This window comes from Lygodium microphyllum, chromosome 1 (assembly GCF_053477565.2).
Source record: "Lygodium microphyllum isolate KBCC chromosome 1, Lygodium_microphyllum_v1.1.10, whole genome shotgun sequence".
Taxonomy (NCBI): domain Eukaryota; kingdom Viridiplantae; phylum Streptophyta; class Polypodiopsida; order Schizaeales; family Lygodiaceae; genus Lygodium; species Lygodium microphyllum.
In genome coordinates this window covers 161,410,054-161,477,870 of record NC_141135.1, presented here as the reverse complement: position 1 = coordinate 161,477,870, position 67,817 = coordinate 161,410,054, and the positions used below count along the sequence as shown (strand labels likewise).

Here is a 67,817-nt window from a genome sequence, read left to right as displayed (position 1 = left end):
CACAAAAGGAGGAGTCCACTTCGTTCTCAAAGAATTCCTAGCCTCCTATCTTTCCATCATTGTTACTCGAATCTGCCTCCTCTACACACTCCAAGCCATCTTTGACCTCCACCCCCCTTGCAATATTGACCCCTCCACCTGCGTACTCTTCTCATCTACGTTGGAAACATTGCTTTTATCATACACTCTCGCACTCCAAGGAGCTGAAGGCACAACATACCACCATCCAGGTTGTCTGGGGTTTCGATAGAAAACTACATGTTCAAAATCACATATAAGAGATATTCAACATTTGTGACTGTTCTGTGTTGTGAAAAAATTTAAAAAAATAGTTCATGCACATATTCACAATGGGCCAGCAAGTCAATTGTGTCGCGTAGATCCATCCATCTTTTCTCAAAATCTAGATAGACCTTGTTGAACGGGTGCCTCGGCTCCTTCCAATACCACTTTGAACCATTGTACATCGAATATGATCATGGAAAAGCTACGGTAATCCACTAAGATAACACTTTGCAATTTTCCAAAATACTCCATCTCATCTATAGCAGTGTTTGGATCCATAGCTTGCCATTGGCTCTCTTGCTCGAACTTTGCCATGACACCACAATATTGTGGAGCACATTTTGTCAATGTGTTCAATGTAAAAATATCGCTCATGCGACCACGCCACACTATATATTTTGTATTGTACATTGAAACGATTAGATTAGTTGTCACATATAAAATCTAGATATGATAGCTTATAAAACATGTAGTCATCTTTGAACTACATCCCCTCAAGAATTTCCACTCCTTAGTAGAGACCTCCACCCCTTCACGAGAAGCTGTGATTAAAGCTCCATATAACCATGCATAGACATAAACCACAGTATCTTCTCCATGCTCTTAGGATATTGAATCGGTTGATGGCACGTACTACATCAAAATTTCTATCACACTTCTCGATCTTTCCTGGCATGCTCGTACTACCTGGCAAGCCACGTCTCCATGGATGCATGATGCAACATACAAAAATGATTCACTTTCTCCTCCATTGCAGCATCCATCATTTTTTCTATCCCATTTCCAACCACCACATCTCCGGTCAGTCTATTATCGTCCTTCAACAACCATAGCATATTGTTGTCTAAATCTACCATTGGTAGCCACTATGAAATACGCACTAACACCTCCAACACCAGCCAACCTTCAGCCATGCTACCTTCTGGCCGAGCTCATTGTCACACAAAGCCTTTCAGGGTTTTCATAAAGTGCTCCAAGAAGAACATTCATCGTATATGGACAGGTCCCGCAATCTCCATTTCATCTACAAGATGCACCAAGAGGTGGGTTTGTATCGTGAGCATACTAGTGGGCAGGTACTTCTCAAAGAGACAGATCGTCTCCACTGCTCCCCACCTTTTGAATTCAATAGAGGATGTCTTTGTCTCCTTCTATGAGATCCATTGCACTAAATTCGACAACCTGTAGATTGCCCCGCGTATTTCTGGAGTGAGGCATCCCACGATCGCGATCAGTAGTACAAACTGCCACAAATGAAGAAGCATTACGAACACCAACTAGACATTAAATAGCAAAATATGCCGACTACTTACAATCGAGGCTAGTACAAACTTGACATATCTTATGCAAATTATGGGATTTTAGCCCTGATAGTTGGTCATCTTTAGAAAAAGTAAATCTGAGAGAATGCATTATATCCGTCAGGTGCAAATAGACCTCATAATTTGCTTCACAATGCGCTCTTCTTTAGTGGACAAAATCCAAGGAACGTGAGGTAGTTGCAAGTGACCATTAATGCTCGACAAAGCACCTCCATCTTGCCTACATCTTTCAAATCCATTCATGTCCCTGCAGTGTCTCTCTTTCTTGTGATGTGATCCCATAATAAGCTACCCACATTCTTGAAAATATATATGGGATCCAACAAGTGGTTGATTTGTAAGTGGGTCAAATATGGCAACTCATAGAAAATCGAGAACCGCCACATTTCATTTGGATGTGACTCCGTGTGGACCATTTTCAACTTTTGCCAGCTTTGGGCATTCATTCGTGCTAGAGATCATCCAAGAAAACCTTCCCTCAATTCATGACCCTCTAGCAAGAAAGTGGTGTGTCCTTGATATACCATCTTCTTCATGGTTCATGACCTTTGGGAGTCTAACTATGGCCCACACAATGGACATACATGATAACTTGAGGTAACCAGACATGTCCCAACACCCCTATTTAGTCAACATAAACTTGAACGAGCTATGTTAAATATCATTAACGAGAATGGAAGCTTACTTACCTGAGCACTCCCCAAATCCTGGAAAGTCATACATGGTCCACATGAGAATGGCTTGTATATTGGCGCGGACTATTGACCATCGTGCTTGCTCATATCTTCCATGGCGACCCTCTCCTCCCACAAAATCTTAAGCTCATCAACTAATGGATGGAGATAGACGTCCATTGTAGCGCCCAAGAATTAATAAGCTAAGGATCAAGTGTCCTTTCTTCGTAGAAAGCCAAGGCGAGATGCTGTAATTAACAAGGACTACAGGCCACACACTATAAGAAGTTGAGCGGAGACCAAATGGGTTCACGCCATCCATAGCAAGATTGAGCTGAAGATTCCTTGGCTCTCATGCAAAGCTTGGAAAGGTAGAATCAATGTGGCTTCATGAACGTGAATCCGCTGATATTCGTTGGACTCCATCTATGGATCTATTCTGCACATACCATGTTGTCAAGCTCGACATACGAAACATGTGATGTATACGCAAGATAAGTGAAAAGTGTCTAAGAACTTTCTGAGGGATGGTTTGCCTTGCAAGTCTTGTCGATACTTGTGAGCACTACACTTTGGACATGTCTCCATAGTCCCGCAGTCTCCTCGAAATAGCACACAATCATTGACATATGCGTGGATGCTGTTGTAGTCCATGCCAAGATTTCATAAAACATGTTGTGCATCATCACGAGACTCGGACATGGTATTTCCAAGTGGTAATATATGATACTTCAGCAACCTAAAGAAAAATCATACAATATCTCGAAAAAGCACAAGCATTTTTTATAATGGAGTCAAAAAAATCAACAGAGCATACGTAGAATGTACTTGAACAACTTGGTCCACCTAAACAACTCGCATCGCTCCACCTGTATTTTGCATGCACACTTAGAAGCACAACCAGCTTCTTTAGGGGAGATACCTGGAACCCATCATATAATGATATGGATACTTCCTCTCTTAGCAGATCAGATGACTCAGCATCCATGGGCATCAATGCATCGATCATTGCCTCCATCTCAGACTCCAAGATTGGAGGAAGGTTTGAAAGGCTGATTGTCTCCTCTAGTATTGAGGATATAGATTGAGTCATGCATTCCAAGTGGTGGATTGGCTCAGGCACTCCATCCATCGCACGCCCATGAACTCTTCTAATTGGCCACAATAGGTGTATTCATCCTTTTGGGATGAGACGTCACTTCCCTGTATAAATTTTACAGACATGTCTAATATTTTTGTATATGATATTCAATTAGTTTACGAATGTAAGGCATGATTGATATACACTTTTCTTACCATTCACTCAAAGTTTGAGATCGCTTGATCAATGATCTCCGATTGGAACTCGCCAAAGCGTCATTACGTGTTCAGATAAGCGATGCTTTTGTTTGATTGCTAGTTTGCATTGGGAGCGATGACATGAGACACATTGATTAAGATACTCCTTGCGATCTTAAACATCACGAACATCATTGTTGTTCATTTTGTCTACGTTACGACAAATAATAGGTTTTCGTTTTCTTTTCTCTTTTTCTTGTTTTATTTGCCTCCCTTCATCCATCTTTGCTTCTCTCTCCCCCTCTATTCCTATAAATGTTTCTTTATCCCCCCCATCTTCCCTTCCCACTCATACTTCTTCTTTGTCTTCCTTTCTTTTCTCTATGTCTTTCTCTCGTTTCCTCTTCATTCGCACTCGATGCATCTTGCTAAAATGAAAATCAAAGATAAAAAATTAAAAACTCATAAAATAAGGGATTGAAAGTCTCACTCTCCCTACCCTCTTCGTGCCTCTCTTCCCCCTCTACCATTCTCTTTCTATAATTTTGTTCTCTCTAATTCTCTCATTGTTTTCATTTTTGTGTCTCTTTCTATAATTTTGTTCTCTAATTCTCTCGTTGTTTTCATTTTTGTGTCTCTTTCTCTCGCTCTCTATTTGTTGTTTTTTCTATCTCTCTTTTTCTCCCTCTTTTTGTCTCTTTTTCTCCAATTCTCTTTCTAGCTCTCTCTTTTTTATAACTATCCTTCTTCTCTTCTCTTCACCCTTTTATCCACCTCTCCCTTCACTCTTCGTTTCATGTTGTCTCCCCCCCTCTTTCTTTCTCTCTTTCTCTTTCTTTGTTGCCTATCTGTTTGTTTCTCTCTACCCCCTTGTTGTTTCACTCATTCTCCTCTCTCCCTCCCTTTCTCTCTCTCTTTCTCTCTTTCTTTGTTATCTTTCATATTTTTTCTCTCTCTCTCTCTCTCTCTCATTCTCTTTCTTTGTTATCTTTCATCTTTTTTCTCTCTCTCTCTCTCTCATTCTCTCTTCATTTTCTTTTATGCTTCTCCCTCTCTCATTTCCTCTCTTTCTTCCTCAATGTGTCTCATTCACAAGAAAAACAAACAAAAGAAAAGAAGAAACCACAAGAACAAACCAAGAGGAGGCAATGTACTTACTGCAAAGGCCCAAGGATGGATTCTTGGTCTCCTCTTCGCAACATCCCCTCTTTCTCCTTTGTGAACTTCTCCCTTTTCTTCGCATATGATGGCGGCGACGGTAGTGAGAAGCTCTCATTCTCTCTTCCTCTCCCTCTCCTTCCCAAAGCCACTATCTCTTTCGTTCTCTCTTTCGCTCTCTCTCAAACTATTTGGGGCAAAATGTCGTGCTTGGACTTTCGCCACTTTTTATTTTTCTTAGAGCGGCGTCGCTATTGGCATCGCTATTTTGCATTGAAAACCACCGTCGCTATACCCCCCATTCCCTTGTAGTGTGAGCTTGATAATATTGTGTGAGCTTTTAATTGAGTCTTGTTTCATGACTTAGACCTGGTGCAAGACTTTTGTGTGACTGAACCTATCTAGGTGTGTGCAAGATTTTTGTGTGACAGAACTTGTCCAGGTGCAAATGGTGTGCTTTAATGGTCTATTGTATGTATGACTTGATTGGGAAAGAACATACCACCACAAGACTTTTGTCTGCTAGAACTTGTCCAAGTGCAAAGGTGTTCTTCGATGGCATGTCATGTGCTTTACTTGAATTGAAAAGAACATACAGTACACAAGCCAAGAACGTCAAATATTTAACCCAAATTGAGAGTAGAAGGGCCCAACACATGATGATGAAGCAAAATCATTTTTATTTAATTGTATTGCTCACAGATCTTGTGAGTGGCAGCCTTAAAGAATGTACTTAGCATTACCCCACAAAATGCAGAATAGGAAGTAAAAATACAAAAGGGATAACAATTAAACATAAAGTACAAACACACAATTCTTTACAAAAGGACTATTAAAATTGGTGAAAGATGCAAAATAAAGATGTACAAATTAATGAAATATTAAACATTAAAGTAGCAATGTTTTGAGAAAATAAGTATGAATGATGATTTAAGGATTCCAAAGGACCAAATTTGAAACATTGCTTACAAAAATCACCAACTTTGAAAATAAGTTGCTATCCCGTAAAATATCATGGGCACTATGCATCTAATCATCCTTATCAATAGTTAGCTAATGGGCTTAAGATTAAGAGTGAAACATCTCAAAAGGGGGTGTTGGGAGTAGGGTATGTGCATATTGGCATGGGGATTAGTGACATGACAAGATCATGGTGATGGGGGAAATTATAATGATATGATTCATGATTATTTACAAAGAAGGAAGTATGCAAAGCTCTATTTAAGGAGCCCATCAAATAATTGGGAACTTTGTTTTTCAATTTCATGTTCATTTCCTCCTATTTCCCCTCTTCATTTCCAAGATGATTTATTTCTCTCTCTTTCTCTCTCTGATGCCAGGAGGCATATTCCACGATGGATTTCGTGAGGTTTTGTGGTGGATTCCGTAAAATTTTATTATCGGGGCTCATACACAAGGTGGATTCTTTGTGCGAAAAGTTGATGGGGATGCCTATCCTTTTCGGGCATTTTGTTAATTTAATGTGTAAGTGGGTGATTCCATAGCGGGTGATTTCGCAAAATACATATTTAAATTAATAAACGTTTATGAGTTTAGAGTGCGCACTCGTAATAAATTAAGGTTAGGATTGATTTCTAACCAATTTATTAATGTAGCTGAAGACTGCTAGGTATTTACTTTTGTCGGTTTAATTGTATTATTTTTCTAACAATTGTGAATGCTTCAGTTGATATGTAAGGCAAGCAGCGGTGGCATTGGGAAGCATTGGAGGATAGCGTGTATTCAAATTATCATCAAATTTTGATGGGCGCGTATCTTAGGCATGGCGCCTATATTTTGTCGCGCTTATTTACTAAAGTACTTGATATTTATTAATTATTTTTGTATGCGCATGGACGCACGATTTAAATATTTGTATTGGACATTGTATTTGGGTACCGCCTGACTTCTTGGGCGCCCAATAACTTTAATTCTTTAGTGGCACAAAAGCAAACACAAAAGCTAAAGCGTGCTAATTGTAAATTGGGCTATTTCTTGAGCTTGAAGATGAATAATATATAAAATACATGCTTTGTGGAGCGCTCATACAAAGCATGGGGGGAGATTGCACCCAATTGGTCTCTTGCTTCATATCGTGCAAGCTTCTTCATTGTTTTTTGTGCAAAAAGTAGAGCTCTTTTGTTCTTGGGGACCTTATGATCCTCATTACGCGCGCATACGGCGTCCGATCTGTGCACCAGTGGTATCAGAGTGAAGCTGAGATCGAGAGCTTCCAATTGCTTACCACCTCGCGCGAAGGCGGAGCTCCTGGAACGATCAAGCTCTACAGTCAGTCTCGTGGCAAACGGTCGATACCAGCGTGTTCTTGGCAGTTAAGAACCCCCTGCTGTACACTCAGATTGCGAGGGACCGGCAGAGGACCACGCGGGAAGGTCCTTCAAGAAGTCGTTGGTTCTTTCTTCTTAGATAAGAAATTCTCCAGCATAGCTTTCAAAGCTTTAAAGATAAGCAATAAGGCTTTAAAAGAAGCTTAACTAAAAGCTTCATTATTCCAATTCATACTCAGGTCCTAGAAATCAAAGATTAGTCTTTTAGACTAAAGCCTCAAGTACTCCAAGTATTCTAAGTAATCCAAGTCACAAAAGTCATAAAGGTCATCCTCAACAACTATCATAAAGACAGTTCGTATTCAGCAATTCACGAATCAGTCTACTACCCTCTGCAAGCCCCTGTTCACACCTGTGAACTGACATAAGCAGATTACAGCAATCAAACATCAACACGCAGACTATACGCACAATTACTTTCTTGGAAGACGATTGTGACATCGAATTTCGCAATCGTAAAGGACAAATACTACAAAAGGCAAACTAAAATAAAAATTATACAAGCCTTGTAAACCCGCCTTTGAGCCATGCTCATCCCACTAACAAGGTTTTGAGTGTGTGAGATCTTTTGGAATTTTGCAGGATAACTGATCAAACCATGGAAGATTTTATGGCTGAAGGTGATCTACCTGAACCAACAATGGAGCAAAAGTTGGATTTGATTATAATGCAGCTTCAAGAGGAACGAAGAGCACGACAAGCTTTGCAAGCTCAATTGGCCAATCTGCAATGATCTACCACTGACCAAGATGGATCGCAACCTGAAGATCTTATACGACGTACCATCGATGCAACACTTGAAGCCCAATCTATTCGGAAAGAAACAAAGATAAGTAAAAGAAACTTCAAATTTCGTAATTTCAATGGATCACACGATGGAAAGACTGTTCTTGCTTTTATCAGTCAATTTGACGATTATTTCCATGAAGAAACATATGCTGAGAAATAGAAAATTAAATGTGTCACTAACCATTTAGTTGACCGAGCATCCTTATGGTGGACTGTGGTCCGCAAAAGCGTTGATTGTCCCACTACTTGGGAGACTTTCCAAAAGAAATTTTTGCAAAATTTCCTTCCTCCCCAATTCCACGAAAAAGCAATCAAGCAATGGGATCTTCTACAACAAAGGGATCGCGAACCTATTTCCCAATATACTAAACGTTTTTGGAATGCTCTATTGCAACTACGAACGCTCGAAGATGTACCTGAAGCAACTCATAAACGCAAGTTTATGTCTGGCCTACTTGGACATTTTTATGCGGAGGTCAATATGTTCAAGCCAACAACCCTTGAAGATGCAATTTCCTTGGCCCATGACACTGAAGGCAAAATTCACGGACGAGACAAGCGACCACAACAATTCCCAACTAATGGTAACTTTGGTTCCAAACAATTCAATTCAAATTTTCGAATATTCAATCAAAGTCGTTTTCTTCCATCTTCATTCCGTAAATCTTGGACACGACCACCTGCCTTGCCATCAAACACAAATCCAAACCCTAAGATTGCTAAGTAGGCTACCACAGAAGCTAGATATGTGTGCCACACTCGAGTACAATCCTGAGTTCTACAATTGGTTTTTATCCTCACGGAGTGACATGGTTTCATGAACATGTACATAAATAAACAATGTGTTTTGTGACTATGTAAATAATACCAAAAGAAGCAAAGGCCAACACACCCCATGAGCAATGATGACCAAGTGCAGGTGATACGCATCAAGTCAAAACTAAGGGATTCAAGGTGGCGATGTCTTATTTAGTGGGACATTTTCATTATGGTTGAAGCATGTGACTTGCATGTACTCTCATGCCTTTTCAAGTGAATGCAGAATGACACAGGTCAATGCCTAGAAGCATTTAATATCCAAGTCACCACGAGACCACCAACCCCATAAAGAACCATTATGGAGAAAGTGACAGGAATACCAAGAAACAAAAGCCATGACGGAAGTGCCACTGGATGAGAACCCAAGGACACCCCTGTAGAAAGCACATATTGCAACTGAGCATGGCCAAAGCATAATTATTGATTACCTCCTCCTTCTTGGCCAAACTCTATGTTCAGGTAGGAGCCACGCTCTCAACAAGGGTGAACATCTTTTCATCATCCAGGATTCAATTCGCAAGATGCTCTGCCCTTGTCCATGCACAGCTCACTCCAAGTGCTACCTCAATTGTTCGATGTCTCACATGTTACAAAGAGGTTTGCAAAATCTCAAGTGTATCTCTTCATCTCAACAACAGTTCCTCTAGCATCAAGGTTGGTGACACAATCATCTCTGTAATATCCATTCTTCATAGCCCTTGGATCCCAACATTTCTCAATCCAAATGAAAGGCTAACAGCCTCAATGTATGGCATTGATTGTATTCATTTTTTCCACCAAAAAAAAAGAAAGAAAGAAAAAAAAAAAGAAAAGAAAAGGAAAAAAAGAAAAGAAAAAAAAACACACATGATCACAGCACCGCACCTAAGGATCCTCAAATTAGGTACATCCAGTGACCTTGGTCGGCTGGCTCCGTCCCTAATCCCCTAGCCCTTTGTACATCCCCCACGATTGTTCAGGGCACATCAAGGGCAGGACATACCTAGGGAGCTCGCCTCGCCTATGGTTAGACCTATCACCCTGAACCACTTGCACAATTCTTTTGCACTCCATCTCAATGCCATTACAATCAACAGTGGTAAGCAAGGCATGAAAGACAATGGAAAAGTACACCATACTTTTCAAGCACTACAAGTAGCCACTAGCTACCAAAAGCTGACATCAAGGAGCTCAATTATGCTACATTGCCTTGACAAGACCATAATGATGTCTCAAGCAATCTTCAAGTGTACTCCCCGTCTTCATCGACAAATTTTTCCATCAACTTAGCCCCTTGCTTCACTGACCCATTGCTATATAAGGAACCAGGCCGACAGTCTTCTAACTAAGTAATACCTAAATACGCACGTGTACTCACTTAATATTCACACTATAACCTATACACAGTTTGGGTCCTCAAGTGCAGGACAATACTCCAGGCTTGCTTAGAGTTCGACATGTCTCCCAAACTAATCAAAATATGTATTGTGCATGATAAGAAGACTAGCACTACCCCTTAGGGAGAGACCACATGAGAGGTTTTCCAATTGCAGGTATTAAAGACTCTAACGAAAGCGCCGTCGGCTCTACATCAACACTCAACTCTAAACTCTTGTCCTTTACTTCATCATGCAAGACCACCAGAGAATCATCACGAGCAGAATCCACCATGAGCATCCCAAGAACACCTACACCCGTGCCAGCTATGAGTGACCATTTCCAACAGAGAGTAGCCCTATCGCCACCTACAACAATCATATCACCAGCCAATCAGAACAGCAAAGTGCCACCAACGACCTTCATCCACACTCCTCCAAGGAAAACCACAACAGTCCCTTCCACCCACGTCTTCGGTGCAAGCTCCGCATGCTACCTTCAACGAAGAGTGCCATGGAACTGGCACTCGTCTATGAGGGGGATAATGTTAACCCCAACACGAAGAAAGCAAAAGGAAATAAAAAAGACGCAAGGCAAAGGCAGAAAAAAGGTAGCCCGACTGAAGAAAGAAGAGAAGAAACTGCCAAAAGCACAAGGGCAACCTTAAAAGTCCAAGGCAAATGCAAAAGGGAAAATGTGCATTTTAAAATACAAAGGCGCACCCTAAAATCTTGTAAAAAAGTGCCAGGTTCTCTCCTATGCAAATTGTAAAGATAGACGAGCAGTGGAGAAGAAGCAAGAAGGATAGGAAGGAAATAGGAAAAGAGGACCTAGGCCAATGGCCGGTCATGTAAAAAGGGGATGACCGCCCAAGGAGGAGTAGGGCATGTATAAAAGCCAAAAAGTGGAATGAGAAGCTCATTCTTGTGTGTGGCCAAAAGTAGTTCTCCTCTTCTCCTTCTTCTTCTTGTTCTTGCTTGCTTGAGCTTGTGCTTGAGAGAGGGAGTGTGAGAGTGTGAGGGAGTGAGTGTATGAGGGTGAGGGACCGTGGGGTGGAGAAGCTCTCCATCTGCTCCTCTCTTCTTCTCTTCTCTTCTCTTCTCTTCTCTTCTCTTCTCTTGCTCGCGGCGATGGAGGTACGAGCTTGGAGTGGGAGGATCGAGCTTGCTTAAAGCTTGCACTTGGATCGTGGAGCTACCGGAGTGTGCGAGAGAGGAGGCAACTCGGTCGGCATGAAGGTAAGCTCACTACACCCAGTAGGCATGAGAGCACGTAGGCTATGTGAGAGGTAGCCATTAGCATTCGGCTTGAAACGCTTGAAGCAATAAGTGGTCCGTGGGTCTTGGCGGTTGAGCGTGAGCTCCCACTACAGGTGGCTTGGCACGCCATCATACAATTCATGTGTAGAAGAGGTTTGTGGGTCATAAACCCAGACTGCTACAGCAAAGCCTTATTGGCTAAGCTCATTGTAGGGGTCTTCTTCCAAGCGAGGAGACTTGGAAGAAGCTTCTAATAGGGAGCCTTTAATCTATCACATCTACACATGGAAGTCCATAGCAATCCAACATTCACTAAAGACTTGGGGAGGAGATCTAAGGTCAGATTTGCAATTCCCATTATCAAAGCATGGAGAACTATGTCATTTGGCCTTCACTAGTAGCTACCAGTGACTACAATGAAAGAGGAGAGGAGGGAACCCCTTCTCTCCAAACACCATTTGAGAATACAGTCTAGCCACACTCTTGGACAAAGCATACCAACCCAACAATCATTAGATTTTTCAAGAGATCGAGAATGAAGAATTAGGGAGGAGGTTTGAGGTTAGATTTGAAGTTCCCATTATCAAAGCATGGAGATCTGTTTCATTTGGCCTTCACTAGCTACCAACAACTACAATGGAAGAGGAGAGGAGGCAGCCCCTTCTCTCCAAACACCGTTTGAGAATAGAGTCTAGCCACACTCTTGGAACAAAAGACTTACTTATATTGGGGGAGATTCTCTATACAAGTCACTACCTCAAGGGGAGATTGGTTCACATTTCACGAGCTACCATAGGTGGTTCAAAAGTAGATATTGCAATGTCTCAATGCAATCAAGGCCATGATTGAGGTTGTGACAGAGGGAGTACCTTCTAAGTAGCAAATGGATACACACACTTTTCGTACCTAGGTTGATCTCTTTTCTAAAGGGAATATCCTTCCAGCAATCTCACAACAACTAGCAAAGACAGGGCATTATCTTTTCTAATAGAGGAGGATTGCCTCCAACGAGAGGACTTGGGCCTCATTGACTTTACAAGCTATTCCAAACAGATATCAAAGTTGTGGCACACTGATCTAGCCCCAACCACCTATCTTGTAGATAGATGGAGATGTTGGGCTTATCAAAGAAAGCCTCTAAAGAGATTCGAGCAAGATCCATGAGGGTGTGGACGGATCCGTTCCTTGATCAACCATGTGACATGGCCTTCTTTGGCCACACTACTTGGCTTACAGGAGGATCCAAATAAGTAGAATCAAAATACAAATAACAAAGTTGCTTCCCAGCAGTATAAATAGCGTATCTCAATCCATTTATTATCAAAATCTTGAAGTAGACTAGATGAGAGCTTTAGGCCTAGGAAGGTATCCTTCTTCCTGTATTAATTAGCTCACTAAAGCTTAGTAGTTAGCACCTTGCTTGAATAATACAAGTACCTAATGGCATGCATGAGCTGTGGTGAGCCAAGGTTCTTCGAATGAATTTCAAAAAGCCTTACATGACCAAGAAAATGAAGTGTTGAAGTTAAAAGAAGAAGTGAAGTAATATAAAGATCACCTCTAGCACAAGGAACAAACAATGGCGGAGGAGATGCAAAAGAAATTGTCCTCAAAGGAAGAGAATATAATATTGAAAGGAACTCTCAAGCAAGTGGAGAAAGACAAGAACGTGCTACAAGCAAAGGTACAAAGTCCACGGACTACAAGGAAAGAAAATGCCGACAATTACCAATCTTGTCTCTATCAATGAGTGGTGGAGCTTGAAAGAGATGTGTGCAAGCATTGAGGTTAGTAATATCCCATTAGTATACTATCTTGATGTACTATATGCCTTGATGTTGTGTGTGTTTCTTTTTCAAGAACAGTTTTAATGATGTTGGAGGTCAAGGTGAGGCTCTCGAGTTCACCTTCCAATGATTTTGCACTACACCATGGTGTAAAGCTAACTTTCCCTCTACTTTTATACAATTTTAGAAGTGAAAAAACAAATAACATATCTTGATAGATTAGTCACTAACTTACCTATAAGATTATTTGCTTTTAAGTACTTTCTTGTAATGCTCTGATAAAATCTTTGTAAAAAGAAAATTATGAAGATATTGTAGCTTTAAAAATGATAATTTAAATCATATTCTCATAATATATTAAAACATGTTAACAATTGGAAGAAGTGTTTAGAACTATAGCACTGGTGTATACCATTTGGCATAAAACACATTACAAAGATACTTCTTGGCCATGCATCCATCTTTGTTGAGGAGTTGTTAATCCAAGTTAGGGAAAATTGAAGCATGCTAAAACAATGAAGTGCGTATGTACATTCAATTAAGTCCAGCTTGGGCATATGGTCCAATGCAGCTTCTCTCTAAAGAGTGACCTCACCAATGTCCAAGGGAGACTTCATTTATCAGTGAGCACTTCTAATGCAGGTGAAGGGACTTCAACCAAAATTAACTTCTTATAGCAGCATAGCAACAACTTTCTGGTCCAGCTGATCAAAGGGAAGACATGGGGTTGAGAGGGGGAAGCTAGTGGTCTCACTAGAAAGTTTCAACACACTTAATGCCATGTGTTTGCCTGAGGGGTGATCCATGAATGAGTTCTGGCTGTCTCCTATGGCTTGGGACATGATTTTGCTTCTTTATCTGTATGGTTCCAAACACTACATAGGTTGAAGTCCACTGGATGGCCTTCTTGAAGCTTTGAGAGACTCTTGGTTGAGCTATATTAGACATGGGTGAGCTATTACTTGTAAGTATCTGTTTCCCCATCCTAATCATGCCTCAATGCCTACATATCTGCTATGCAAAAGAGAGAAGAGCATCTATACAGGCCTGGCAGGTCCAACTGAAGCCCTGAGGGGCAGCAGGAAGGTCTTAATTCACCGTTGCAGTCACCAAAACTTGTGCAGCCAAATCCAACTGTCTGCCCTATGGACTGCCAAGAGTTGGCTGTCTCTCTATCCACCAGTCCAACCTGCCTGCCTGCCATCCACCATCCTTGTCTTGGGTCTTTACCTGTCATGTGTCCAGCTGCCATATGCCCAGGGCATACATTTAGTATATAAAGTGCATGCACAAAAGGTAATCACATATCAAAAAGGTTTCAATAATGCAAGAAGGGTGTGATGAGTCAACATATGGTGCAAAGCAAGAGGCCTAAATAATCAGCTTACAGTTGGACCCCTTGGGACATCATATCTCCACAAGTCACAGGAATGTTAGCTTACCCTAGATGGCATCATCTCTTTGCTGATTTACCCTTCTTATATTTGCTACAACACATCGCAACATCACTTTGCTGATTTGATATTTTGACTCACCACAGGAGTCCACATGGTTCTCCTGAGTTTTCATGGTGATGCTTTTTTCAGGTTGACTAATTTCTCACCCCACTCACATCATGGGAGGGAATAAAAGGGAAAGAAACGACTGGGCTACTGAAAGAGTGCTCGGAAGAATTATCATAGGAAAAGCCCCGCTTTATTAAAAGAAGAACCAGAAATGGTTCTTAATCACAGGAAGTCCAATTTCATCTGTGACTATCTTTTCCTCTTGCCAATATACACTTTTCTGCAAGTTCTGGCGGCCTACTGAGTCCAATAGAGTTGGTGACCGATTTGAGCCTAGCACAATATATTGGTCTAATCTCTTGGACATTTTGATCAGAAATATAGTCTCCTGCACAAAAATTTCCTTTGGATCGAGATTGAGATCAACTTCTCAATCGCCTTGATACCAATAGCTCTTGAAGAAAAAGTAGTTTGGTTACTTGGCCCAGCTATTGTGTGTCTTACTTGATATTTTGAGAAAGATTCCATGATGAGCGTAGCCATTATTCTGCTTTTGAAGTTTCTTGCAGGAATAGAGTTTCCTTATCTGTCCAATCACCATGAGGTGGGAGGACTTGGTGTGTAAACTTCTCTCTTATACACAACTTGATGAACAAAAGCAACTGCAAAGGAAGTAGAGTAGCCTTTCCTTAGAGGGTAGGTGACTTTGATACAAGAAACCATTCTTCCAATTTGGATTCTCACTGGTGTAGATAAGAATACATCCTTGCTGTCCTTTCTAGAAATGAAGGAACAACTCTTGGCACCCCAAGGTGCAGTATTGGAGCCTCGTACAAAAGAATGTACTGTTAAAGCAGCACCATCACAGGGCTGGATGGTAGAAAGATTATTTACAGAAGTCCTCAAACGAACAAGGATAAGCTGCGCTTCTAAGGAAAACAGTCCTCAGGCATGCAACCTCTCCAACTGATGACATGGAGCCCTATTACAAACAGAGAAGGTTGAACCTTGTCTGTCTTTTCTTTTGCTTTTCAGCTTTTGTTCTGACTGCTCAAATTCTTGACAAAGAGATAAAATTTTGCATTGCTCCTGTGACATTGCTTTTTTTCTGGAAGCAGAGTCCCAATTATGTCCGTAGTAAAAGCAAATTTGCCCAGGAATTGAGGGCACTTGCATCTAGCCCAGTGAATCAGTTACTTTGGCAGTCACTAGAAACTTCAAATTTTTCTGGCCTGTAAATTTGCTTTAGTGAAATGGTTACCATCTGCAAAAGCCAAACATAAACCATTAGTTACACTCCAAATTTATGAAAATCTTGGTAAGGGTTGCCACAAGGTTATCCATCATCAAGAATCATACAAAGTTAAGATGATGTCCATGTCTCAAAAACACCCCACACAGACAGATTACTTAAAGCAGCACTGATGGCTACATCTGTCCTCTTGTAAAATCCTAGCTGTTACTGAACATACTAGAGAACTTTTATAATCCCACAATAGTGAGCCTTGGATTCCAGTCGTCATACTAACAGACAAATCATCACATGAATTGACTCTGGCTTTATCCTTCAGCTTGATGTTCTATCCTTTATAGAGGTTATTTTGACACACAACATCAAGCATACTCAATGGATATAGAGCATAGGAGAGTGCAACACTGCATAAGGGTTGGAGTGCAATGAGGTTTCACTGGTGGAGGCTTTATCCTTCAGCTTGATGTTCTATCCTTTATAGAGGTTATTTTGACACAACATCAAGCATACTCAATGGATATAGAGCATAGGAGAGTGCAACACTGCATAAGGGTTGGAGTGCAATGAGGTTTCACTGGTGGAATCCTTTACTGTTACAGGAACATGTATGTTTGATGTTTAGCTTTGGCATTATTAAGTGCATATGTGAAGTGCAAATCAGTTAAGTCATAGTAAAGGCCTAAGTATCCCAAGTGAACAATGGGTGACATTGGCAAAAGTTGTGTAAAGTTATGTTGGACAAGTACTTGATTGGGTCTAGGCCATTGATTGGGCCATTAAAATGTCAAGTGGTGACATTGGAACTAGGCATTAATTAATTCATTAATGCTAGTCCTAGGCCAATGAATTAGAAATAGTCAAATGTTCCATGTGGATTAGCATATTAAATGAGTTTGGCCACTAGCTAGTTCTTGGCAAAGGTCAAATGAATTGGAAATTACAATTAGAAGGCTGCCAAGTGACAAACCTGCCCATGCAAGTTTTGAGAGAAGGTTGTTTGGGACTGGCCGAGGGTGTGCAACCATTCTAGAGGTGGAGGGAGGTGGAGTCCTAGGACTGCTGCATTTGTTGGCATTTTGCTGCTGCCATCTAAGCTACTGGGCCTTCCACGCTATCTTTTGAGATCAAGTTTGGCAGTTTGCTATGTTTCCGATCCATGAGAGTATGGGACTCCTTTAATATCCCTCACCCCACCCCCTTGAGAGACATTGGCTGCCGGACAACCCTTTGCTCCTCAGTCCAGGGCCGCTTGTAGTCAGCTCATTACTATGTTCTATTTCAGTCTTGTGCATAAAATCATTCATGCATTCTTATTTTTTTCTTCTTCTTTTTGGTGGAGTTTGAATCAATGAATAGAAATATTTACAACAGGCCATCAGGCCAACCCAAGATAACCAAAAGGCACACAACAAAAACTCATGGAGCCAAAGGCTACGAAAATACAAAGCTACAAGAACAAAGAAGGGAATCATGAAGCAGGCACAATGAGGGTGATGTGAATAATATCCATCCATGGAGTAGCCCCTTCTCCACGTATCAAACTAGCCGAAACCATGGAAGTAATTTGCTATAATAGCAATCCTTGAACAGGGCCCACATGACTGCGGATGCCCAAGTCTAAATCAAAAATAAAAGCTTCGTGTGTCCTCCAAATGTGCCAAAGAGTGTTGTGGTTGTACAAAGGCCATGGATGGCATCTTGCCCAAAACCCAAGAACAGATAATCATCTACTAATGCATCATTGAGGTCCATCCTCTCTCTCTCTCTCTCTCTCTCTCTCTCTCTCTCTCTCTCCCCCTGCGTGTTTAATGCTTCTATAGTGTGCACTCACATAGTATAGTGTGTGCATAGAGACCTTCCAACTATTGCGTAACATCCACCAAGGTGTCGAGCTAAAAATGCATTACAAACTAATTAGCTTTTTAAAACAGCCCCAAAAACATGTAAATTACCAAAAGTTTATATAAACGATGCACAGTCCTAGAGAGTTTTTGTCTCACAAGAAAAACCCTAATTTGGGAGAATATTTCTATACCTATAAACAAACAAGTTGCATTCCATCTTCAGCACCTCCTCCAGCGGTTGTCCGGCCTTTGCAAACTGCTGCCACATCATCATTAGTCCCTGGCCCACTCCTATAGCTCATTGTTCCCAGCTACTAGCGATTGCTCCTACTGCCTCAGACAACTTCATTATCAGGTTCTGCAGGCTGCCCTGCTGTTCAGCCATCTCCTGCAAATCAGCCAGCTAGGATTTCATCAATGCAGGCCCATTCGACATCTGAAACACCATCCTCAACTATCACCCTGCTGTCTGCAATCTCCATGACTAGATTTCACCCTCTGACCAGTGGTACACTGCTGCAGTTACCAATTTCTAGCCTCAAGACTGCTGCATTTTGGTGACCAGCCTGCTGCCCTTCGATATTCAGCACTCTCAGCTCCGCTTGGTGGTTACAACACTCGGGATCCGTCTCTGGGTGGACGTCACACTCCAATTACTCCCTTAGCCCACTCCCATGAGAACCACCGGCTGTTGGACAGCTTTGCCCTTGAGCATTCTGTGCATTCTCTCATTCATTTACAACCTTGATTCATTCACTTCAGAATTCTCTTTCTTTTCTATTTGTGATTGTGTTTTTGCATTTTGCATTTTGCATTTTGCGTTTAGGTTTGCATGGAACCTGGGATGTGGCAAGAGCGAGTGTCCAATCCAAAGGCAAGTGCCTCCAGTGTGAGTAGCACCAGATAGTGATCCGAGAGGGGTGTACTAGCCAGCTGCCCAACCTGCCCTCCTCTAGAGCACCCCTACTCCCCAACATAAAACTTGTCCAACCGCCCCAAAAGGGTGCCACCCAACCACCCGTAACCCTAGGAAAACTCCAATGAATCGTCTCACATGTGGAAGGAAGGGTCCCTCCAGGCATCTCACATGCCCATTGCAAGAAGGAAGACCTCCCATGCCTCTTGTTCCTCTTCCACCATGCCCTAGAACTCTCTACCACGGCCCTGCTGATTCTCTAAGGTCTCTAGGTTGTTGCACAAACCTCTGTAGGAGCATAGATGTTGAGGACACCCAAACATAAGTCCCCCACATCAAGTCTAACTCACAATACCCTTCCTGCCACAACTATCCCATGGACTCGCACACAAACCAACAAACTCCGACCAATAGAAGTGCAAAGACCCCCACTCTTGTCGTGGAGTGCTCCCAATAAGTGTGCGATCTCCCTAGGGGTGTTGAGCTAAAAATCCATTATCCACTGATTAGCTCTTTAAAACAAACCAAAACAGCAAATTACCACAAGTTTCATTAAATGGAAGCGGTTCTAGAGAGCTTTTTGTGTCCCACATGCAAAACCTTCCACATCTATAATTAGAAAGGCTGCCCACCATTCAAACCCATCCTTGTCTTGCAAGTTTCAACCCATTACTCCTCTTCCACTAGCTGTCAAGCTCCCAACAACTTCTGCTACATGGTCTACAGTTGTCGCCCAACCCCCCACTATTGCCAATAATCAGCTTCCATCATCTATATTTAGTCGTTTTTGTATTTTTAGCACTTTTTGTCATCAACCTCTGCTCCAACTGGTGGTTATTGCACTCGGATCCATATGTAATGGACAATAGACATCAACGCCTCCCTTAGCCCACTCCCATGAGAGCCACCGGTTGTTGGACAGCTCTACCCTCGAGTATCTTCTACATTCTTTCCTTCATTTACAGCATTGATTCGTTCACTTTAGAGTTCTCTTTCTTCTCTATTTGTGTTAATGTTTTTGCATTTTGAGTTTTGTGTTTTGCGTTTTGTGCTTAGGGTTTGCGTTTATTGCATTGCTATCTAAGTTATTGTGTTTTAGTCGTATTCGTACATTCTGTGTTTTCTTAGTGCAAACCCTAGCATATCTTCACATGGTATCAAAGCCGGTGCTCTTTTAAAGAGTATCCTGTGACTATCGTGGAGTGCTTAGTTTTATGCGAGATACACAAACGACATGTATATGATTCACGATGGCTCAGACGACTCTATCTTTGGATCCTCTGATACTCTCCACCTACTCCTTTAAAGGAGGCTTGAGGAGGCATTATGACCTTGATTTGGATAACAACGCTCCTACTAGCCTTTCTTGAAGGGATCACTCATCAAGGCCCATCATCTCATACTCCTTCACAAGGTGCATCTCAATTGTAACACTCACAAGACTCATCACCTCTCAGTTGAGGAAAGACTATCCACTTGAAAGTTCAAACTCTTCACAATCGAGCCTACTGGCAGGTTTGAACAATCCATTTTTGTGTGAATCTGATTTTGTCCTCCTTCTATTATGCACAAACCAACAATAAGTCACCATGGAGACCTAAATTAGTACCAGTATGGTTTTGAAGAAAACTCTTATGTTCAAAGATGTTCCACAATGTAATCCTTTGTCCTCTATTTCATTTGAGTATGAGTTTGATGCTTTCCATTCACCTTTACACTTTGCGCCCTTCCCTCCCACATTCACTTCACATTTAGATTCCTATTCTTTCAATCTATATCCTTATTTTAGATCTATAATAGGTTACCCAATCTTAGTACACATTGTCTTTGATGCACATCAAGGTTTTAGACCATCACTAGCCACTCAAAAGTATACCACTTTGCACCTGGAACATCGTTAGCAAGAATACCACCCTTTTAACACTATGCCCTACACACACCCACAAGTGTATTGCTCTCTGTCCTTTGGTCTTGTCGTGGGGGGAATCCCCCTCCTGTACGTTGTACCACCCTCCTCGATTGCTCGAACGCATGAATCCCCATCTTATACTAATAAGTCTCCTCCTTTGAAGAAAACAAGGAGTGAAAAGGAATCCCCTCCACATTTAGATCCAATTCTACCTTCCCCAATTGACCCTAAACATAGATCACGTTCCGATACCAATGGTTAGTCTCCTTCTTTGAAGGAAAAAGGGAGCGATACACGCACACCTTTACAAAGACCCTCGTGGCACTTCTTGCCTAAAAGAATAGGTTTTGCACGTTTTGCCAAAAACCAAGCCATGTAGATGACAATTGTTGCTCAATGGCCAATGATAGCGGAGTCCTATTTATAAGACTCAAGGCCCTATTGTGCACATTCATTTGTGTGATCACCACTCTTCAACTCTTGGCCCATTGGCCAACCCATTACACCAAGATGGTATGGATTGGTGGTATGGGACACCAACCCTTGGGATGCGATCGTGACCCAAAGTGTTGCTAGCTCCCAAGCTCCCGGGTGAGCCCATTTGACTCTACGGCTAGGAGATGAGTGTGATGTCCAGTCCCTTTTATGGTGAGTTTGGCTTGCATTGTCTCATGTGTAGGTTTCATCTCATTAAGGGTGGTATGGGATACTGCTAGCAAGAGGGCATGCATGGGATCATGTGTTGTGGGTGGTGGGTACAAAAGCAAGATATGTCCTTTGTTTTGTACTCGTACTTGGATTTTGTATTGAGGTGATGCTTGTGCACAAGAATTTTTGGTAGTTCTAACAATTGGAGTCCAACGGGCTGCCACTCCACGGCTATGACAGACCATCGTTGGAAGTTGAAACCTTAAACCTTGTAGCCCCGATAAGCATCAAAGAATTTTCATGAACATTAATTTTTACCACTTTAATATAATGTTAACGTGACATTAAATGTTATCATGGCTCTAATATCTAATGTTTATGTTAATTCTACTATTAATTTTAATGTTGACATTATCATTAATGTTAACACTACCCTTACCGTCAAAGTATACTTTGAGTTTTTGAGTGTCGGGGAGAGAGAAACATTGAGAATTAGTTAGGAGAGAAAAGGTCCTGATTTATAGAGAAAAAGAGAGAGAGAAATTAACGTGGAGAGAGGTTTCTCTTATCTGTGAAGAAGCTGTCTGTGCAACTATAGAAATTTTTTTTCAAGAAGAAGAGAATTTTTCTTTCTTCCCAAGGGCGGAGGAAAGGTGAAGGAGAGACTACGCGAGATAATAATCCATCTCTAGCACTAGTCGAACAAAGAGTTATATAATTACTCTCCTCTATCGAGAGGGGAGAGAGAAAGAGAGAGGAGCAAAGAGTGGTCTCAGCCGGCAAGGGTAGCACAAGCAGACACAGACAGGGGAGAGAGGCGTTGTCACGGGCAGACGGGACTTACTTCTGGTCAACGGCTGTCAATCAAGCTGTATGGTCAAATGGCCTGATCACGATCTCTCCACATGGAAAAACATGAAGGGGAGAAATGATTAAATTAATCCACGTATAGGATTACCCTAACTGGGAGGATATGTGTGTGAGCACATAGCCTTGTTAAAATATTAACTCTCCTTCTTTATGATCACTTGTCAATCGATTGTTTTCAATCTTTAAGTTAGTCTTTGATTTAAAGAGGAAAGCAAGGCCTTAAAACTGCCCCTTCCTTTAAAATAAAAAAAAACAAACAAAAACAAAAAAACAAAAAAGAATCTAGTTCTCCATTAAATGCAGACTGTTTTTGCTTTCTCTGCTCTCCTCTCTCGCGCTTCATGATCTTCAAACTACCATCTCTCTCCTCTATCTTTCCAAAATATCTATTCTTCTCTCTACTTCTTTCTCTTACTAATATCATGTCTTCTCGCGGGGTATCCCCTTTTTATGCACCCATTCCCATTGAGCCTTAGCACATGGAGGATGCTTGTTCAACTTCTCCCAAACCCGAACATACGCACGTGCAACATCCCAAAGCCTCTTCATCTTTCAAATCTGACATATATTCATCCCTCATGGCAAGTCCTCAAGCTCAAGCAAAGGAAATTTAATTCTGACCCGATCCATTTGAAGGGGAGAAAAAGGAATGTAATGAGACGAACATCGATTCATGGCTAGCCAAATGGACAACATATTTTGATTTGTATCAATTTGATGATGCTCATTGCATTAGGCAAATACAAAATCATGTTATAGGGCAAGGCATACGCTTAGTGAGAAAGTCTACGCCCTAAGCTAATGACATGGGCTGATTTTCACTCCATTTTTCAGAAACGTTTTTGTGACCAATCATTGGATTGAAAATTTTCAAAAATTATTTGAGCTGGATATGGGAAAAAATAGCGTGGATGCGTACTCACAAGAGTTTAAAGATCTATTGCATAAAACGAAGGCCTTGGACAATCCTCAAGCGGTGCTCTACATGAGATACATTTTTGGATTACCGTCGGATTACCAAAATGAGGTGCTCTACAATCCTCTTCATTTGCTCAAGGATGTCTACAGGTATGCAAAAATATATATATATATTTATAACACTTTGGCTGCAAGTAGGGTAGCCAATCAACTGGGAATTCCCATCAAGCTAGCTCTATCTTTCAACCAAAGAAGTCATCTACCCTAGCAACAACACATCAATCGTTTTCGGAGTTGAATAAGAAAAAGAACGGCAAACACAAGGTCACTCATACAAAGATCACTCAAAGGGTCATTGTTTTGCTTGCCATCAAATAGGTCATTGCTTCGCTTGCCATCAGACGAGTCACTTTGGCGGTGATCGCAAAACAAAAAGGCGAAGTCTACTTCCAAGACTTCAATAAATACTCTTGAAGCTCCAAATATTTCTTCTAAAATTTTTCCCAAAGATTTTTTTATTAATGCTAGCAATAGCAAAAGTAGTCCCATTAATAAAATTGTTTTGGCCCACATGACACTTTAAAGATCACGAAGCATCTAAATGGCTAAGACGTTACAATTTTATTTGATAATGATTCTACTCATAATTTTATTTTTTCTCATTCGCTACAGAGATAGCAGCTTCACACGGTACCCACTAACCAAATTTATCATGTCCAATATGCGGAGGACCCTATGGTGAATTGATGGGATCATATAGTACCGGACTCGGATCTTTCGATCCAACATTACCATCACATCATGGATTTCGGACTTATGAGCCTTGACTATGTCGATGTCATTCTTAGCATACCATGGTTCTTTGAAAAATATTACTCCTTGTATATTGATTATAAAAATCATGTACTTTCATTTGAGCTTGATGGTTGTTTCCATGTGATCAAGGATTGTTTACCCTTCACTATCACAGAAAATAATATACATATGATTTAAGCAATGGAGTTTACTTGATATTTTTCTAATCCAACCATTATAACTTATATTTATTTTTGTTGAAAATTTTCAATCATTTAATACTCAATATAATTCGATTTCTTTTAATAATAATCTTAATATAAATTCAAATATAAGTGAGTATCTGGATCCGATATTGCATGAGTATGCTGATATTTTTCTGTCTAAGCTACCTCACAAATTTCTACCTTCTCACAGGATCTTAAACCACAAGATTAAAACGTTGTCTCGTAGCATCCTATCTCTTAATAACCTTATAGGTTTAGCTCGAAAGACAAGGACGAGATAGCTAGGCAACTTCAAGACTATTTAGCCAAGGGTTTTATTGAGCCAAGTAAATCTCTATGGGATGCACCTATCCTTCTTACTAAAAAGAAGGATAGCATGATGCGCTCCTGTGTCGATTACAAAGGTCTCAATAATGTGATCATCAAGAATAAATATCCGTAACCTAAGATACATAATATTATAGATCAGATTTGTGATACACATCATTTACCAAATTTGATCTAAGGTCCATATACCATCAAATATGGATAGCTTTAGAGGATGTCTCAAAAATTGCATTTCGAACGTAATATGGATATTATTAATTTTTTGTCCTATCTTTTGGATTTATCCATGCTCTCGCAACTTTCCAACAAATGATGAAAGATTTATTTCATCCATATCTTAGAAAGTGGATAGTCTTTTTTCTCAACAACATCCTTATTTATAGTAAGTCGTTTTAGGAACAAGCTAAACACTTGTGTATCACCTTGTGTCTCTTAAGGCGTTCAATCTTCCATTGCATTCACTCATACATATACACTCATTGCATTGTTTTTTCATTTCATTCTCTTTTTTTTTTTCTTTTTTCTTTTTTGCTTTGAAGCTTCTCAACATCAACCTTAGTTTTGCATTTAGGGTTCATGTTTTCTCACTACAAACCCTAGCATATCTTCACAAGGAGTACTTTTCCCACCTTGCAAGCTTAGGCAGGGGAAAGCTTATACTCCTGAAGAAGTAGAATAAGGATCCATACAGTGGTGGCTGGCTATAGCTCTTGTCAAATAATGAACTTCTTGGGACCATGTGCCGTATTGTTCACATTCTAAGATGCAAGATATAGACTCATGTAAAGGTTAGTAGTCATCGAACAAACTCCTATTCAGCATGGACGACGCTAAAGAGAGAGAAACTATGGGTCTTGCACATTTGCTTTGCCGCTAGCCTAGAGGGTGAACTCCATTCCCCCATGGTGGACCTGTGATAAACAAGGGAGGTAAAAGATACTCCCAATTACACAACCAGAGCATCCATGAATCATGCTAAGAGATGGGGCTCTGTCATCTAATAGAATCATGCAGCCTACCCAAGTGCCCACTCAATCACATCCATCGATAAGATTCACCAAGGGGGAAAGGAGAGGTTGAAAGATGATGCTAAGATGTGGAACTTCAAACCCACGCCACCAGTTGATGTCCATTTGACATCTTGACCACTACTACACTAGAAGAGCTAATCTTGAATCTCCTAGCCATAGCAAGACATGATCAACTACCTAGTCCCTCACGAAGCATCTGAGTAGTGCTTGGTGACGAAAGAATATTAGCAAGAAAGGGAAAAGAAAGTGTACAAACATCATGGTGGGGAATATTGTACATGACCTTTACCAGTGTCAGGGTGGTTGTCGGGACAAAAGGTCCGCTACAGTGTTTTGGATGCTAGGAACATGTTGGAATGTTACATCAAGGGCATCAAAGAAAAGGAACCACCGCAAAAGACGTTTATTCCCTATCCCATTGGGAGCTCTTTTTGTCAGATAGCCTAGTACATGTTTCAGGTCTGTTCGAATGGTGAAAGGGACAAACTCAATTAAAAATCTAAAAGATTTTATAGCTTTGATCATAGCCAGTATTTCTCTTTGGTAAGAAGATAATTTTGTTGCATACACAGGCACCCCAATCCGGATCAGAGGCATCGGTGTAAAGTATTAATGGAAATCCAGTGGGTAGACGAAGTGGGGGAAGATGCTTAATGAGAGTTCTTATATTTGGTACAGCCAGTGTGTGGATTGGTTTCCAATGGAAATAATCTTTCCGTTGTAGAGGATAAAGATCCTTGGAATAAATTGCCATATTGGGTGTGGAGGAATTTATCCAATTCAAACACTCTAAAAATTGTTGGAGTTGTGTCACACTGGTGAAAATATCAGGCATATCAAGAATTTTGGTTAGAACATGGTCCCGTAACTTCATTGTGCCTTGGTTGATTTCCAAACCTAAAAATTCAACAATGGTCTGGAACATCACTGATTTAGTTGGCGATAAGACCATGCCAGCATCTTCAACTGCCTTGGCAAATTGAGTAAGGTGCTCAATATGCTCTGCAATTGTCTCTGAAAAGACAAGGATGTCGTCAATGTGCACTAAGCAGAAATGAAATTTGGCAAAAATAGAGTCTGTCCATTCTTGAAATTTGGTAGGAGCAGTCTTTATGCCAAAAGCCAGAACAGTCCACTGTTAGTGGCCTTGAGAAACACTGAAAGCAATCTTGTAGCGATCTTCAGCCTTGAGTGGGAGTTGCCAAAATCCTAACTTGAGATCAAACTTACTAAATATGTTTGCTTTTTAAAAAATTTTAAGTAGCAAATTCTTCAAAGGGATAGGATGCCCATGGCCAATTAACTATTTATTTAGGGTTTTATAGTTTATGACCATCCTTTTCCTACCTCTTTTTTGCTCACAATGTTTATTTACATAAAATGCCTGACACGCCCAAGGAGAATTAGTTGGTTCTATAAGCCCTTTTTCTAGAAGAGTTTGAATCTCTTCTTTGCATAAGATAAGATCTTCATCCTTCATGCCGGAGTGAACTGCTTTTGTAGGAATAGCATTAGTCTGTATGGAAAGAAAGCCAGCATAAGAGGCTCGCTTTTCTCTGTCCAGTAGTGGGTCTTCATGCATAAAGGTCTTAAGATGGTCTTGTATTTTCTCGATAGCCGGGGCATGTAGTTGCATTTCACTTTTTATCCATTGGTCTCGGGCAACACCCCTTTGTGGGGAAGTAGATTCCACAATAGAATATATTGTTCTGCCAATTTTAGGGAGAAGAGGCATTTCGGCCTTCTTACCTTTGTAGGAAATGGTAAAATGATCAGACCAGAAGGTATAAGGAACCAGATGCTGTAAAATGTCGGTTCCAAGGAGCAAGTCATATCTCATTTGCTTTATTAATTGGACCTCAATGGGGACCTTAATGGAGCCAAGTTGTAGATAAGCCTGAGTCACATGAATCAAAGTGACCTTGTTGTTGGAAAGTTCCACTATGATTGGAGAGGTAGCTTTGATACATTGTGGAGGAAATAGCTCAAAAGGAGCAATTGTTAGGCTAGAGCCTGTATCCAACAAAGCATCTACATATAGAGAAAATTGGGGGATGTTCTTTAACTGTACACATATCATAGGAATGGGTCCTCCAATATTTATAGCATTAACCTTGTGTACCTGAGGTTGAGATAGCCAGACTTGGTTGACTGGTGTGACTAGAATATTTATAGAGAAAGAATGCAACTCTTGTAAAATAGTTGAAGTACCATGAGCCAATTCTTTCTGACCTGTTAGAATTATGCGGTAAACTTTACACAGGGAGTGTAGTTCTTGCTGCATAAGGGTAAAAGCTTGGGTCATATCAGCTCCAGCCTGTTGGGTACTAGTATTTACAGAGGAAAAAGATTGCATCAATTGTGAGGCAATACCGGGTTGATGCATTTTTTCAAGATTGTATCATGTATGGGACAATCATATTGGCTTGTCCTTTAGTTTCTGGACCAAGTGTTCCTGATTTAGGAAGACCATATGGATTGGAAAAGAATTCTTGTCTTACCTTATTTTTGTGCTTTTTTGCTGAAGAGGTTGTAGTGGTATTAGAATCATCAGATTCTGATGAGCTTTGCTTGACTTGTTTTCCCTTGTATTTCCGAGAAGATTCTCCTCTTACTGTTGAAGTAGCACCAATGAACATTTTATCCATTTTATCTTTTCTTCCAGGAAAATGTACTACGTGTGCATTCATGGGCTCAAAATTCTCAGGATGAATAGTGTCATCTTCAGAATCCTCAGTAGTATCTGTTTCTGATACTGTATCTGAGCTGGATTCTGAATCAGATTCTGCAAAGTCACTTGCATCTAAATAAGCGGTGTGCCATGAAGTTTTACTATGTCTAGAGTCAAAAGAATTATCCTGACTGTCAAAGGGATAGCTGTCAGTGTCGGAATAATCAGTGTATTCATCTGAAGAAGAAGAATTAAAATAATGCATGTTAACTTTTGCAGCATTAGTTTGTGTTTTTCCTTTTTTGGGGCATTTGTTTGCTAGATGTGAGATACTACCATAAATGTAGTACTTGAGTTCTTTCTTGTAATCTTTATCATATTCTCTTGACTTGTCTGCTTTGTGGTGTGATTTTCCATGCTTGTGGCGATGTGAGTGCCTGGAGTGTCGGGAGGATGAATGACTGTAGTCCTGCTTGTTGAAATAGGACCTGAAATTTTTATAGTGACGATTGGAAGATTGGCGATGCCTATGGCCATTGTAGCCATTATGACTGGTAGATGTATAATTGTAATTTGTACATCCAAAGTTAGCCTCAAATTTTGAAGCAGTTTTTCATATAGACTGAGGAAATTTCTGATTTAGCTGGGTCATCTTTTGATGATGACAGACTTCCTTTATAGTCTGTTCTCAATAGTCTGTATGATCTAACCTACACTATCTAAAGTCTCTGTTTTCATTTTTCATCCTCTGTTTGCAGTAAAAAGGAATAGGTTCTAGGAAGGAGCATACCAGATGTTCCTTCATTGAGTTGTCATAAGCACCAAGACTTTCATAAAGCAAATCCCGCATGTGGATAAGGTATTCCTTATATAGCCTGGGATCGCATAGCTTGGACTTAAAGAATGTTTCACGTGCTTCAAGCACATTATCCAACTTGTTTCCAACTAACTCACCAAGAAGAAGTTCAAAAAATAGTTGGACTGGATTTGCATGTTGAACGATAGCCATTTTGACTTGTGGGTGAATGGATATTGTAACCAGCCTTCCTTCCGTGGATGGGTGGTAAGTCCCTGATTACAACTTAATTACAGCAGCAAACAATAAATGCAAATCTGAAAATAAAGCTTTACCTATTGATCTTGGACAATGCACACCTGATTGGCCCCAAAATTGGCGCCCTTCCGGTATTTCTTTAGCTTTATTGAAGAAAAAGTTAACTTACAATGGGATTCTCCCAATCCGTTTCAGTATTTCAACTCCCCTTGCTGTCAAAGTGATTTGCAAGTCTTCAATCTATTTTGCCCCTTGATTCAGGCACTTAATTGGCCTTCACCCACTTCATAGACAATGGAAATGCCCCAAATTCAATGGTTGGCTAGTCCTCCACCTGAATTCAGCTGAAATTCACCTTCAGCCTTGTTGAATCCAAGTGTTGGAGCTTCCAGTTTTTGGCACGCTTCCCAAGGCTGCTGCTAAGCCCTAATTTCTGCTGTAAATTAGGGTTTAATACAGATAAATTTGCAACTTCTCAACCTCCAAGGGTCCAAATGCTGAGATCTTCGGAGCAAGGCTGTGAAATGGCTAGGAGATGAGAGGGAAAGCTGTAGAGAAAAAATTCAAAGTTTTGTCGCGAAGAATGACTGAAAATCAGTCAAATGCAACTGCTGCCCTGCCACAACAGCTTGTAGATGCAAAGAACTAAAGAAAATCAGCCATTTATAGCTGCTGCCCTATCTCAACAGCCTGTAGATGCTGTCTCTTGCTATTGATTGGTCTTCTCCTGCCCCTGGCAGCCTCAGAAGGTCCTCCAATGGCTGCAAATCAGACCAGCAGCCTCCCCTTCCTCTCTCTTGCAGGCTGAATTTATAGAAATGCCTCTCTCCAGCCTCTAGAGACATTTTTCAGTCTTGCATGGGCATTTTTCATAAGTGGCATCCTTCCCAAATGGTTTTTCCAGCATTTTTCATAATTAAATTTTAATTTTCAGCCTTAAAATACTGAAAATTAATCTAATAATTATTTCAGTGCCCTTAAAAATAATTTGACTGGCCAATAATTAAATTGGCCAGGCAACTTCCATTCCCGAGTGTCTCTGCGCCATCTTTGACCATTAGATTGGCGTTAGGTATCATTAAACACCACTTCTCTAGTGTCAACTGACACTAATGGCCAAATGGATGACCTAGGCCAACAACTGGCACCAGATACCACCAAGTACCTGTGCGGCATAACTTATAGCAACTTTTGTCTTTGACATCCCATGATTTCTTCAGGTCCAGGGCTCATAAATTTACTTTAACACCAGTTGCACCTCACATGTGCATCATTTACTTAATCATGTGACTAAAAATTAATCCACATGTTAAGTGAGGTTTCAAAAATACATGTCCTCATGACAGATACCCACCATTGTTTGAGGCCACCGACAAACCCATGAGTCATGGCATTTATTCTATTTGTCTGGGGTTTTTCTACAATTTTCTGTCCAACATATGCATACATCATGTATATGAGAAGTTTGATTTCCTCAAGGAATTTCCCATCTATAGACTAGATAGGGAATGAGCCTACCTTTTCGAGTACACCAATCTTTTTGTAGAAATTATTATAAAATAGTTTTAAGAAAGAAGTAGAAGTAGCATTTACAAGAACAATAGAGGTATTGACAGGATACTTTGGAGGTATTGTACTTACAGTATGAGCATTCAGATGAGCTTGAAGTACCGAATTCGGAGAGGCATGTAATCTATGTGGATTAATAGGAACAAAGTCTTCATCAATCACACTGTCACCATCTTCATCTGAGGAGGAAAGTGTATTGGCGGCCTGCCTTTGGAAGGCAGCTTAATCTCTAAAGTACCACGCAAGGAGCTCATTTGGAGGAATATTAGGGGGATGTTGTTCAATGCTTTCGCCCATCATCCAAGAGTCAATATGGGCTTCGACATGGCGTTGAAGTTCTTCTTTGCGCCTATTCTAGGTCAATGCACAATGGCATCTGATCCAAGACTTGATTGGCTTCTCTTTGCCTTTTGATTTGGCTGAGATCATAATCATCAACAATGTCGAAAGTAGCATGATAGTCTTTATCAGACCAATCTAGGAACATAAATGCTAAATATTATGCTACTTCTTCAGCAATATTCCATGGTTGGAGAGATTTCTAAAATAAACTGGAACTGGATGAGGATTTGTCTTTCACATCTAGCAACATCGGACAATAGATATACTGTATTTCTTGTAATAGATCATCAGCATACTCTTCATTTGAAGTATCAAGATTTTCATAGCAATAAAGATCCATGTCTGGAATAGAAGATGATTTGGAAGTACCTGAAGTACCTTTGCCTAGAGGAACTATCATTTTTTCCTTTCCTTTGTAATTAGAAACTTGATGAACATTTAAAATTCCTGATGATGGAGAGGCAAAATGGGAGCTCCATCCTTTTTGCAATCGTTTGATTGAAAAATTAGCCCAATCAATGACTACAATTGTAGTTGGCATCAGTGAAGAAGTTGTGTTGACAAGCAATGTTGTAGGAGGTTTGAATTTTAAGGATTTAACCATTTGTTGGCATAAAGCAATGATTTTTTCAAAGAGGTATTGTAGAGTATCCATCTTTTCAATCAAACCAGTAAGTGCTAAGTGTGTCCAATTTGCTACTTGTAGTTCAATTGTCCAAGAGGAAGCATCTTGAGGTCTCAAGTAAGGGGCAACCTTGTATTGGTTGTTTTCATATTCAAATTCCTGTACAACATTAAGTACCGAAGAAGAGGAAGAAGCCTTTTCTATTGATTTTTTACAATGCTAACATACACCATGAATAATTTGATCATGAGACCAGGGTTGTGTGTGGAACTTCAGTACATTAGCCTTCAGAGAAGTAGTGTCTTGCCTCTATTGTTCTGTACTTTAATGACTTTGGAAGGCAAGAGTTCTTTCTTTTTCAAGGAAGATATATCCATCTGTCATTCATGTGGAAGCTCAATTTCGGACCAGTTAACACAATCGGGAAGAAAGTGTTGTGTGCTTTCATATGATTTCATGATTATAGTCTGGCCTTTATCTTTTGGGGAATTTACTCATTCTACTACTCTAGGTATTGCTAGGGACATACATCTAAATACCATCCGATATTGAATAGCTAAGTGGGCAGAAGAGGCCTTCATTTGTAAGCCCATAGTGCGAACATGAAGCATCAATAGTTCTACTAAGTAGGGGTCATCATTGCTATAACATAATTAGGGCGTAATTCAAAAAATATGGATCCATTAGAAAGGGGAGACACAGCAGCTCCAACTAATGTCATGAAGTTAAAGATGTCTAGTATCCACTACAGCAGCCATACAAGAGGCATTTAAACCTCGACGAAAGAGAGGGATTATGCCTATGGCTATATACCCTAGGTGAAGATAAGGATAGTCCTTTTTGTGTTGATGTTTTTGTATTTTAGGAAGAACAAGTGCCAAAAGATTTACATGTTGGTCTTTGGAAAGAGTATCACCAACAATTAGAATGCCTTGGTCTTCTATACTTATCACTGCCTACCTTGCTTTCGGCTGCCACCCCTAAAATTAACTTTCCACCCAAAAGAAAAAACTAAAAAAGAAAAAGTTCAATGTGGTTCCATCCACCTTTGTAGGGCTTGATAGGCCACTAGGCAGCTGACGACAAGCACTCATTATCCGATGCCCTGTCCTCTCTGGGCTGACTACTTGGACTCCCTTGGTAAGATAGCCATCACCTTTGTAGTGTTGGTAGGCCACTAGGCAACCGACGTCCACCCTTTGTCCTATGCTTTGGCTACTTTGGTATGGGATGCCTTGGGGTAAACGTTGCCAACCTTCCCTTTTACGCTCAATTTTGGGCCTGAGAAGGGGTGTTGAGCTAAAACACTTTACAACATATTAGCATTTTTAAACAGCTTGATAACACGCTTAATTAATGAAAAATGTGAATTCAGTGTGCAATTCGAGAGAGTTTCAGTGGTCTCCTAAAACCCTAATTTTTTGGGACACCCTTCAACATCTATCCCACCATTCAGCCTCATCCTTTTGTACAAGTTTCTCACTCTACCGTGCAAATCTCAATCATCAACCACCTACCATCTGTTGACTAGCCATCACAGACTGCAGCCCACCAACCATCATTATCCAGCCTTAAACCACCTATTTTCAACCATCGCCCCGTTGTTTGGATGTCTCCATCTGTTGTGTCATCCTAGCACTTCATCAGCTTGCGTTTTCAGCATGTAGTACCAAGCGACACAGCTGTTGCCATCTGTCCCACCGGGCGACTGTTGTAGTACCTACAAATTTGCTATCCACTGCTACATTTACCAAATTTCAATCTCCAACTGCTATATTTTTACATCTGTTGTAGTACACTATTGCGTTTACCAGATTTGAGCCTATTGCCCTTCATTATTCAGCACACTCTCATCTCTGACTTATGTTCGGAGCACTTGGGATCTGTCTCCAATGGACGTCACTCTTCGACACTGCATTGCTCTATCCTTGGGCATTCTGTACACTCTTACATTCATTTACATCATTCATTCACTTTAGAGTTTATTCTCTCTATGTTTGTCTCTATATTTGAGTTTTGAGTTTTTGAGTTTTGCGTTTTGCATTTAGGATTTGAGTTTTTGTGTTTCAATCTTGGTCGTACATGCTACGTTTCCTCAATGCAAACCCTAGCATATCTTCACAAGTACATGAGCTTTGCCAACCCCCTCGATTTACAATCCACAAAGATCCCCACCTCTAGGTAAAGCGAAAACTCTGCATATCCCCCTACTGTCATGTATAACCATGGGTCATTGCTACATTTACAGGATTTTAGCCTCCAACTGCTATGTTTTAGTGATCAGCCTGTTGCCCTTCATCTTTTTGTGTTTCAATCTTGGTCGTACATGCTATGTTTCCTCAATGAAAACCCTAGCAATCTTCACGAGTACATGGGCTTTGCCACCCCTCAATTTACAATCCACAAAGATCCCCACCTCTAGGTAAAGCGGAAACTCTGCATATCCCCCTACTCTCATGTATAACCACAGGCCACAGCTGCATTTACCAAATTTCAACCTCCAACTGCTATGTTTTGGTGATCAGTCTGCTGCCCTTCATTCTTCGCCACTCTCTCATCTCCGATTGGTGGTCAAAGTACTAGGGATCTATCTCCGGTGGACATTACTCTCCGACACAGCATTGCTCTGTCCTTGAGCATTCTGTACACTCTTACATTCATTTACAGCATTCATTCACTTCAGATTTTCTTCTCTTTGTATCTGTCTCTGTGTTTGAGTTTTAAGTTTTTATGTTTCAGTCTTGGTCATACATGTTATGTTTCCTCAGTGCAAACCCTACCATGTCTTCACAAGTACATGGGCTTTGCTACCCCTCAATTTACAATCCACAAAGATCCCCACCTCTAGGCAAAGTGGAAACTCTACATGTCCACTTACTCTCATGTATAACCACAGGCCACCACAGAAGAACTTCTATATCATAAGTTGTGTGTGGTGAGGGAAAGTGTGAGGAATTGGCATTGCCATAGAACTAGTAGCAGTGTGCCGAGGGAAAGTAGACTATGGACGAGGTGAGCTAGCAGGGGTGCCCCTTGTGCGAGGGAAGCTACAGCTTGGGGGGAATGAGGCAAGTGAGTGACCAGGCTAAGAGGGGGAGGGGGGGTGTGTGTGTGTGTGTGTGTGTGTGTGTGTGTGTGTGTGTATGTGTGTGTGTGAAGAGAGTCTTATGGAGGGATTGGGGGCGAAGAGGGGTCTGTGTCGCCAGTGGGATCACTAGGTGTGAACACATCCTAAGTGTTACAATAGCTAAAGCATCTTGTAGTGTAAACACACTCTTTGGGTTAGGTAGAGGGCTCTACAATGTGAACATGTTTATGGCACTTTAGGGTTTAGGCAACTAGAATCTATTAGTACTATTGGACTCGAGATGTCGTGGGCTCGTAAAGTTTTTAACTTAATGGTCTTTGGACATGGGCTCTTAAAGTTTTTAACTTAATGCTCCTTGGACACTTAAATCTGTGCACAAGCGTTGTGCATATGCAACTAGGTTGAATGTGTTATAGATTTGGTCATCCCTAGAATGCGTACGGTGCTATACATCAGATTCTGGGCATTTTACATGCATTTCTTGTCAGTTTGGACATTTTCCAGCAGTTGCCAAATGCATGCATTTAATTCTAGGCAAGTCGGACATGTAGTGTCACAACTCTATAGAAACAGAATTTATATCCTTTTTCATTAATTTGTCTATATAATGATTTATTAAATTTATTTCCTTTGCACTAATTAGATATAAAGAAAAGTGCATTGGAGCTGGCCATTGATGAGTGGTCACAGGTTATGGTGGACCCACGCGGTGGGTTAGAGAAAAGATAGTTCACACTTCCACCTATATGGCCCGATTGGGTGCCTGTGACCAGAACTCACGCATATCAGGGTTAGACTCGCACACAGAAAAGATTGATGCCTTGAAGTGTGGGCTAGATCCACCAGAACAGACGGTTACAATCAACAAGATGGCATGATCATGAAATGCTTGTATAATGTGCATGTGTGGGCTGAAAGCTTGAAATGAATATTTCTTTGCATAGGAAAGTCACATGAAGATTCTGATACCGTTTTTGCGATGTACACGAAAAAAGCTTTCATATGACACCCATATTGGGGGGTCCCTAAATTTTAGGAGATCCCTAAATTTTAGGAGATCCCTAAATTTTAGGAGGTCCCTAAATTTTAGGAGCCTCGAATTAGCCTAAAAATGCTAGTCCTAAAAAATAGGGATGTCATTCTAAAAATAGTAAGTTCTGTACTCTGACTGTGCTTACTAAATTTGGTTGTTTCTATTCTTGACAGTATTCAGCCCAAAAAGGAAGGCCATAGAGAAGAGACAAGTGTCAAGACACTTGTCACACAAGTTTCCAAGTGTCCCACCACTTGTCACATCTCATGACATGTGGCTGGACACTTGTCTTCTGCTACTCCACTTTCCCCTTTTGTACTAGCTCTTCCCTCTCCTATAAATAAGAGCTCGTTTTTCTTCATTCAGCATCATTTTTCTTTGCTGTAAATTGATGTACAGCACCCACAGATAGCCACAAACTGGCCCCATCCATCCCCATCATCATCCCCCACTTCTCCATTATCAAATTCCTCCATATTCCCTCTTCTATCACTGCTGTTTTACAGGACAGCAAGCCTGTAAATTCATTACAGCACCTCCTTCTCAAGCTCTTTCTTCCATTTTAGCAACAAGAAGCAAGCCCTATCCATGTACTACTGTTCAACGATGAAGAAAGGTTGATTTCCCCTCTTTCTTCTCTCATACTGTAAAGAAATCAGTTCTTATCATTGCATAATAGATAATGCATGTGTTTGTACATCTTTGCATGATCTTGTGAGAGTGAGAATTACTTCTCCTCACTCTCAGGTTGATTGTAACTTAGCTCTTCCCTAAGGGACTTGGGTTGAGCAGAAATACATTCCTTCGGGGGAGGGTTGCCCATCTTCAACCCTCAATCTTGTCTCCATTACTTTTACATTTTCATGGCTGTAATGTTGTGAGTAATTTTCATTTTCAGCTTTAAGTGTTCATTCTCTTTTATATTAAATCTCGAAAACAAGCGAATATCATAATTGTTAAGCATACTACGTTGTTCGGGGCGTTTACAGTGGTACCAGAGCTTTGGCTCGGTCCTCACCCCAACACTAGTAATGCTTACAATTATAAGTTTGCTTGTTTTCAGCCCTTGCATTGAGTGCTTGAGCATTTTTTTTTTCTTAAGAATCTCAATGGATCAGTCGAGTGCTATCCTTCAAGCCATTCAAAGTCTTAGAGAGGAGAATCAGCAAATTCGTGACCAACTTCTCAAACTAGAAAAAGTTGAGAATCCCAAAGAATTTAAGGAAAGAAGCCCATCTGCTTCAAGGAGACAAAGCCATACCAATGAAAGGAGCCGATCAAGAAGTCCAACTACTTCTAAGAGGCAGACCCATTCTACTTCAAGACAAAGAAAGAGATCGCGTCGAAGCTCATCCTCTTGTTCAAAGTCATCTGGTGCCTACTCTAATGGACCCTCTTCTAGTGATGAAGAGTCACACCCTTCTCGTGGAAGACCTCATCATCGTCAAAGGCGTCGACATTCTTCATCCTCGTCTCCATCTTCATCTCCATCAAGCACTTCATCATCTTCAACCTCAAGATCCGGGCATGGACGAAGACATAAGAAGAAGAAGAAGACTAAGTCACTATCTCAACTTGAAAAGAAGATCAAGTTCAGTATTTATGATGGTTCCTGAAATCCTGATCTTCTTCTGAAGTTTATTCGTCAATTTCAAATTTTGTATGGTCGTGACTAGTATAAAGAAAAAGAAAAGATTAAGTTTGCAGCTTTACATTTAACTGACTTAGCCCATACTTGGTGGACGGGGTTGGAATATGATCATGCTGCCCCAAAATCATGGTGGTTCTTTGTTCGCATGATACAAAGCCAATTTCTTACTGTTCATTTCAAAAGAGATGTAAAAATGGAATGGGATCGGCTTTGGCAAAGGAAAAATGAGTCACTTGGTGACTATACCAAGAGATTTTGGGAGCTACTTTTGAAGGTCCAACATTTCAAGAAGATCAGCAGTTCGGAAAAGCTTAGGAAGTTTCAAGGAGGTTTGCATTTTAAACTTCGTACTGCTCTTAATCATTATCATTGTTCTAGTCTTAGGGAACTCATTGACCATGCTGAGACATGGAAAATAGAGCACAATGGCAACAAATCATTCCAAAAGAATGATAAGAACAGAGTAGCTGATGATGAGGAGTATTCAACCCTAAATGAAGGACAAAAACAGCGGCAAAAGCAGCCATCAAATCAAAAGAAGATGAAGCCCTATGCACCTCCTAATGCTCCTCAATTTCGCTCCAATCTATACCCACAAGCAAAGCAACTTTCCGAAGAAGAAAAGCAATGCTTCATGAAAGAAGGGAAGTGCTTTGAATGTGGACAAACATGCCACATAGCGAAGCAATGTCCAAACAAGGGACAAAGCAAGGTTTCTGACAACAAGCCTAAGTCGCCAGTGAAAATCAATGCTATCAGTGATGTAGTTGCAAACACAACTCACATTCCAGAGACGCGCAAATTATTAAAAGCTTGGAGACAGTTGCAAGGTAAGCAAGCACTATTCTTGATAGATCTTGGGACGAATGAAAATATCATTTCCTTGCAATTAGCTAAAGAGCTTGGATTAAAGAATGAAGAGATGGACACTCCGGCAGAAGTTCGCCAAGCTTTAAATGCTGATGAAGGTGACACAGTGAAGACTGTGACACCCTACATTGGCAAGCTCAAGTTTCAAATTCAAGGTTACAATGACGAAGATACCTTCTGTATCGGAGACCTTGATGGTTGCGATGTGATTCTTGGCATACCCTGGAATCATAGAGTAGATTCAACCATCTTCTCTCAGAAAAAGAAGGTAGAACTCACCAACAAAGGCAAGAAGTACGAGATCCAAGCTGGAGTTTCTAGAGACACCATACCTATGGTAAGCCATATGCAAGTCTCTAGAGCAATTAAGGATTGTGTTCAATGTTGTTTGCTTTATGTCACTGATGTAAAAGATAATATGAATGCTGAAAACCAAGAGCGACTTCAGCTCTTGGAAAAGTATAAAGATTGTTTTTCGGAAGATCTTCCTTATCAGCTTCCCCCAGAAAGGCCAGAAGACCATCATATTGATATTATCCCGCGCAGTTCTCCTCCTAATATAGCACCATACCGTGTGAGCCCTCCTCAACAAGAAGAAATCAGAAAGCAAGTCAAAGACCCACTCAACCGTGGGCTAATTAGGCCAAGTAGCTCACCATTTTGTTCACTGGTTCTTCTTGTTCAAAAGAAAGATGGCACATTCAGGATGTGTATTGATTATCGAGCCCTCAACAAAATCACCGTGAAGAATCGGTTTCCTATTCCCAGAATTGACGATATTTTGGATCGTCTAGGAGGCTCAAAGGTTTTCAGCTGCATTGATCTAAAGAGTGGTTATCATCAAATTAGGGTAATACCACAAGATGTACATAAAACTGCTTTCCACACTTCATACGGTCTTTATGAATTCTTGGTGATTCCTTTCGGATTAACCAATGTACCAACCACCTTTAATCGAATGATGGAGCGCATCTTTAGAGAGCATCGACAATATGTCGGTACTTTCTTTGATGATATTCTTGTCTTTAGCAAGAATGAAAAGGAGCATCATCAACACTTGGAAATTGTTCTACAATTACTTCAACAAAATCAACTCTTGGTAAATGGTAAAAAGAGTGAATTTTTCATGCATAAAATAAATTACCTTGGGCATGTCATCTCTTCTGAAGGGATTCAGATGGATCCTGAAAAGATCAGGATAATCCAAGAATGGCCTCATCTTCATGATGTACATGAGGTGCGATCGTTTCTTGGCTTATGCTCTTATTACCGCCGCTTCATCAAGCATTTTGCACATACGGCTTCTCCACTTCATGACCTTACAAAGAAGAAGATCTCTTTCCAATGGAAGGAAAAAGAGAAGGCAGCCTTCACAAGGCTGAAAACAGCTCTTACTTCTGGACCTGTTCTTATCATTCCAGATCTGGTAAAACCATTTGTGATGGAAGCAAATGCTTGCGGTGATTGTATTGGTACAGTGCTAAATCAAGAAGGCCATGCCGTAGCCTTTGAAAGCCGCCGTCTAAATGATGTGGAGAAAAGCAATTTGGTCAAATTTACAGCAAGGAGGTTCTCATCCAGATTATTCCATCAAAGACGGTTACCTTCTCATGAACAATCGCCTTTGTGTCACTCTTCCTGTTCGACAAAAGGTGCTTAAAGAAAGTCATGAACCCCCTTATGCAGGGCATAGAGGAAGGGCAGCCACTCTAAGTGCAATTGAGCACTACTTTTATTGGCGAACATTACGAAGAGATACTCATAACTTCATTGAGGCTTGTCTGGTATGCCAAAAATCCAAGTATGATAGGCAGAAGATTCCAGGTTTGTTGCAACCTCTTCCAGTGCCCAAAGATCCATGGGAATCTATCACAATGGATTTATTCTCAGGAATTCCAAGAACACCTCAAGGTCATGATATGATTTGGGTCATAATTGATAGATTCAGCAAACAATCACATTTTATTCCATGTCATAAAACATTGAAATCCGCACAAGCTGCAAGACTTTTCATTCAACATATCTTCAGATTACATGGTATGCCTTCTGAGATCATTTTAGATAGAGACTCCAAATTCACAAGTAACTTTTGGCGTGCTTTATTTGAGAATTTGGGAACCACTTTAAAGTTCTCCTCAGCTTTTCATCCTCAAACTGACGGCCAAACAGAGGTGATGAATCTTACTCTTTTGGATATGTTGAAAGCTTATGTTAGTGAACATAAGTCACAATGGGAGAAATATCTTCCATTATTGGAGTTTGCTTACAACAATACAGTGCACTCATCCACAAGGAAAGCTCCAAATGAAATAGTACAGGGTAAAGTGATTCCTCCTCCAATTATTCGCACTAAAGATAAGATTTTTGCTGCTAATGAGTTTGCTTCAAATTTAAAAACCACAAAGGATCAAGTTCGAGCCACTATCAAAGTTGCCCAAGAGCGACAAAAGAAGCAAGCAGATAAACGAAGAAGACCTTTGGCTTTTGAAAAAGGTCAATATGTCTTGCTAAAGTTTGATAAAAGCAGGCTCAAACAAGGTTCCGGTCAAAATTCATCTTTTCCAAAGCTCTCCAGTAGATACTTTGGACCCTTTAAAGTGATTGAAAAAATAAATGAAGTTTATTATCGACTTGAGCTTCCTGCTCATTGGAAAATACACAATGCTTTTCATGTAAGTTTGCTAAAACCATACATAGGACCAGAACCAAAGGAACCCATTGTGAAAATTTGATACTTTGCTTATGTTATATTTGACATTTGATTAAAGGATTAATCAAATGTGCAATTAAAAGATGCACATGTGTTGCACATGTGAGGTGCAAGCTACTTTTTCACAATTGAAGGCCCAAGGACCCTGTGAAAAAGATGGGTGTCAAAGGCAAAAGTTGTAACAAGTTACACTTGTTAGATTCTAGGTGAATTCTCGTGTCAGTTTGCCCCTAGGACCATTAATTGGCCATTAAGTGTCAATGGTGATACTAGGGACTAGGCATTAATTAATGGATAAATGCTTGTCGAAGTGACAATTAATGCATGGGACCACTTTGGGTTGCAAATGGCCTAGCCAATTAATTTTTGGATGGGCAAGGTCAATTTTTTGGGCATGGATTAAGGATTGAATTAATTTTCAGAATTAATTAATTTTAAAAATTAATTAAATGGCTGGAAATTGCTGAAAATGGTTTAAGAAAGTTGCCTTTGCATCTAGCCCTCCATCTCCTACATATAGCTTCTGGCGGCAGTTTTCCAACTTGTTTCCACTATTTCCAGCCATCACCATCAGCTGAGTGACCTCCACAAGCTGCATTTGCTGCTGTACGACCAGTTCTTGCCTTCGATGACTGCATCCAACCAGTCATCAGCTTGCCAGATCACCATCTACTGCTGCAGCCACCCACACCTTTCTGACACTTTTGTGCTATTGCATACTGTTCGTGCTGTCCCAAACCTGTCCAGCAATGACCCAGACTCTCCAGATCTGTGTTTGCTGCTGCCACACACTTTTGGAGCCTGTCTACTGCATTTCGGGATCCATAAAGGGGACAACACACTCTCCGACTCTCACACTCTACCCTCATCTCACAGGCACAGTAGTTCCAGTTTTTATATTCACCCTGCATAGTGTGTTTACTGCATGAGCATTGTATTTATTCATTATCCTTCATTGATCTTCAATGTTCATTGTCTCAGAGTTACCCTAACCCTATTGAGTTCTTTTATTAGTCTGTGTTTGGTCCCTCCACTTGAATTTGACTAAAAACAGCTTCAGCCTTCTTGAATCCAAGTCTTCGAGCTTCCAATTTCTAGCACGCTTCTTGAGGCTACTGCTAAACCCTACTTTCTGCTGCAGATTAGGATTTACAGCAGAGAAATTTAAATTTTCTCAACCTCTAGTGATCTTAATGCTATAATCTTCGGAGCAAGGCTGTAGAAAGGTTGGGAGATAAGAGAGAATGCAAAGGAGAGAAAATTCAGACTTTCTTCGCGAAGAACTGAAGAAAATCACTCATTTATTGTTGCTGCCCTATCCATCCTAGAATTGATAAGCCACATCAAAGGTCCAACAAGACACCTAATACTGAGTAGCATTAGGAAGGTGACCTCCAATAGTCACCATCTTGGAGGAAGCGTCCAAGGGGTATGGAATGGACTTATACTCAACCATATCAAACTCCAAAAGAAGCTCAGAGATATATCTATGCTAGAAAATAAAGATGCCTTTTGTTAGCTAATAGATCTCAAGACCAAGAAAGAAGTGTAGTATCCCAAGGTCCATCATGTCAAACTCCTGTTGCAAAACCTCTCAAGTCCAATCCACCTATTGTGAGTCACACTTGGTAATAATCAAGTCATCCACATGTAATATGACCAAAGCACACTTGTCACCCTCAACCTTATAATAAAGGTTGGGGTCATGATTGGAACAATGGAAGCCACTCTATGGAAAGAGTTAGCTGATAATTTCACAACCATCTTGACCAAACCAGTCAACAACCCGATTCTTCAATACTTATTCCTAGAATTGATAAGCCACATCAAAGGTCCAACAAGACACCTAATCCTGAGTAGCATCTGGAAGGTGACCTCCAATAGTCACCATCTTGGACGAAGCGTCCAAGGGGTATGGAATGGGCTTATACTCAACCATACCAAACTCCAAAAGAAGCTCAGAGATATATCTATGCTAGAAAATGAAGATGCCTTGTGTTAGCTAACAGATCTCAAGACCAAGAAAGAAGTGTAGTATCCCAAGGTCCATCATGTCAAACTCCTGTTGCAAAACCTCTCAAGTCCAATCCACCTATTGTGAGTCACTCTTGGTAATAATCAAGTCATCCACATGTAATATGACCAAAGACACCTATCACCCTCATCCTTATAATAAAGGTTGAGGTCGTGATTGGAACAATGGAAGCCACTCTATGGAAAGAATTAGCTGATAATTTCACAACCATCTTGACCAAACCAGTCAACAACCCAATTCTTCAATACTTGTTACCCAGGATTGATGTGGGTGCTCCCTCCTGTTCTACTTCAGCCTAACGGGGAGAGGGGGGTTCGTCTAGATTTGACCTTGCTGTTTACAGCCGATCACCATCAGCTGAGTGACCTCCCCAAGCTGCATTTGCTGCTGTACGACCAGTTCTTACCTTTGATGACTGCATCCAACCAGTCGTTAGCCTGCCAGATCACCATCTACTGCTGCACTTTCAGTCTGCTGCAGCCACCCACACCTTTCTGACACTTTTGTGCTGTTGCATACTGTTCATGCTGTCCCAAACCTGTCCAGCACTGGCCCAGACTCTCCAGATCTGTGTTTGCTGCTGCCATACACTTTTGGAGCCTGTCTACTGCATTTTGGGATCCGTATAGAGGACAACACACTCTCACACTCTTCAACTCTCACTCTCTGCCCTCGTCTCAAAGGCACAGGAGTTCCAGGTTTTGTATTCACCCTGCATAGTGTGTTTTTTTTCCAAGTAAAATGTGGCTGATTATATTACTCAAAAAAACTGATTACAACAAAATGTTCATGCTTAACAGACAAGCTGGAGCTGATGCAAAGTCACAAATACATCATGTATACAAGCCTCTCAAGGCGGTCTGGGGGGGATGGGGGCAATGTGCAGCGCTTACAACCTTCCTCCTTCTGCATCTGGGCAAGCCAACTTCCCACCGCCAAGCCTCCATGTGCCACCAGCCATAAGAAATACGACACCCTCCTCGGTCTCCAGCTATCCCATATGCGGTGCCAGAAAGTCCGTCGAAAAGGCTCCATGATGCTGTGCTCCGCCCAGCACCTGCTACGTGACGGTGCCTAATCCATATCCTCCTGCATCAGTATGTGTCTGCCAATCCTGGCAATGTACTCTAGGAACCTAGGTGGCTTCTTGGCAACCGCCATGGCCAGCCATAGCCACTCTCCTGGATTCCACTCCAACTGGAAAAGTGGTCTGCCCTCCCAAATCCAAAGGTGCCACTCCCTGAGCTCCTCCCAAAAGACATACGGGTCCAATCGCCATGTCTTCCCCAGAAGGCCCACCACCCGAATCCTTCTCCACAAGAGGGCAGCTATCCCCTCATCCTACTGCCCTCTGTCAAAGGCCAGACGTCCCCCCTCATGCACTGCAAAGAACGTCCTGTGTGGGGCGCCGCCCACTCTACCTGCCACCTGTAGGGGGATGCCTGCTGGTGAGAACCTAGTTGCCCATACCTCCCCAGGCTCTATCGGCTCTTGTATCGGGGGAGCAAGTCACTCCAGAGACCTCCCACCATGTCTTGATAGTGCGAGCTGTGCCGGCCTCCCAACCAACCCACTGGATAAGGGGGCGCTCGCCGATCTTTGACATGGGGGTTCCAGATCACCGGCTGCTGCATAGTGTGTTTACTGCATGAGCATTGTATTTATTCATTATCCTTCATTGATCTTCAATGTTCATTGTCTCAGAGTTACCCTTACCCTATTGAGTTATTTTATTAGTCTGTGTTTTGGTCATACAATCGTGTCTATTATAATTAGACGAGTATTTCTTTACAAACTTCTTGAAGCTAGGTCTATCATTTATGCACAATAAAATCTGAGGCTTTGGCTCTTTTCTTGGATTCTTGGAGGTCAGCTACATGGCCTTGGGAAAGGCATGTGATTTCTTCTAGCAATGTTTTGAATTGCATTCTTATTGAGGTGTAAATGAAGTACACAACACATGCTACTTAAATGTCCCTGGGGCATCTTTTCCTATCCGCATCAATGATGACTGTGGGCTGAGAGAGGGTGCTAGAGATTACTTTGGCATCTCATATTGTTCAGATTCAATAGGTTTTGTTCCTTCTCATTGTTTCTTTTGGGGTGGGGGAGGGGCACCACTTGAGTTTTACCTGTTTATACTACTCCGAGGTTTCACATTTACACACGTGTAGTTCAGCATCCCATTGTGGAGACATTGGGCGTGAGAGCTATTGTTGTAGGCATGGACTAGAGGCTACCATTGTTGCTCCCCCTTGAGGATGGGGATGGCTATTGTACTTGCCATGTTGCATGCTAGTGAATGCAATTACAAGTACCTTGAGTTATTTGTGTTTATTGATGTGTTATCTTTGTGTTTGTTGAATCTTGTTGCTTTGCTTCTACATTGCATCATGTTGACATATCCAAGTCTAGGTCATTTACCCCTTGAGCCTAAGATTCTAACTAATTAAGCTTGATTCTAAGTTTCCCAACTGAATATATAGCTCACTCTCACCTGATACCTAAGCCTAAGCACTTGATTTCCTACACCTAAGTTTTTAGTGTCAATTCCATTTAACCCATAGTTAAGCACTTCAATATGGATTAATGAACCTTTAGTATCCCCATGTCAAATATTGCAGTGGACAACTGTGGTAGACAGACATCAAGTACCACCACTAGCATAAATATTTGAAAAAATTAAGCCAAATGTGATCTAGTAGAAAAAAGGTTAATGTTATCACTCAAAGCCTTATCGGGTGCAAACTTAAGAGGCATTCTAACATCTAGCAGTTTGACACATTTGAGACCCTTTTGAGAGAGGTGGAAAGGTCAATGTGGAGAGAAATGTGACCTTTAGATCAAGATGCTGCAGGTTCAATCTTTACTCGCACTATGTGGTGATCTGATGTTCCTTTGGAGGAGACAACTCTGTAACTGCCTGGAACAAAGCGATAAGGTAGGAAAGGGGATGCCAAAATGTAATCCACACGTGTCCCACTCTTGCATGTGCCCTCCACCTCTGGAAACATGACGATCACCCACTAAGTTGTCTGTATTGCAGTCACCAACTTTCAAAAGCCTTGTTTTCCAGTGTCCATTAGCAGAATTAGAACATCTGTAACACTCTTATTGTACCTTGTCCAGGAGGTAGAATCACCACGGGTGTATAATCATCCCCAATTATTGCTTCATCCCAACATTCTTTGCAATCACGGTAGCCTTGTTGTTGCTTCAAAAATGTCATCACATCTTGCCTCGGAGGTAACTTCCCGTTTGCAAGTCTCATCTAATCAATCATGATAAAGAATCAGATCAGATATGAATTGGATCTACAAATGAAGAAGCTGATCGTATCTGACCTTGGTGATGTCACTCCAACGGCCAGTGGAGTAATCAGATGCATCCAGGGCATTGAGATCTGCAGCAAGAATGTGGGGTGAAGCTTGGCCAAGGACATGCATGATAGCCCTGGCCTGCCTGAATCTGCAATCCTCATCCAAGTGGTCGAGCTGTGTAGTGCACAATTGCAATTGGCCGTGGGAAGGAACCTCTACAGCCACTTGAAGGAGTCTATGGCGGCACCTAATTCTCCAATTTTCAGTGTACAGAGATGATGACGATGTAACAAATTGTAAACAAAAAGACATGATTCAAATACCTGCTGTCTGAACATTTAACATCATCAGGCAGTAATGTGTGACCATGGGATGTCTTGATGGGCCATCGAGACAACACAGCATGGCCAAATTCAGGAGCCCAGGTTTCAGCAAAGGCATAGTACATGTGTAGGGCATGAGCAAGCTCAGAGAGAGGTCTCATGTGGTCAGCTTCATCAGCCTTCACATTTTGGAGTGCAATTAAGTCTGCATCAACACTGCGAAGAATGTCCACAATATTACCAATATAGGTACTGCGGGTGCTGCTCCTAGGCAATGCCATCGAAAATGAGTGCCAAGAGGAGTTGACGTGATCAGCACTGGGCTGTGGCAAATGATCAATTTGACTAACTAGATGATGACGATGATGATGATGACGACGACGATGATAATGGCGACGATTATGACTACCTAAATGATCGCGATCGTGATCATCATGGTGACGATGCCGATGACCACGTGCTGGAGGTTCCCAGCCTACAGGATGGATGTCTCGGTGTTGGACGCGATTGGCGGTTTTTAAACAACTGGATGAGGATGCCATTTGAAAATGCGCGGTGTTGAAGGATGCTATGGTTATGGTAGGACTGGTAACTGCTAGATCACTATCGGATACATCACCGCTACTGGGCGAGGAACTGCTGGCGGCACCGATGCTGTCAGTATAAGCCCTAGGAGGAGCTGCTACTGTTGATGCAGTACTAGAGCTCCTCTTCCCCGTGGCCCTCCTCCTGGTGCCGGTGGTAGCAGGAATATGAACCGACGCTTTCGATGGAATTAACCGCGCACAGAACCTTCGCACACGGCATCGCAGAGCTTTGAACAGCCTCATGACGATCAGCGCCCCATTGGTTCCATACACGTCAAACTCCTACGCCCAGCTCGTGCATCCGCAAATGTGGAGGAGGAAGGAGTGTTTCCTGTACGACCATCACTAGCATTTCATTTAGCTCTGACCTTTTCTGTCACATTCACATCTGTAAAGATGTTAGCCTAGACATTTTCTATCTGTTATTACAAGGTTTTGCGGAGGCCACATGGTGCTCTCCCACCTCGCCTCCCCCGCAAAATACGCCGACTCCCATGCGCGTCCGTGCCCTCTCTCTCTCTCTCTCCCTCCCTTAAATATATATATATTATATATATATATATATGTTGATGTTGATTATATCATATTATAAGTTGGCTATAATTATAGGATATATATTCGTTATAGATTTACACTATATATAGTATATACTATATATTTGTTAATATGTTAATTATAATTATATGTTAATAAATTATAAAGATTATAATATTTATATGTGGGTATTAATATTATATACCTTAAGTTAACATTATATAATTTCATTATATATTAATACATATTAGCGTTAGATCACTTTGTGACAACTTTAGGCGTGAAACAACAAGCGAAGTTGTGCTCGTCGCTTGACAATCCATTTCTCCTTTTTCTCTCTTCTCTTTTCTCTCTATTTTTAATCTCTCTCTCTCTCTCTCTCTCTCTCTCTCTCTCTCTCTCTCTCTCTCTCTCATTTTTCTTTTCCTCTCTCTCTCCCTCCTCTTTTTTCTTTTCTTCTCTCTCCATTTTTTCCTCTCTCTCACTCTTTTTTCTCTCTTTATATTTTTATTCTCTCTATTTTTCTCTTTTCTCTCTTCCCCCCCCCTCTCTCTCTCTCTCTCTCTCTCTCTCGTCAAAAACTATGTCAAAAAAGATTTGAATTTAAAAATGATTCTTCTCTTTCCTCTTTTTCTCCCTCTCTCCCTTGTTTCCTCTTTTTTCTTCTTCTTATTCTTCTTCTTCTTCTTCTTCTCTCTCTCTCTCTTTTCCTTCTCTCTCACTCACCTCTTTTTTCCTTTTTTCTTCATCTTCTCTCTCTTTTAAATTTTATCTCTTCTTTTTATAATTATCTCTCTTCTAATAAATATGCTCAATGCCCCACCCTTATAAGGTACCACCAATGATCCATAGTGCTCAAAGTTGTAAGGCCCCCATTATGAGGAGAAGCCATATGTAAGCCCGAATATTGGTCAAGTCTTGACTTATATGTCAGATGAGGTCTATGTGATTGAATGGCAAAAAGGTGACCATTGTGAGTTTAATCTTTGGGTTAGATGAAGTAGTTAAACTGGTAACAACTCGAGACACATTGCATTGAGTTGCAGGGTAAGGGAGTTATCAAGGGCCCTAGCCAACGGTAAAGGGAATGTTCCCTAACCAACTAGTAGAGGTGCACATGGAAGGTCAACATACATAGGTGCATATGGAAGGTCAACAAACACAGGTGCATATGGAAGGTCATCCATCATGACCCCCTTCACAGTTTTCATAATCTGTATTTCACCTAGTCAGATTTGTTCCAACTAGCCTTAAGTTATTCACCTATCTTCTATCTAGATCTCCATCTAATCTTCACAATAGAAGCGCACGGATGGACAGAGCCATCTTTGTATCAATTGTTTGGGGCTAAAGAATTTACTTATTCTCCTCTTATCTGTTGTATACTCTCTATCTCTTTCTCAGATTCTGTTTGCTACATCATGTAAATTTTTACATGGTATGAGAGCCTAGGGGGCTCTAGGGATCAAAGAGTGCGCAAGAGGTAAAGGCTTCAACAGCAAAGAGGAACTATGTCGACTTTCGGAAGCGGTTTAGGTGCATCAGGAAGCGGCGCAGGAGGTGGTGCTACTATACTGGCTATTCAAACACTGAGGATTTGTCCAGCAACCTTCAACGAAGGCAAGTTAGATGGTACAAACTACACCTTGTGGAAGTTCAAAATTACAACTATCATTGATTCTTATAAGCTTTTGAAGACTGTGCTGGGGACTTACGCAGAACCACAGCCTATCCCCGACCCATCAAAATCTAGTGTGATTATTCCTTCGAATGCAAAATCTTCTACGAGGTTGAAAATGAAGGAATGTAGATGCATTGTGTGCCTTAGTTACAAGTTGTTCACTTTGATTTAGCATATAACCAAAGCATCAGAGGCTTGGAATGTACTGAGAAGTCAATATGAAACATGAAACCAAATAAGTGGTGTACAGATCGAACGTTGTATGCGCGCGTAGTGAGCGCCAGAAGGTCCCCAAGAACAAAAGAACTCTATTTTTGCACAAAGAACAAGGAAGAAAGCTTGCACGACATGAAGCAAGAGACTAATTGGGTACAATTTCCTCCCATGCCTTGTGTGAGGCCTCCACAAAGGATGTATTTGATATATTATTCATCTCCAAGCTCAAAAAATAGCCCAATTTACAATTAACATGCTTTTGCTTTTGTGTTTGCTTTTGTCTCACTAAAGAATTAAAGCTATTGGGCGCCCAAGGAGTCGGGCGGTACCCAAATACAATGTCCAATACAAATATTTAAATTGTGCGTCCATGCACATACAAAAATAATAAATAAATGTCAAGTGTTTCAATAAATAACGGTGTCAAAATATTGACGCCATGCCCAAGATGCGTGCCCATAAAAAATGATAATAATTTGAATACACGCTATACTCTAGTGCTTCCCAATGCCACCACTGCCTGCTCTACATATCAACTGAAGCATTCACAATTGTTAGAAAATAATAAAATTAACCGACAAAAGTGAATACCTGCTAGGTCTTCAAGTACAAAATAAATAAATTGGTTAGAACTCAATCCTAACCTTAATTTATTACAAATGCGCACTCTTAACTCATAAACGTCTATTAATTTAAAAATGTATTTTGTGGAATCACCTGCTATGGAATCACCCACTTGCACATTAAATTAATAAGACGCCCGAAAAGAACAGGCGTCCCTATCGACTTTTCGCACAAGGAATCCACCTTATGTATGAGCCCTGGCAATAAATAAAATTTTACGGAATCCACCGCAAAACCTCACGGAATCCATCGTGGAATATGCCTCCTGGTATCAATAAGGATTCAAAACTTAAAGAATCAACTAGTAGCAGAGAAGTTTGCTGAAGGAGAGATGGCTGAAGCATTCATCACTTGGGTCAAGAGTCTGTGCGACCAAATGGTTGATGTTAGGAAACAAAAGACTAGCAAGGAGCTAGTGAGGAGGTGTCTTCGAATTTGTCCACAAAAGTTTGATGGACTAGTAATTGACCTTAATACTTAGGTGAGACCTCAAGCTTTGACTTTTGAGGAGTTTTGTGCATTATTGATGGAGGAGAAGTTTAGGCTAAAAGCCCAAGAACGAAGTAACAATGGAGATGCTGCTATCTTTGCCAATGCAAAAGGTAAAGGTGGTTCCTCCACCAAAAATAATGGTGATAAAAAAAAGAAAGATTGTAAGAAGAAGTTTCAAGGAGCGTATTCTATTGCAAGAAGAAAGGACATGCAATCGCAAATTATTGTGTCAAGAAGGTAGATGAAAAGAATGGTACCCTTAAAAGTAAAGGAAAAGAGATAGCCAATACGACTAAAGCAGAGTTGGAGTTATTCATGGCGATCATTGAGGAAGTGTGCTCATCGATGCAAGAAGAATCTACCACTGACTCGTGGGTGTTGGATAGTGGGGCCTCCCATCATATGATTAACAAGAAAAGTCTATATAATTCTATGCAACCTCTACAAGAATCCATCACTATGACAGTTGGAAATGATGCAAAATGCCCTGCTACAAACACAGGTACTATTTCTTTTGTTGTTGCAAATGGTGAAGTCAAAAGGCTTTCAAATGTGTTGTATGTTCCTGAAATTAGGAGAAATCTATTATCAGTTATTGCCATAACTGATCTTGGTCATTAAGCGAGGTTCAAGAAGACAGATGCAGAAATTCTCGACAATGCTGGCAAAGTTGTTGGCAAAGAAGAAAGAAGGAATGACCTATATGAGCTAAGTGCTTTTATAGCCACTGTTAGAGTGGGCACAAGTGAGCTTTGGCATGAAAGGTTTGGACACATCGGATTTCCAGTGTTGAAGGAGATGTAGAAGCAAGGTATGGTTGCTCACCTACCTGCAGTGTGACTAAATTGAAGAAACTATGTGAAGCTTGTATAATGGGCAAGCAACAGAGAAAGGCATTTCCACAGGAAAGCAAGAATAGAGCACAAGCTCCTCTAGAGTTGGTACATGCTGACTTGTGCGGTAAGATGCTTACACAGGCCTTAGGGGGATCTTCTTATTTTATGTTGATTGTCAACAACTACAGTAGAAAGATGTGGGTGAACTTCCTTCATGATAAGGCTTAAGCTTTTGGTAAGTTTAAAGCTAAAACTTGTTGAGAATGAAACAGGAAAAAGTGTGAAGAAAATTACAATAGATGGTGGTGGTGAGTTCAACTCAAAGGAGTTTGAAGACTTTTGCAAGAGCAAAGGGATCAAGCATCAATTGACGACGCCTCGCACACCTCAGCAGAACAGTGTTGTGGAACATAGGAATCGCACCATTGTGGAGATGGCAAGATGCATGCTAAAGAGCAAGGGATTGCCTAACCATCAATTAATGACACCTCGCACACCTCAACAGAACGGTATTGTAGAACACAGGAATCACACCATTGTGGAGATGGCAAGATGCATGCTCAAGAGCAAGGGATTCCTGTGTTGTGGAACACAGGAATCGCACCATTGTGGGGATGGCAAGATGCATGCTAAAGAGCAAGGGATTGCCTAACCATTTTTGGGCTGAATCTGTTTATACTGCAGTCTACATTCTAAATCGAAGCTACACAAAGGCTCTCAAGTGAAAAATACCTCATGAGGCTTACACTAGTAAGAAACCATCTGTCACATTTTAAATTTTTTGGATGTGAATGTTATGCACATGTTCCAGATGAGAAGAGAAACAAGTTAAAACCAAAAACAAGAAAATGTATCTTCTTAGATTATAGTGATGAGCAGAAGGCTTACAAATTATATGACCAAGAGACAAAGAAGATCATCGTGAGCCGTGATGTGATGTTTAAGGAGCAGTTGCATATAGTGGAGGAGGAGAAGGCAAGTTCTTCCACTTTATTATCAAGCAAAGAAGTAGTCCACTATGAACCTATCCCAAGAGTTGTCACTATCCTTAAGGAGGAGGAACCATCATCTTCAGATGATGAGAAAAAAGTTCACCAACCTGACATCACCCCACTGAAAAAGCCATTGTCGCGTTGGGTGAAGCAGCTCTATGACCACAATAATCCTATGTCTACATCTATTGAGGAGAAGGCAGACCGAACCAAGGAGGTCTCAGAGAATAGAGGAGCAAAGGAGGGCTTCTGCTCACATAGTCAATATGGCCTTGATGACTGAGATTATGAGAGAAGTAAATGAGCTAACTGACTTAGAAAAAGCACTTGCAGATCCAGCATGGAAGGCAGTTATGCAAGCCAAGTATAACAGCATAATGAAGAATGACACTTGAGAGCTAGAGTATCAGCCAACAAAGAGGAAGGTTATTGGCACCAAGTGGATCTGAAAGAGGAAGGTTATTGGCACCAAGTGGATCTGAAAGGTAAAGTACAAGGTTGATGGTACCTTAGAAAAGTACAAAGCCAGACTGGTTGTACATGGATTCTCACATGTTGAAGGGTTTGATTTTCAAGAGCCATTTGCCCCAACTGGCAGAATGACCACTATTCACATAGTACTTGTAGTGACCGCCCACAACCAATGGCTAGTTTACCAAATGGATGTTAAGTCAACATTCTTAAATGGTGACCTCAAGGAGGAGGTGTGCGTGGCTCAACCACCAGGGTTTAAGGCTCCCATTCTGAGAACAAAGTGTGTAAGCTGAAGAAGGCATTGTATGGGCTGAAACAAGCCCCTAGAGAATGGTAATAGTGAATAGATAAGTTCTTTTTAAGCTAAAGATGTGCCTCAGTTGCTAACTTGTATGTTTACAAGGATGGTGAAAAGTTTGCAGTGATTGTCCTATATGTGGACAACCATCTTATTACAGGTGATTATGAATATATGATCAACCAAACTTGAAAGGCTTTGAGTTTTGAGTTTGAAACGACAGACTTGGGCTTGTTGCACTATTGTTTAGGGATTGAAGTCTGGCAAGAGCTAGGAAAGATCTTCATCTCTCAGAAGAAGTATGCATAGGAGATCTTGAAGGCATTTGGCATGACCAAGTGCAAGGAGATAGCTACACTTATGGAGGTGAATGCAAAGTTATTTGTTGAGGATACATCAACATTAGCAAACATTGGGAGGTACAGGAGGTTGCAATCTGGTCTACTTATGTAACACTAGACTAGATATCGGTTTTGATGTTGGTGTTTTGAGCAAGTTCTCGAACAAACTTCATGAGAGTCACTAGAAAGCTAGAATGTGGGTGCTTAGATACTTGAAGGAAACTCTTGACTATCGTATCACATACAATTCCGCAACTTCTCTTGTGGGGAACCATGACTCAGATTGGGCAGGAGACAATGATTCCAAGAAGTTAGTTTCTGGTTATTGTTTCTCTTTGGGTTTAGGAATTTTCTCTTAGATTAGTAAGAAGTAGCTAACAATGGCATTGTCTTCTATCGAAGCAAAGTACAAGACAGCTTTTTTTACCACATGTGAAGCAGTATGGTTGAGAAGGATCCTATGGCATATGGGAGTGCAAGATGAAGCACCAACTATGCTGAGATGTGACAATCAGAGTTGCATCGCCATTGCCAAAAATTCAGTGTTTCATGCGCACACCAAACATATAGAGATCCAATATCACTATGTGTGTGATTTGATCGAGGATGGGATAGTAGAACTGGTCTACTGTCCAATAGAGGAGAATAGAGTAGATATCTTCACCAAAGCACTTACAAAGGATCTGCTTTAAGTTCATCTTTAGAGACTCGACATTGGGCTGAGAAAATAGTTCACACATGCGGGTGGACATTGAGGGAGGGTGTTAGATATGCTCAATGTCCCACCCTCACAAGGTGCCACCAATGATCCATGGTGCTCAAAGTTGTAAGGCCCCCATTATAAGGAGAATCCATATGTGATCCCGGATATTGGTTGATTCCTGACTTGTATGTCAGATGAGGTCTATGCGATCGGATGGTAAAAAGGTGACCTTTGTGGATCTAATCTTTGGGTTAGATAGAGTAATTAAGTTGGTAGCAACTTGAGGCACATTGCATTGAGTTGTGGGGTAAGGGAGTTATCAGGGGCCCTAGCCAACGGTAAAGGGAATATTCCCTAGCCAACTAGTGGAGGTGCACATGGAAGGTCAACAAACACATGTGCATATGGAAGGTCAATAGACACATGTGCACATGGAGGGTCAACAGACACATGTGCATATGGAAAGTCATCCATCATGATCCTCTTCATGGGCTATAAAAGGTCAGAGTTGTTTCAACTAGCCTTAAGCTCTTCACCTATCTTTTGTCTAGATCGTCATCTAAGCTTCATAGTGGAAGTACACGAGTGGATAGAGCTATCTTTGTATCAGTTGTTTGGAGCTAAAGAATTTACTTATTCTCCTCTTATCTGTCATGTACTCTCTATCTCTTTCTCAAATTCTGTTCATTGCACCATGATCACAAGTTCGTGGTCATCTCCAAGCCCCCAAACCGAAGCCCACATATCATTCACCAGTAGATTCGTTAATCTACTTGTCTCAGAAATAATTGCTAAAAGTGCCCTTACTTCACCACCCAGATCAATCGACACTTGATGGAGAACACCCTGTGTGTGCTTTGTCTCACACACAACACCATACAGACCTTTAGCTTGTTCATGTAACTCCATTGAGTACATGGCAAGTGCACGATCAACATGCACACATAAACTCGTATGCATTTTCATCAACTCATTCATCTTGGCCTCAAGTTTTTTAAAGTCCGAAGCATCTGAACTAACCCTCATGTTTCTTCGAATCTTTGTAGCTCTTGTACATTTAGCAACATGCATCTCTTGTCCCCTTGCCACCTCTTTCATTTTTCGCACATTCATTCTATTAGAGCCTATATGTTGGCTGCAATGAAACATAAAAACAATCATCTCCAAAAATATATATAATAGCACTTTGATGTAATCACAATTAAAGAAACTATCTTCCATACCCATGCGAATGGCTCCAAGCTGGCAAGCGTCGAAGAGATGATGTCGTTGCCATTTTGTTTAATTCAATTGAATCCACTACATTCAATGGAGTCGAAAGCACTATGTGGGGAATATCTCCTATGTCTTCGCTTTGTTCCATGGCTACACCAAACTTTAAAGAGAACATAAGAGTCGCGCAACAAATAAATCTCAAAGCTATTCGCACACCAAACTTCAAGACATAAGCGATAGACACATTCGCAACCACAAACCCTAAATGCATGAAGGAATATATGTACGCTACGCATGAGTGCTATCATGCACACATGGCACTCACCAAGTACCAGCCACGCATTGCCTAAAGGCCCTGCCAATGGATCTTCATTCATCTTGAGAGAAAAAAACATGTCCTATACAGGAAGGTATCCCTAGTCTCGAAATACTTATTGGTGCCAATCCCATAGGACACACAATAACTTACCAACTCACATTCACAACCACAAACCCTAAATGCATGAAAGAATATATGTACGCTACGCATGAGTGCTATCATGCACACATGGCACTCACCAAGTACCAGCCATGCATTGCGTAAAGGCCCTGCCAATGGATCTTCATTCATGTACATCTGCACAATCTTGAGAGAAAAGAACATGTCCTATACAGGAAGGTGTCCCCAATCTCTTAATACTTATTGGTGCCAATCCCATAGGACACACAATAACTTACCAACTCACATTCACAACCACAAACCCTAAATGCATAAAAGAATATATGTATGCTACGCATGAGTGCTATCATACATACGTGGCACTCACCAAGTACCAGCCACGCATTGCCTAAAGGCCCTACCAATGGATCTTCATTCACGTACATCTGCACAATCTTGAGAGAAAAGAACATGTCCTATACAAGAAGGTGTCCCCAGTCTTGAAATACTTATTGGTGCCAATCCCATAGGACACACAATAACTTACCAACTCACATTTGCAACCACAAACCCTAAATGCATGAAAGAATATATGTACGCTATGCATGAGTGCTATCATGCACACATGGCACTCACCAAGTACCAACCACGCATTGCCTACTAAAGGCCCTGCCAATGGATCTTCATTCACGTACATCTGCACAATCTTGAGAGAAAAGAACATGTCCTATACAGGAAGGTGTCCCCAGTCTCGAAATACTTATTGGTGCCAATCCCATAGGACTCACAACAACTTACCAACTCACAATAACAAAGAGAGAGAGACATATATACCAACCCACTAAGCGAGAGAGAGGCATATGTACCTTGATTGCTAAAACCAAACTATACAAAGCGTGAGACACAATGAGGAAGCCACACTTAAGCCACCTAAATATGAGAGAGAGAGAGAGAGAGAGAGAGAGAGAGAGGGAGGGAGGCACATGTACCCTAATTGAAAAACCAAAATATACAAAACGTCCCAACATATCAAAGCTTCAATCATTCTATGTATCTAATCCAATCTAACTTACAAAAGTACATTAGCAAAATTGTTTAGTAATTGAGAGAGAAACATAGAGAAACAGAGAGAAAGAGGGACTATTAAAATGGTTTAAAAGTAGTTTTATAATTTGCAAGACACATACGATGTGTTTCAAAATAGAGATTTTCATCAACAATTCACTTAAGAAGTTTTGCAAGGATTACATATACCAAGCAAACCACGGCAAAGAAGCACTGGTTAACATTGCCAAAAACCTATTGTGAACCACTCTTCAAAGATGCAACATTCTCTAGTGCATATCAAGGGCAATGATTTCCAGTGCCAGAAGATGAGCCTGCATGGTGATTCATTTGCATCAACATTGCTGAAAATCTATTAAGATAAACTTTCAAATAAGTAAATTGCACATCAAGAGCAATGTTCTCCGATGCAATCAAGCTCTCGTTCTTGTGTGCAATCAACTCACATACTCCATCCTCTATATGACTTGCACTATTAAAAAGATCTTTCAACTTCTCTTCTTGATCGTACGAAGATCCAACATGAGGCCACCAATTTTTCTGGATATGTTCATAAATGGCACCTATATAACCCTTGATCTCTTCTAACTCGCCCTGTATCATTACTCCACCAGCAAGGTGCCCTTCATATTTCTCTTCCAACATTCTCTCAATTCTCTATAGACGGTCACCAATGTTCTCAGAAATAGAAATCGGAGCTTTTTGACACCGAAATAGTGTCTTCACTTCCTTTTCAATCCCATCCAAGAAACGAATAAACCTCAAGGAACTAATGGAACTATCATGCCCTGCAACATGCTTAAGTGCACGACGAACAACCTTCTTCCTTGTGACCTCCTTTATTTTGCGTACATTCATTTGCACGTTAGGAGTGCACTGCATAATATCTTCTACATACATATTCTTATTTGCTGCAGAAGCCTCCATACTGAACAAAAAGCATGCGTTAGTCTTGAGGGATATATAAAATATTCTCGAAATTTAGAAACAGCAAAAACTCCCATGTCTAATACCGCCAAAGTTCAACTAACCCTCTCTCTCTGCTTCTCCCTCTCCCTCTCTCTACACCTAACCAACCAACCAATGCAATAACTAACCAACGTCTAAACTAAAGTAACCTACCAACTAAACTAACTAAACCAAGAAAGAGAGACATTGAGAGAGAATAGGGCGATGAAGAGAAAAATGTCAAAGAAGAATGAGAGACAGAGGAGGAATAATGGGAGAGAGAGAGAGAGAGAGAGAGAGAGAGAGAGAGAGAGAGAGAGAGAGAGAGAGAGAGAGAGAGAGAGCAGGGGGATGAAGAAGAAGAAGACAAAGAAGAAGGAGAAGTGAGAGAAGAGGGAGAAGGAGATGAGAGATAGAGACAGAGACAAAGAGAAGAAGAAGAAGAGAGAAAGAGATAGAGAGAGAAGGAGAAGGAGGGAGAGAGAGAGAGAGAAAGAAGAAGAAAAAGAAGCAAGAAAAGAGAGAGAAGATCAAGATTTCTCTCATCTCCTTTCCCTCTTCTCTCTCTATGTGTCTCTTTCTTAGTTGGTTAGTTAGTTAGTAGGTTGGTTAGTTTAGTTAGTGAGAGAGAGAGAGAGTGCGTGTGTGTGCATGAGAGAGAGAGAGAGAGAGAGAAGAAAAAGAAGAAGAAGACAAAAACTTGCAATAACTTACAAACTCACAATAAAGAAGAAAGAGAGAGAGTCAGAGAGAGAGAGAGAGAGAGAGAGAGAGAGAGAGAGAGAGAGAGAGAGAGAGAGAGCAAGGGAAGATTGAGAGAGAAGAAAAAGAAGAGAGGGCGAGGAGAGAGAGATCTACTCTCTCTCTCTCTCTCTCTCTCTCTCTCTCTCTCTCTAACCAACTAATATAACTAACAACTAACCTACTCTCTCTCTCTCTCACTAACCAACCTACAAACTGCACCAAATAAACCAAAATACCAATAAACCATACCAAGCAAAACTCTCTCTCTCTCTCTCTCTCTCTCTTCCATAACTAACCCATAACACATATATGAACTAAAACAAAAAAACAAACTATCCCTAAACTATATCCATAAATACAAATTTAACATAACACACAATCTAAAGTAACTAACTAACCTACTAACTTGCTATATCTCACTAAAGTAATCTAAGGTAAGTAACTACTACAAGGTAAAATCTACTAACTTACTAATCTATAAATTAAAGTAAGGTAAGCAACTAATCTAAGGTAAAACCTACTAACTTACTAATCAATCATCAATTTATCTACTAACTTACTAAACAAAACCAACTAAACTAACTTACTATTTAAAGTTAACTCCCAGTTAACTATCTAACTAAACTAATCTTTACTATATCCACAAATAAAAAATCAAAATAATATAAAAAAATAACTAACTAACTTACTAATCCAATCCATTAAAAATAATAATTAAAACTTAATAAGTATCTCACTAAACTTACTAAAAGTAACTAACTAACTAAACTAAACTAAACTAAAGTTAACTAACTAACTAAACTAAACTAACCAATCAATCTAACTAAACTATCCAATAGATAATAAACAAAAATAAATTAATCTAATGCAAGCAACAAAATTAAACCAACATAAAAAGCTAACTAACTAAGTAATCTAATAAGCTAACATATCTAACTAAACTAACTAACTGTAAAAAACTTACTAAAGTAAACCAACAAAACTAGCTTACTATTTAACTAACTAACTTACTATTTAAACCAATAAATACATCAAAACAAATTTACAATCAAAGAGAGAGAGAGAGAGAGAGAGAGAGAGAGAGAGAGAGAGAGAGAGAGAGAGAGAGAGAGAGAGAGAGAGAGAGATCACCGACATGAATAATAGTTGCAAATATTGGCTAGACAACCAATCCTCACAAACAAAATGCGCCAAATAAACCAAAATACCAATACATTAAACCATACCAAGCAAACCAACCTCTCTCTCTCTCTCTCTCTCTCTCTCTCTCTCTCTCTCTCTCTCATAACTAACCCATAACACATATATAAACTAAAACAAAAAAACAAACTAACCCTAAACTATATCCATAAATAAAAAATTAACATAACACACAATCTAAAGTAACTAACCAACCAACCAACTAACTAACCTATTAACTTGCTATATCTCACTAAAGTAATCTAAGGTAAGTAAATACTGCAAGGTAAAACCTACTAACTTACTAATCAACAAACTAAAGTGAGGTAAGCAACTAATCTAAGGTAAAACCTACTAACTTATCAATCATCAATTTATCTACTAACTTACTAAACTAGACCAACTAAACTAACTTACTATTTAAAGTTAACTAACTAACTAACTAACTATTTAACTAACTAAACTAATTTATACTATATCCACAAATTAAAAATCACAATAACATAAGAAAACAACTAACTAACTTACTAACTTACTAATCCAATCAATTAAACTAAATAAGTGTCTCACTAAACTTACTAAAATTAACTAACTAACTAAACTAAACTAAAGTTAACTAACTAACCAATCAATCTAACTAAACTATCCAATAGATAATAAACAAAAATAAACTGATCTAAGGCAATAAAATTAAACTAGCATAAAAAGCTAACTAACTAACTAACTAAATTAAACTAACTACTCTAGAAGCTAACATATCTAACTAAACTAACCAATAGTAAATAACTTAAGCTAAGTATCTAATTAAACTAACCAACAGTAAAAAACTTACTAAACTAAACTAACTTACTATTTAACTAACTTACTTACTATTTAAAGTTAACTCCCAGTTAACTATCTAACTAAACTAATCTATACTATATCTACAAAGAAAATATCTCACTAAACTTACTAAATAAGTATCTCACTAAACTAACTAACTATACTATATCCACAAAGAAAATATATCGCTAAATAATAAAAATAATTAAAACTTACTAAATAAGTATCTCATAAACTAACTAACTAAACTAAAGTTAACCAACTAACTAAACTAGACTAACCAATCAATCTAACTAAACTATCAAATGGATAATAAACAAAAATAAACTAATCTAATGCAAACAACAAAATTAAACCAACATAAAAACCTAACTAACCAACTAATCCAAATTAAACTAACTAAATAATTTAAACTAACTAATCTAATAACTAAAGTAAACCAACTAAACTAACTTACTATTTAACTAACTAACCTACTATTTAAAGTTAACTCCTAGTTAACTATCTCACTAAACTAAGCAATCAATAAACTAGAACATAAAGTAAATCATTTCAAACAAAAAATTGGAATAACTAAATAAACTAACTTATCATTCCCTAACCCTAAACTTTAAAGTAAACTAAACTAACCCTAAACTTTATCTACTAACCAACTAAACTAAACTAGCTAAACTAACTTATAATTTAAAGTAAACTAAAAAAAAAAAAAAAACTAACCCTAAACAGCTATATGTACTAACTTACTAACTTACTAATCTAATCAACTAACCACAAACAATCAAAACCTACTAACTTACTAAACCAAAACAACAAAATTAAACCGATCGCAAATTAAATTAAACTAAACTAACTAATCTAATGTAACTAACTAAACTAACTAATCTAAATAAATAAACACGATTGTAAACTAAACTAAACTAAACTAACTAATCTAATGTAACTAACTAAACTAAACTAAACTAACTAACTAAATTAAACTAACTAACTAACTAAATTAAACTAACTAAGTAACTAAATTAAACTAACTAATCTAATAAGCTAATGTTTCTAACTAAACTAACCAACAATAAAAAACTTACTAAACTAAACTAACTTACTGTTTAAAGTTAACTCCCAGTTAACTATCTAACTAAACTAATCTATACTATATCCACAAAGAAAATAACTAACTAACTTACTAATTAAGTATCTCACTAAACTTACTAAATAATAAAATAAATAAAACTTACTAAATAAGTGTCTCACTAAACTAACTAACTAAACTAAACTAACCAATCAATCTAACTAAACTATATAATAGATAAAAAACTAACTAATCTAAATAAATAAACAAGACCGTAAACAAAACAAAACAAAACAAACTAATCTAATGTAACTAACTAAACTAAACTAACTAATAACCAAATTAAACTAACTAAACTAACCAATAGTAAAAAACTTACTAAACTAAACCAACTAAACTAACTTACTATTTAAAGTTAACTCCTAGTTAACTATCTAACTAAACTAAACTAAACTAAACTAAAGTTAACCAACTAACTAAACTAAACTAACCAATCAATCTAACTAAACTATACAATAGATAATAAACAAAAAAAAACTAATCTAATGCAAGCAACAAAATTAAACTAACATAAAAAGCTAACTAACTAACTAATCTAAATTAAACTAACTAACTAATTTAAACTAACTAATCTAATAACTAAAGTAAACAAACTAAACTAACTTGCTATTTAACTAACTAACTTATTATTTAAAGTTAACTCCCTGTAAACTATCTTACTAAACTAAACAATCAATAAACCAGAACATAAAGTAAATCAAATCAAACAAAAAATTGGAATAACTAAATAAACTAACTAAACTAAACTATATTATCATTCTTTAACCCTAAACTTTAAAGTAAACTAAACTAAAACAAATGATTAAGCTAACCCTAAACTTTATCTACTAACCAACTAAACTAACTTATAATTTAAAGTAAACTTAAAAAAAAAACCCTAAATAGCTTACTAACTTACTAACTTACTAATCTAATCAACTAACCACAAACAATTAAAACCTACTAACTTACTAAACCAAAACAACAAAATTAAACCAACTGTAAACTAAACTAAATTAAACTAACTAATCTAATGCAACTAACTAAACTAACTAACATAAAAAACTTACTAATCTAAATAAATAAACACGAAAAATACACACACACACACACACACACCCTATGAATGGAAAAATACTCTTTCTCTCTCTCTCTCTTACACACACACACACACACACACACACACACACACACACACACACTCTCTCTCTCTCTCTCTCTCTCTCTCTCTCTCTCTCTCTCTCTCTCTCTCTCTCTCTGTGTGTTTTGCCTCGTAGTAGCAGCAGCAGTGCCTCGTCCCAGACCCGCAGCAGTGCCAGCGTCCGTAGCACCAGCCTCCACAACGCTAGCAGCAACGTTGTCCAGCAAGCATCGACAGCAGCAGCACGGGCCTCCTCCGCCTTTGCCACCTGGCAATATGCGTGCCCCATCGCCTCTCTCTCTCTTTGCGTCATCCAACAGGTGCCGACAATAGCAACACATGCCTCCTCTGCCTTTGCTACATGGCAGCACAACAACGCCTTGTCCTAGACCTGCAGTAGTGCCAGTGTCTGCAGCGCTAGCAATATGCGTGCCCCCTCGCCTCTCTCTCTCTGTCTCTGTGCATAGGCCTCTCTCTCTCTCTCTCTTTGCATTAACCAGGAGCTCTCTCTCTCTCTCTCTAATGGCAGACGCAAAGAGAGAGAGAGAGAAACAGGCAGACTGCGCCTCTCGTCCCCATAAGCACACAAGCACGCACCTCTCTCTCTCACGACAAACGCGGAGAATGAGAGAGAGAGAGAGAGAGAGAGAGAGAGAGAGAGAGAGAGAGAGAGAGAGAGAGAGAGAGAGAGAGAGAGAGAGAGAGAGAGAGAGAGAGAGAGAGAGAGAGAGAGGACTGACCTGCCTGGTGCTTGGTGCCTGCTCCTGACTCTCTGCTCCTACCTGCTGCCTGCCTGCTCCTGTGTCCTGTTTGGCTCCTGCCTGCTACCCATGAGAGTGAGAGTGAGAGGAGAAGGTGGTGGAAAGAGACCATGTTTCTCTCTTCCCCCAATCATGTGACATAAATGGCCACTTACGTTTCCCTCTGCCCCCGATCATGTGAGCAACTAATGCAACTTTGGTTTGGTTTGGGAGCTAGGTTCGAGAGCACCGTGGTGCTTTGACACTTTCCCGAACCTGTAGCTCAAATAATAATGTAGTATGGATACTTATATTTTTGATACAAGTAAATCAATACAATGCATGGCAATCTTTGAAGTTTTCAAAATTTTTACAATGAAGAAGCAAAATAAAAAGTACATGGAAATTGAATTTGGTTCATCTAAGAGAAGAGACAAATGCAAACTAAGGGCAAGGTTCTTCATATTTCCTATAATAATGCTTTGTATCAAAAGCTAGTCACTAAGAGCAATCATGAACATATTATGCAAGGGAATTCAAGAATAAGACACATACATGCCATGAGTAGAGAAGTAGAATGCAAAATATTCTAACTTATATAAACTATAAACAATGTTTTTAGTCCACTTCTTGGCTTTTACTCTTTTCAAACTTTACAACAATTACTAGACATAGGTGTGTTTGTATTATTGTACATCAAACATCTAATTTGAATCAATTCCATAATCATATTGATATTATTGATATTCTAGACGACATCAACAAATCTCATAGGAGAAAAAACATAGAATGGTTGTAGGTGCAAACAAATTGCACTTAGGTTTTACACATTATAGAAGCTCCAATCAATTTACTTTTATGTGTATTTGGGTTGTAGTATATGATAAGGAATGTATATTTGGGCAATGGTAAAGATTTATATTTGGGCCACTTATATGATAAAGATTGTATATTTGGGTCCTAGTTATTTCTATGTATATTTCCCCAACCATATGATAAAGACTGTATGGGCCGAATCATGTTAATAGAAAAATTATAACAAGTTTCTAAAGTGTTTTAGTGAATATTATGTCCAAACAATATATATAGCACCATGTACCAAAGCTACGATATGAACATGACTCTTTTGCAAACCTACATATAATTTCCATACCATATGAATATGTGTTGTATTGATATTCATGACTATTGGGTTGTAAATTACATGCTAGGAGGGCTACATGTACATTTTTGTTTACAATTCCAAGTATTAGGGACTTCTTCTAACTAAATATGATATTTTAATTGATCCAACTAAATCCAAATATGTTGCAGGGTGGCTTCCCCCTAAGAAGGTTAGGTATTGTATGGGGTGTGTGTGTGTGTGTGTGTGTGCGCGCGCGCGCGCACGCGTGCGCGTGTGCGTGTGCGTGTGTGTGTGCATGTGCATGTGCGTGTGCGTGTGCGTGTGTGTGCGCGCGTGCGTTCACATATAATGTGAACACACATATGCACAAAGGGGGGAGAGAGAGAGAGAGAGAGAGAGAGAGAGAGAGAGAGAGAGAGAGAGAGAGAGAGAGAGAGAGAGAGAGAGAGAGAGAGAGAGAGAGAGAGAGAGAGAGAGAGAGAGAGAGAGAGAGAGAGAGAGAGAGAGAGAGAGAGAGAGAGAGAGAGAGAGAGAGAGAGAGAGAGGACTGACCTGCCTAGTGCTTGGTGCCTGCTCCTGACTCTTTGCTCCTGCCTGCTCCTGTGTCCTGTTTGGCTCTTGCCTGCTGCCTGTGAGAGTGAGAGTGAGAGGAGAAGGTGGTGGAAAGAGACCATGTTTCTCTCTTCCCCCAATCATGTGACATAAATGGCCACTTACGTTTCCTTCTGCCCCCGATCATGTGAGCAACTAATGCAACTTTGGTTTGGTTTGGGAGCTAGGTTTGAGAGCACCGTGGTGCTTTGACACTTTCCCGAACCTGTAGCTCAAATAATAATGTAGTATGGATACTTATATTTCTGATACAAGTAAATCAATACAATGCATGGCAATCTTTGAAGTTTTCAAATTTTTTACAATGAAGAAGCAAAATAAAAAGTACATGGAAATTGAATTTGGTTCATCTAAGACAAGAGACAAATGCAAACTAAGGGCAAGGTTCTTCATATTTCCTATAATAATGCTTTGTATCAAAAGCTAGTCACTAATAAGAGCAATCATGAACATATTATGCAAGGGAATTCAAGAATAAGACACATACATGCCATGAGTAGAGAAGTAGAATGCAAAATATTCTAACTTATATAAACTATAAACAATGTTTTTAGTCCACTTCTTGGCTTTTACTCTTTTCAAACTTTACAACAATTACTAGACATAGGTGTGTTTGTATTATTGTACATCAAACATCTAATTTGAATCAATTCCATAATCATATTGATATTATTGATATTCTAGACAACATCAACAAATCTCATAGGAGAAAAAACATAGAATGGTTGTAGGTGCAAACAAATTGCACTTAGGTTTTACACATTATAGAAGCTCCAATCAATTTACTTTTATGTGTATTTGGGTTGTAGTATATGATAAGGAATGTATATTTGGGCAATGGTAAAGATTTATATTTGGGGCAGTTATATGATAAAGATTGTATATTTGGGTCCTAGTTATTTCTATGTATATTTCCCCAACCATATGATAAAGATTGTATGGGCCGAATCATGTTAATAGAAAAATTATAACAAGTTTCTAAAGTGTTTTAGTGAATATTATGTCCAAACAATATATATAGCACAATGTACCAAAGCTACGATATGAACATGACTCTTTTGCAAACCTACATATAATTTCCATACCATATGAATATGTGTTGTATTGATATTCATGACTATTGGGTTGTAAATTACATGCTAGGAGGGCTACATGTACATTTTTATGGCAATATCGAGTAGCATGGTGCCTTGTTTGAGTCTACTAGAAAGATGTAGCTCCTCCTCAGTGAGAACTTTATCAATCAAAGGGCTCTCTAGGCTAGTTCTAGCTAGGTCCATACCTCGAACTGTAGCTAGAACTCGAAATGAAGTTGGTGCCACATAGGTCAGGTCTCTTTGGGACTGCCATTTGGCCAGTTGCTCCTCTGAGACTGTCATGATTTGGGCTCCAAGTTCGGCCATTGTAGCGCGGTTTTCAAACCAACGTTTTTCAAATTGGCTTCTACCCTCTGATTGTCGCTTTAGTTGCTCTATCTCTAAGAGATTTGGCTGGCAGAGCATTTCATTAAATGTCACGGTTAAGCGTAGTTCGTCAGCCTCCTTGTCAGAGATGAGTTGCATGCGTTCATGTAAGAGCTTGTCATAATGTCCGTCAAGATATTCTTGCTCTTCCCACGATAGCGGATAAGGCAAATATTCCTCAAGTTGCTCCCTAGGGAATGTGCCCATGTCTGCATGAACATAGACACATGCGAGTAATTTCAGTTTAGTATCCCACTCGGTCAAGCACTTTGCCACATCTCTATGTTCTATGAGGGCTTGCTCGGTTGCTATCTCATGCAAAGTTCTAAGGGTTTCCTTAGGCTTTAGCATAGCTGGGGGCTTAGGCCTAGAGGAGCAAGATTGATCAATGCCAGGATTGCTTATGCCTTCGAGGTTTTCATGTTTCTCCTGAGGCTTTATGGTAGTTGTGTCATGGTTCTCCTCGGATGTGACCGGCATGGTCTTAGCATCCTGTTGTGACACTGTTGTATCCACTCTTGATTGATCAATGCGAGTTTCTCTATCAGTGGATTGAGTGTCGTAAGCAACAATGGACAGTAATTGTTGCTTTGATTTATCAAAACACATGGATGTGTCTGAGATTTCACTGATGTTACGAGAGACGGCAATGGGTTTATCTATGGATGAACAAGACACTTTGTTCATCATCTCTTCGGTACTCTTGGTCCCAATCTTCTTGTCGTCTGCAATAGCTTGCAACTGTCGTTGTTTTCTTCTCTTTCTCTTGGGCACTAGAGGTGTATCCTTTAAGGACTCAAGATCCTGAACTAGGTCAGTAGTTGATGTGCTTGGTTGGGCCTTAGCATTCTCTTTC

The 67,817-nt window shown here is 40.0% G+C and overlaps 1 protein-coding gene across 2 annotated transcripts; it reads right to left on the bottom strand.

Annotated features, from left to right (window-relative positions):
• Nucleotides 1-13,622: 13,622 nt before the first annotated feature.
• Nucleotides 13,623-47,645, bottom strand: LOC148041895 (uncharacterized). Of its 2 annotated transcripts, none has more exons than XM_087683888.1 (5): nucleotides 46,609-47,645; nucleotides 46,310-46,532; nucleotides 46,086-46,236; nucleotides 45,802-45,969; nucleotides 13,623-15,844 (listed from the first exon to the last, which is right to left on the bottom strand). In XM_087683888.1, exons 1-4 carry the CDS (start codon nucleotides 47,436-47,438, stop codon nucleotides 45,809-45,811), a joined length of 1,365 nt encoding a protein of 454 aa, XP_087540014.1. In that variant the 5' UTR covers nucleotides 47,439-47,645; the 3' UTR covers nucleotides 13,623-15,844; nucleotides 45,802-45,808. The 2 variants fall into 2 exon arrangements, with proteins under 2 accessions (XP_087540014.1, XP_087540016.1); XM_087683890.1 differs by having other exon boundaries at nucleotides 46,310-46,520.
• Nucleotides 47,646-67,817: the final 20,172 nt, after the last annotated feature.

Excerpts from the sequence above, each read along its gene's own strand:
- LOC148041895 (XM_087683888.1), bottom strand. The coding sequence starts at position 47,438 with ATGAGGCTGTTCAAAGCTCTGCGATGCCGTGTGCGAAGGTTCTGTGCG. Across the intron at positions 46,533-46,608 it reads GTTAAATGTTCAGACAGCAG|GTGCCGCCATAGACTCCTTC; the intron begins GTATTTGAATCA and ends TTGGAGAATTAG. Across the intron at positions 46,237-46,309 it reads GTTGGAGTGACATCACCAAG|ATGAGACTTGCAAACGGGAA; the intron begins GTCAGATACGAT and ends ATGATTGATTAG.